This window comes from Catharus ustulatus, chromosome 8, assembly GCF_009819885.2.
Source record: "Catharus ustulatus isolate bCatUst1 chromosome 8, bCatUst1.pri.v2, whole genome shotgun sequence".
Lineage (NCBI taxonomy): Eukaryota > Metazoa > Chordata > Aves > Passeriformes > Turdidae > Catharus > Catharus ustulatus.
The window spans coordinates 17,263,138-17,332,944 of NC_046228.1; the positions used below are offsets into that span (position 1 = coordinate 17,263,138).

General features: G+C 44.1%; 4 protein-coding genes across 5 annotated transcripts; 1 reads left to right on the plus strand and 3 right to left on the minus strand.

Moving 5' to 3' along the window:
* The first annotated feature begins 861 nt into the window (after window positions 1–861).
* Window positions 862–13,638, plus strand: ANKRD22 (ankyrin repeat domain 22). The gene is made up of 6 exons (XM_033066643.1): window positions 862–882; window positions 10,474–10,665; window positions 11,432–11,539; window positions 11,834–11,911; window positions 12,724–12,822; window positions 13,561–13,638. Exons 1-6 carry the CDS (start codon window positions 862–864, stop codon window positions 13,636–13,638), a joined length of 576 nt encoding a protein of 191 aa, XP_032922534.1.
* Window positions 13,639–15,666: 2,028 nt separating this feature from the next.
* Window positions 15,667–28,556, minus strand: LOC116999488 (lysosomal acid lipase/cholesteryl ester hydrolase-like). Its single transcript, XM_033066245.1, has 10 exons — window positions 28,493–28,556; window positions 24,983–25,121; window positions 23,623–23,737; window positions 22,396–22,594; window positions 21,676–21,785; window positions 20,028–20,164; window positions 19,306–19,446; window positions 18,136–18,207; window positions 17,153–17,221; window positions 15,667–16,183 (listed from the first exon to the last, which is right to left on the minus strand). The coding sequence occupies exons 2-10, from the start codon at window positions 25,112–25,114 to the stop codon at window positions 15,950–15,952; spliced, it is 1,209 nt and encodes a 402-aa protein (XP_032922136.1). The 5' UTR covers window positions 25,115–25,121; window positions 28,493–28,556; the 3' UTR covers window positions 15,667–15,949.
* Window positions 28,557–31,261: 2,705 nt separating this feature from the next.
* On the minus strand, window positions 31,262–41,515 carry LOC116999826 (lipase member M-like). 2 transcript variants are annotated; one of them, XM_033066825.2, is made up of 10 exons: window positions 41,292–41,515; window positions 39,754–39,865; window positions 38,520–38,637; window positions 37,635–37,833; window positions 37,022–37,119; window positions 36,153–36,289; window positions 35,501–35,647; window positions 34,432–34,503; window positions 32,848–32,919; window positions 31,262–31,699 (listed from the first exon to the last, which is right to left on the minus strand). In XM_033066825.2, the coding sequence occupies exons 1-10, from the start codon at window positions 41,393–41,395 to the stop codon at window positions 31,466–31,468; spliced, it is 1,293 nt and encodes a 430-aa protein (XP_032922716.1). In that variant the 5' UTR covers window positions 41,396–41,515; the 3' UTR covers window positions 31,262–31,465. The 2 variants fall into 2 exon arrangements, with proteins under 2 accessions (XP_032922716.1, XP_032922715.1); XM_033066824.2 differs by having other exon boundaries at window positions 37,010–37,119; window positions 41,292–41,513.
* Window positions 41,516–57,101: 15,586 nt separating this feature from the next.
* TMEM72 (transmembrane protein 72) lies at window positions 57,102–64,445 on the minus strand. Its single transcript, XM_033066420.1, has 5 exons — window positions 64,004–64,445; window positions 60,077–60,143; window positions 59,613–59,684; window positions 58,801–58,940; window positions 57,102–58,618 (listed from the first exon to the last, which is right to left on the minus strand). The coding sequence occupies exons 1-5, from the start codon at window positions 64,071–64,073 to the stop codon at window positions 58,158–58,160; spliced, it is 810 nt and encodes a 269-aa protein (XP_032922311.1). The 5' UTR covers window positions 64,074–64,445; the 3' UTR covers window positions 57,102–58,157.
* Window positions 64,446–69,807: the final 5,362 nt, after the last annotated feature.

Below are 69,807 nucleotides of genomic sequence, written 5' to 3' on the forward strand. Positions count from 1 at the left end.
TTTAAAAAACTTTGCTTGAAATACAGGAAATATGCTTTAAACTATAAATAGAAAAGACATTTTTGAGGTGAATGCAGACATTTGAAATACACAAGCCTTTTTGAAATACACAAGCCTTGCTGAGAAAGACTGAGTGTAGTACAGAAATGCTATCAGCATCCTGTCCTCAGGGCCATCAGCAATAATTCTCTTCCCAATTAGCATATAAAATTATCAGGTTCGACATGAATCATATTCATTGGTTGGGCTGGGCTGTAAAGAGAAGACTGAACAAAAGTGATGAAAGCGGCCGGCCTGTGTAATTAAAGAGTGAGAGACTAATTATACTGAGAGCTTTCATTAAAGGTGTAGGATTTAATTGCTTCCCTTTTCCTGATGGGCATTTGAGGTGCTCTTGCAGAAGATTTGGGACCTGTTTTACTCAACAGTAGCTTGGGTGACAAACTAGGTACAATTCTTCGTTACTGTGAATTTTAGATTTCATGCTCTTTATTCTTTTCACTCCTCCATTTCTTTACTAGTGAAACTTTCTTCCCTTCTCTCTCCCTCCTCTCCTCAACCTGTTTTTCTACTTTCCTTTTTAGGCAACTGGAGGATGTTGCAAAAATGACAAAGGAAAATGCTTCTGTGTTGTAACTTGTTCCGTCAGTTGCTGTTCTCAGGTTTACCTCCCTGGGTTGGGCTTCTGAAGACAATTGTTTTGTGCTACTAAGTAGAAAGCACTAAGAGGAAAGGTAGCTTAAGAAAAAGTGATACTTTCAAGTTAACTATTGACCAGATTCAAACAAGCTCAAGGGCATTGAAGTGAGCGTAACTTGCTGGGCTGTTGAACCAGAAGGAGCTCCAGAGTGAGGAACAGGCATGGGGATACTTTATTCGGAGGTATGTGACCATTTTCTGCAGATACTGACGCTGTTGAAGGTATGGATATTCACTGGGCTTGGTCTGCTCCCTTTGCAGCGCCCATACACAGGCGTATAGGAATCTGGAAGTTTTTTCCCTTTGGAAATGTTTTCATTTGTCTATTACAAGCCGTCAGTAGTATTGTTTGTAGAGGCAAAGAAAATGCAATAACCAGCATAATTATTGCGGTTTCACAATGCATGTGTTTAATATTTTCTGTTGTTCTGTGTTGAGATCAGAGTGATTATGTACATAGTGCGAGCAAAAAAAACCTCTGAAAAGCAGACAACTCCTTTGCTTACACTGAATATAGATAATAAAGCTAATGCCTAAGAGAACCTTCCACTTCCTCTATATCGTTTTAGGAAGGTAAATTTTTTAAATTTTATCTTCACGTGTTTGTCCCCAAACTATGGTTTATTTAACATTTGCCTGTACTTTTGCATAAATTCTACCTAAACATATTCTGTGGTAAATTTCCTGTTTGTATGTGTGGGAACAAATGAGGATTTTGGTCCTTGGTGACTGTGAAAAGTGTGTTGCACTGTTATTTCTTCTTCTGAAGGTAGCATTACATAGCTGTTGCTTTTAAAGGTTACATTTCTATGCTGAAAGCCACTCTTATTTTTAAAAAGCTATTCATGGAATTCACAGAATGACTGGGTTGGAAGAGACCTTCAAGATCATCAAGTCCAACCCATGCCCTAACATCTCCACTAGACCATGGCACCAAGTGCCACACCCAGTCTTTTCTTAAACACATCCAGGGATGGTGACTCCACCACCGCCCTGGGCAGACCACTCCAGTACTTTATCACTCTTTCCGTGAAAAACTTCTGGCTCATGTTCAGTTGGCTGTACCAGCACCCCCAGGTCCCCTTCTACCTGGGCACTGTCCAGCCACACCGTCCCCAGCCTGTAACATTTACAGGGGGGTTTTTGTGGCCAAAATGCAGAACTCAGCACTTGGACTCATTAAACCTCATCCCAGTGGACTCTGCCCATCCATCCAACCATTCCAGGTCTCTCTGCAGAGCCCTCCTACCTTCCAACAGATCAACACATGCTCACAACTTAGTGTCATCTGCAAATTTACTAATGAAAATCTTAATATCCTCATCCATGTCATCAATGAAAAGACTGACCAGAACTGGCCCAGCACAGACCCCTCAGGGACACCACTGGTGACTGGTCACCAGCTGGATGCACTCTCTGGGCCTGACCATCCAGCCACTTCTTAACCCAGCACAGAGTGCTCCTGTCTGAGCCATGGGCTGACAGCTTTTCCAGGGAATGCTCTGGGAGGCAGTGTAAAAGGCCTTGCTGAAGTCCAAGTAAACAACAACCACAGCCTTTCCTGCATCCACCAGGCAGGTCACTTGGTCATAAAAGGAGATCAGGTTGGTAAAACACAACCTTCCCCTCCTAAACCTGTGCTGGCTGGGTCTGATACTCTGGCCATCCTCTTAGCGCTGTGTGATGCCACTTAGTATGAACTATTCCATGACCTTTCCAGGTACTGAGGTCAGGTTAACTGGTCTATAGTTACCAGGATCCTCTTTCCCACCCTTTTCATGAATGGGTGTCACATTGGCCAGCTTCCAGTCATCTGGAACCTCGCCAGTGTCCCAGGACTGCTGGTAAATGATGGAGAGTGGCTTCACAAGCTCATCTGCCAGCTCCTGGGAGGGATCCCATCTGGGCCCATAGATTTACGAACATCTAAGCTGCTCAGCAGTTCTCTGACTGCCTCCTCCTGGATAACAGGGGGACCATTCTGCTCCCTGACACCATCTACTAGCCCAGGAGGACACCTGTCCTGAGGACAAGCCATCTTCCTACTGAAGACTGAGGCAAAGAAGGTGTTAAGCACTTCTGCCTTCTCCTCACCTGTAGTTACTAATTTTCCTCCCTCATCAGTAAGGAACAACGGCTGGTCCTATCCTTCATTTTACCATTAACATATTTGTAAAAACATTTCTTATTATCTTTTACAGAAGTCACCATTTTTAGTTCAAACAGAGCTTTGACCTCCCTAACTTTTTTCCTATGTGTTCTAGAAACTCCCTTAAATACTTCTTGAGAGACCTGACTTTCCTTCCAAAGATGATACATCCTCTTTTTATTCCTAAGTTTCTCCAAAACCTCCTTGCCCAGCCAGGCATCAACTCTCCTTTTGGCTCACAGGGACAGTTTGTTCCTGTGCCCTCAAGATCTCTGTTTTGAAGCATGCCCACCTTTCCTGAACTCCTTTGATTTAAGGGCTGCTTCCCAAAGAACTCTGTGAGTAAGTCTCCTGAATAGGCCAAAGTCTGCCCTCCAGAAGTGCAGTGTAAAAGTCCTGTTGATATTTTTCATGATTTCACCAAATATTGAGAGCTCTATAATTTCATGATCACTCTGCCCCAAGCGACCTCCAACCACCACATCTCCCACCAGCCCATCTCTATTTGCAAACAACAGGTCTAACACAGTCCTTCCCCTGATGGGCTCACCCACCAGCTACATCAAAAAATTGTCATCCATACACTCTAAAAACTTCCTGGACTGACTTTTTTGGCTGTATTAAGTTCCCAGTAGATGTCTGGCAAGTTGAAATCTCCTACAAGAACAAGGGCTGATGATCCTGAAACATTCTCCAGCTGCTTATAGAAGTTGTCCACCTCTTCTGCCCGGTTGGGTGGACGATAACAGACTCCCAGTAGGATGTCAGCCTTGTTGGCCTTGCCCTTAATTTTTACCCACAGGCATTCAACTTCATCACCATTAGTTTCAACATCCATGGCATCAAAAGCCTCCCTAATATAAAGGGCCACCCCCCCACCTCTGCTCCCTTTCCTGTCTCTTCTGAAGAGCTTGTAGCCATCCAGTGCAGTGCTCCAGTTGTGTGAGTCGTCCCACCACGTTTCTGTGACAGCAACGACATCACAGCTCTGCTATTGCACCATGGATTCCAGCTCTTCTTGTTCATTACCCACGCTGTGTGCATTGGTTTACATGCACCTCAGCTGGGCTACTGATTTCACCCCTAACTCAGGCTTACCACCCTTGGGCCTGCTTCCAGACAGCCCAACTACACCCCCTTCCCCCTTCAAACCTAGTTTAAAGCCCTCTCAACAAGGTTCTGCCAGTTCATGAGCTAAAAACCTTTTGGCCTTCACTGAGAGATGAATCCCATCTGGTTCCAGCAGGGCAGATGCCGTGAAAGTAGCCCCAAGATTAAAAAAATCCAAAATTTTGCCAATGACACCAACCCTTGAGCCACTTGTTAAAGATGTGAGTTCTCCTATTCCTTTCACCGTTTATCTCAGCCACCAAGGGAACTGAGGAAAACACTGCCTGTGCCCCTGTCCTATCAACCACTTGACTGAGTGCCCTGAAGTCCCTTTTAATTGCCCTGACACTTCTCTTTTCAATCTCATCACTGCCAGCCTGCAGTATAAGCAGTGGGTAATAATCAGAGGGCTGGATCAGCCCATGGAGTCTCTCAGTGATGTCCCTTACCTTGGCCCCAGGGAGGCAGCAGAGCTCCCTGTGGGACGGGTCCTGTCCACATGTGGGGCCCCCTGTACCCCTCAGAAGGGAGTCACCCACTATGCTACCCTCCCTTTCTTTTTGATGTGAGAGGTGGTGATCTCTCTGACAGATGAACCATAATGGGGAGGCTCACTGGGCAGATAATTGTCTTCTAAATCCTCTAGCTGACTCTCCAGATCCAAGGCCTCACACCTGTTCTGAAGTGGCACTTGGCTAGAGGGTGAGGGTCAGGAGGAATTTTTATTGTTACCTCTCCTAGCAGGGACCCATTTCCACTCCCTTCTATTCACCAGGTGTGCTTCTGTTGCCCGACAGTCGGAGGCATAGGAGTCCTCTGACTCTTGTTGGGCCTCCCTCAAAGATGGAGGGGCTGAACTCCACCAGTCTATTTCCCTTTTACTTTCCCTGATACCTCTTAGTCTTTCATCTTCCTCCCTAAGCTTGGCCACCAGTGAAAGGAAATGGTTCACCTGCTCACACCACAGGCAGGCTTCCTCCACAACACCCCCTGAAACCACTGATCAGATCAAACACTCTGGGCAGGAATGGGTCTGCACAGACAAATCATTTTTGGAGGGTTCCACTTGGCTACACGCACTTGTACTAACCGCAGTTTTTGATCATGTAAAAACCATTACCAACAGAAACTCTAACAGCAACCAGCCAACAGAAACACTGTAGACAACTCACAGCAAGTTTTACTAGCAAGGAAAAACCTACAGCCCTGCACGTTTGAACTGCCGCGCAAACTGCCACGCCACACCTCCAGAGACGCGCCATGCTCCTGTTCGCGGTGCTCCACAGAGGCCTCTTCGAAGCAGCCAGTCAGTGAGGCAGGAAAGCCCACCCCATTCTGACCCAACTCACAAATTCAAAAACTCACCTGCCCAGTGTTCTTATAAGCAGCCAGTTAATGAGGCAGGAAGGCCCACCTCGTTCGTGCCTGACTCACAAGTGCACAAACTCACCTGCTGAATGTTCTTATAAGCAGCCAGTTAGCAAGGCAGGGAGACCCGCCCCGTTCTGGCCTGAAACACAAATCAAACACCTTCTCCTCTATCACTATTACAAGGAGCTGGAATCTGTGCATTCATAAAGTGATTGGCTGAATAGACTGGAGCTTATCCTGAAAGGATTTCTTGCCTCTCTCCAGATCTATTACTCTGAGATACTGCTGCAGTGTAGACCAGTGTAGGCTAGCTTAATTATACAGGTGTTTAAAGAATTTCCACATTTTTCACGCTTATTAGTTAATATTTTCATATACATACATTTTCTCTCTTTAAACATTTTGAGATACACTTTTCTGGATAAATTATGGTTCATTTATCCAGGATAGAAAGCTAGGGAACTGAAAATAAAGAATTGTAAGTTGCCTTTTCTGAGAAGCATGTATTGGATGTTAGTGTATTCCTCAGCATTTTAAACATAATTTAGACTTTCCTTTAAATTCATAGCATGCTTTTGCTATAATTTTAATGCAAAGGAAGAGGCTACGAATTGGTTCAGAATATTTTGACATTACAAAGCATATTCTTTTTTTCTAAACAATTGCAAAAGTTGGTGTAATTTAGGCAATCCCCCAGAGTTCTAAAGGAGGAAGCAGTTATTAACTGAAATTGTTCTCCAAATTGCAAGACAGGCTTTACCTGCACCTCTTCTCTATTGGGTGGTTCATCTGGGCCTGAGTAAACTATTAGGACCTGACATAATCCACAATTGATTAAAACAATTAAACAATCAGTTCTATAATTGTCCTTCCTGATAATGAAAGTGTTACTGCTTTTCTTGCACCACTTATTTGGCGACCTGGTACTGAGTGCTCTCAGCCATGAAAATCCTGTGAGTACTTCTCACCTTTCCTGAAGACTTATATACTGAACAATTAGATTCTGGTCTGAAAGGTTTGCAGAAGAAGAAGTATAGTACAAACAGAGATTTTAAACACTCAATCATTGGCATATCTAATTTTCAAACTCTACTTTCAATTCTTCATTGTCTGCTCAGTGTTTTTTTTTCAGCTGGGTAGACTGTGCTCTAGTTCATGATTAGCCCTGACTCTATGGCTGGGAAAAGGCACCTCTGGTGAGGGTTAAAGGATTTTGGTTTTTTTCCCTCCCTTCCCCTGTACGTTTTGTGCAAAGTCACACTGTCAGGTTCATCCTGTGCACCTTGTCTGAATGCTGCCTGGTGCTGCTGAGGTGTGAATGAGAGCAGAGGTGAAGGGCTTTGCTGGCAGATACTTCAGAGAGGCCCCCTCTTCCTCTTCACCTCAGCTGGAATTGTGGGTTCTGCTCCCCCTCCCTTCAGACCTGAGCCCATGTCTGTATTGGGTGCAGTGTTTGTTGTGCCAGTGCTGGGTGTGCTCTGCTGCTTTATGGGGGTGGGCCAGGTCTGTTGTGAGTTCCCTGGGGTGGTCAGGACACTGGAATTTATAAATGATGTGGTGTGGGCAAGAATAGCCACTCTGTGTCTTGGACTGCAAACCACTCCTCCACAAGCTGAGAACTTGGTTCCCACTGCTGCTTTCTTCAGAATTTGTTGTTGTGGCAGTACTTTTCTTTTCACACATCCCTAAAGGAGACTCCATAGACATGTCTGTGCTGCAGCTGCCAGTGCATCTCTGGGGACAAGGGAAGCTGCAGGGGCTCTCCTGGCTGTGATCCACTGCCATCAGACTTCTGCTCTTGTAGTCCTGCTCCTCACCACAGCTGAGCATGAACCCAAAACATGAACTTTGGATTCTTTGGGTATGGATTGCACCTTGCATGTGAAGCTCAGGTATTCTGATTACTATCCCATAGGTTTATTTCTCTCTTGTGTATGATGGGTGGATAAAATAACATAGCAACAGTGTGAAATATGCAAATATGGCACTGCTAGAGGCAATCTTCTAACACTGTAGGAAAGGGAGTGAGATTTTCCAGTTTCTTATTCTTCAGGCTTTTCTACAGACTTAAAGGAAACATATTTTCTTGGATTTGGGATGGAACCTACTGTTTGTACCTAACACTGTTCTAACTCCATACTTGTCCTCCTGCTGATATGCCAGACAGACGCTGTCTATCTGTTTGTAAGAAATTCTATTATACTCTTATGAGCAAACTTCAGAGAATAGTCTAAAACAGTCTTAAGCACAGTTAGTCCTCCTTTAGACAGGGTTGCCAGAGTGACAACCCAAAAAGAGTGAGAGATGGAAAAGAGATTTGTGGCTGAGGCTTTACAACCACAGAAATCCTGGCACATGCTCAAGCCCCAGCCTGGGGCCAGGTATGTTTGTGTCCAAACTGTTGCTACTGGAAGCCTGTTCTGTTACTTTACTCTGTTTATGAATACAGATCTCTTTCTGATCTGCAAGCTAAATTTCTTGGTCAGATGTATCACCTCTTTTTACTGTGTTCCTTGAAATTAATTGCTCTTCCTTAACACTGACCCCTTAATTTATTTTGGAACACTGACAGTGCTGTCTCTCCCAGCTAAGCAAATCATCCTTTCTTCAGCCCCTTCATATCCCTCAGTTGTGGAGATGTTTCATGTTCCTGCCATGGTCTGCTCTCATTTTAGGACCCACATGGCAAGAATTCTATACACTATCCCAGTAAAGTGTCTTTCTGTGAGAGACACTGTATAATATAGCATTTACCTTTCTTGGACAAATAGCTGATTGACAGCTATTCATAATTTTGCTTATCTTTATACTTTCCTAATTGAATCCTTATTGCTATTGATATCATGAACTTATAGTTGTTTGTACTGCTTTCTTCCTTTACTTAAATATTCTGCTACTATATTTTCTTTTCCAGCCATGGAGTCATGTTTACCAGTTTGGAAGGTATATTACAAGTTTGGGCTGTGAGACTTTTAACCTTTCTTTGACTAAAAGGTATTTTCATGAATACAAACCAGCAGAGATGGCCTCAAAAAAGATCCCATACAAATGGGGAAAAAGTTTGTGTTGCTTTGTTGCTTTTTCTTCAAACACGAATAGAACATGCTAATGCAGAGAGAATAATTTCTACAAACAACCCTCACTCCAGGGGAATAATAATGATTCAAAAGATACTTTCAATACTTCAGTTACCCAGGTATTAGTTATTGGAATGGATGAGAACTGCTTCCTTACATTCTCTGTGCCCTGGGTGTTCTCTGAGAAGACCTGGTTTCAGTAGGTAAAAGATGCTGTGTAACTTGTGTGTGCTGGTCTCTGTGCATGACTTCAGCCCAAAAAAATGTGGACTTTTAGGGAGTGGTCTGTGCCATCATTGTTCATGGCTCTAGAACTGTGTTCAGCAGTAGTGTAAAGTTCAGAAAAAGATCCCACGGATCAATGACAGTATCAGCGAGAAATGCCTTGGGTTTAACTTTTACCTAGCAGGTGAAAGTCTTGGAGGCAGCACAGAAAGAAAAGCAGAAAAGCAGATCCTTGAGCTGCTGAATGAGCAAAACCATCCTAGAAAGGAGTAAATTTATATGGTAAATGACTGAGATTTGAACAGACGTTCAAGCAAGTCCAAATCTCCTGCATCTTTAAATACCTAAAAACGAGAGTAGTAGGGAAATCAGAAGTGCAAACAGACTCCACAGGATCTTCTCTTTCCTGGACATGAAGATACAGCACTAGACACCAACACAACAGAGAGCAAGGCTCTAGATAAAACTGATCTTTTAGATGTCACTTCTGTGCAAATCACACCAAATGGAGTTTAAAAGAGATTTTTTTCCTCAAAATCATTAAAACAGTTCTGGTTCTGGTGAAACTCAAACTACTGAACGGTATATGTAGGCTTCTATACAAATACAGACAGATGTGCAAATTTAAAATATGGCATGAGTTCTTTGTAGATTTTCATCTGACATAATAGAAACATAACAAGAAGTGGTGCAAGGTCTGGTGAGCATGTAAATTCTTTCTTTAGAAACAAATCACTTCTCTTAGCAGCTGTCCAGAAAACTAAGCACTAATTATGCTGGAGATAAACCTGTGTTGTAGATCAAAGTTTGGCTGAAAAAGTGTAAACAAGATGAATATTTTTAAGGCAGGAAGGTGTGGGAGTAGAGGGGAGGACAGAGGGGAGGAATGAACTGAGGAGTGAGGAAAGAGCTCAGAATTCAGGACTAGACCTTTTTCATGTAGAGTATCTAGGATTTGAAAAATAAAAAGGAGAATGGAGAGGAAAACTACAGGTAATATTTTAAAAAAAATTTCTATTTTGGAAAATGTTGGGTAAAATCCTCAGTGTCAAAGAAAAGAAAGACTTATTCTGTTTTTGACTGGAGAACTCAAATGCTACCAGTCTGTCCCACCTCTAAATGTTAGTTTCTGCCTGTATTAGGTTGTAAGGAACTTGTAGCACTCCTGCCCTTCTCTGCTTCTCCTTAGTCTGACTTCTTGTTACTGGAGAGGGAAGGAATTGCAGTTCAGGTCAAGGATGTGTAGAAATACTGAGCGAAAAGCTGACCAGCAAGCTGTTCTCAAAAGCCAAGCAATGACCTGTGGGCACACGTGTGTGTTTTTTAGGTGCTTCAAGGTCTAGGAAAGAAACATTGGTGGGGGCTTGATATTTCAGCTTTCACCCGAAGTGTGGTTCTCTTGTGGAAATGATGAGTCAGAAGTGGCTCCTTCTGTTCAGCATTGCTCATCCAAAGGGAAAGCCTGATGTAAACTGGGGCACATGGGCTTGTCCCTGCTTGCTGCTTAATACAGTGACCAACTCCCGTGACAATGGAAGTTGGTTCTGTTTTTTTTTTTTTTTTTTTCCCCCTAATGGCTGCAAATCATCAGGATTTATTTCCTGGATTATAGAAACAGCACCCAAAACGAGCAGAAAATCCATTCCACTGTGCAAAGGCTGTGTCTTTGGGGCTGAGAGCTGTGTAGCAGCTGCAGGAGTGTCTCCTACCACCATCTTCTGGAAGGCACCAAGAACTACAGCCTCTGTCAAGTGTTAGAGGGTGTGTGAGTAGCAAGCCAGGATGGGAAGTACGGATGTCTTAGTGAAACATGTGCTGATCAGTATTATCTTGTCCCTTCAGCCCATCTGTCAGGCAGCTTATAGCAACGATTTCAATAAAGTTCATCTCCTTTTGGAACGCAACAGCAACTACCTGAATGTGCAGGACAGCTTCAGTGGAGACACTCCCTTAATTTGTGCATGTAGACAAGGAAACAACAGGATAGTTAACTATCTTCTTAGAAAACATGCTGATGTCAACCTCAGAAATAAGGTAAGTGGCACTGACTCTTCCTTTGTGGGACTGTTCTTTCAGATTCTTGCAGTGCCAGTGGGGACACTGGCAAGCACAGACAAATCTCAAGTTTGTTTCCTACTGAGGATACGTGGGGAAACAGGTAGAACAAAAAGGCTTCTCTGCTTATTTTGGGGCCCTGTATCCAGGTCCATTTTGACAACCTGTAGCAAGTTAACACTGCTGCACAAAACTTTACAGATCTGCCCTTTATTTGCTTTGGTATATTCAGTATCCAAAGATTTTTTTAAAACTCTGTTCTCAATAGGAGTCTGTGGTGGCAATTGCTACTTTCCTGTTTTTCTCTGATGTCTCTAAAGAGATGTCCTGAGGTCCCACATGTCCTTGTTTCAGTAGCCATCACGTCTGTAAGAAAGGGGGGCTCTGGTGATCCCTCCTGCTGATTTACAGTGCTGTATGGCAGCAAGAGCCACATGAGATACCCAGTCTCTCCTTTGAATTTCTGCAGCCAGGTCCATGTTTGCCAACATACTCATGGAATGATTTTGGATCCCATGTCCTACTTGCATGTGTAGCCTGATTTCCATGACCCTCTATGCGTCAAATGTGCTTCTGATTGAAGGAAACAAGATGCACGTGTCTACTTCTGCTTGAAAGTCACAGGAGATTTTCTCTGAGATAGTCTAAAAGAAAGCTTGTGGAATTTGGAATGGTCTACTCTTGTTAATCTCAAGCAAAGTGAGATCACTGAATCTGGCACTAATCAGAGTTACTTTGTGTTTAGAAGGACCGCACTTGCCTCCACTATGCTGTGAGAAAACGCTTTACCTTCCTTGACTATGTGCTCATCATAATCCTCATGCCAGTTATGCTTATTGGATACCTGCTCATGGTGAGTCTGCATGGAAGCAAGAAGAACCTGTATCCTTCCCTTGAGCACATTTTTCATGGCAGTGTTTCAGACCAGGACCCTCTACAGCTTTGTTAAAGCAAGGCTGAATGTGTACAACGGAAGGAGCATGGATTTTGCTGTGGCTGTAGCTGGTGAAGAACAGATTTGTATTACTGCATCAGTCTGACATTTCCATGCCTCTTTTAGGAAAAATAACGGTATTTAGCACAAATATACTTGAGCCATATGCTGATGGACTGTTTTACTGTTTTACTCTTTCCTTGCACCACACAGGTCTCAAAGACAAAGCAGAATGAACACCTGGTCAAGATGTTGCTTAGAGCTGGAGTTGATGTGAATGCAGCAGACTCTGTAAGTGGGTTTATGCAAATGCAAATGTGGCTCAATGAAGGAAATAATGCTAAAAACAGACTGCAGAACCTTCTAGCAACATAGTTGGAGTAGGAGCATCAGGGACTGAGTTGACTGATGTACCAGGAGGATTCAGTGTTTCCACTTGACATTTAGCCAATATATTTATCGTGTATACAGAAATAATTCCCCACTGATCAACTAATCCTCCCTTTCTGAACAATGCCCTCATAAGCGAATCCACACAAGCTGGGCTGAGGTACTTATGTATTAAATATCCAATTCTGGAAAGATTCTAGTGATATAAACATCTGAGTTTATCAGCATTTATAAGATTTTGAACTGGAACAGATCTGTGGGCTACAAGGCAAGACTCTGTGTCTCCTCTTGCTCTTCAGAGTGTGCTGATCTGCCATATACAGAGTTATGTATTCACTAGCCTACTTGGGTGAGACAGAAAAGGAGAAACACCAGTTTTATCAGCAATGAAATTCAAAAACACTGAAGTGCAAGAAAATACTATTGCTTAATATGTAGTTTCTGAGATCAAGCTCATGTGCTCCTCAGAAATTATTGGCTTCCTGCTAATGTATCAAACCTATTTTAGCAGTTGCATCCCAGGGAATGAATTAATTTTTTTTTCCTCACGGTAATGTATTTGTTTTACTGTGTAGTATAAAGTGACAAGAAATGGCATGTGAGTTTTGCATCCAGCTGTTAGGGGAAACAGATAAGGCTATAGGTAGTCCTAGTTATTTAAGGTCTACTAAAGAAATCATAGAAATAAAATTACTGCTTCTGTTTCCCTTCAGTCTGGCAGCACAGCCCTTCACTATGCTTGTGAAATGAAAAACCAGGCAGTCATTCCTCTACTGCTGGAAGCTCATGCAGACATTTCTGTAAAGAATCAGGTAAGAAGGTGAAGTTGATAAATGGATTTGCTTGTCATGGTGGTCAACCAGTAAGTACATTGCAGGCCTTAGCTGGTGCACAGCAGTTTAAAGAAAAGGGTGCACAGCTTCCTGGCAGCCAATTTGTTTCCTCTTTGGTGTGAAACATTCGCTCCATTGCCTTTGTTGACAAGAGCAACTTTAGGGTATGAATCCTTCACTGCTGGATTTGTACCAGTAAACTCTGCCTGCATGTCCCCTGGCTTAGCACATCTCTTAGTTATCTTTACGTTCCCTCTTCTTAGCTCACAGCTACTCTGTAGTTGCTCCTAAGACATAGGCTACAGGGCAGGGATAAAAATCTTCCTAGGTGGATTTTGTGCTGTTGAGCACCCTTCTTCTGAGAGGACAAGTCAGGCTGCTTCAGTCACCAGAACAGCTCAAGTGTTGCCCAAATCAGTATTGACCTGGGAGTATCCACACTACTGAGCTGAGGTGAGCAGTACATTGCCTATGTTGCCCTTGAAATCAAATCTTAGCTGAGCTCCCTACATTTGGATATTACTGCCAGGAAACAGTGGAAAGGCTTTTCCTTCTCTGTTCCTTTCTTCAGCCAGAGCAGTATTAGGCTCAGCACATCCTGGAATCTTTATTTTAGAGAAGTGACAGGGGACCTTACACAAGTGGCAAAGTTAGGAAATCTCTTTGTACTTGACTCATATCTATCATATTGCGATATATTTCATGTGTTTCTTTCAGGATGGGGAGACTCCCTTAGATATAGCAAGAAGATTACAGTTCCACAACATTGAAAGCATGATGAGAAAAGATTCTTAGCCATCAAGGACTCTCAAACATGCAGAAAATTACCTCATCTGACACCTTTCACAACAGCAGAAATCCTGCAGAGGATGAGGGCTGATACTCAGAAAAGACTCAGTCCACACCCACCCATTCCTTGCTGCAGACTTGGACAATTTTGTGTGAGATTTGTCACTACCCCAAGGCCATGAGTGGGCTGAAAGAAGTTCATTTTATTTTACTAAGCCATGAATTACTACAATAGTGTTCAAAATATTGCCCTTTCCATCTGCTTCATCAGTTTTATTACTTGACTTCTGCAGACTGTGGATTTTGAAGGCTAGCTATAAAATATCTGGAAGCCTAAACATTGCATCTGATGGTTGGCAGCCAATTCAAAAATAAAATATCCTTTACAGTGTGTGTTCCTTGTTCCATAGGGGAACTAAACAATATGCTACAGCAGTTATAAAAGGTCTGGTACCCTTCTTTTTACTATTTCTCTTCCTACAATAGGAAGGGCTAGCAAAACAAATGTCTCAGTTGTGCCCTTCCTCCTTCCATCCTTCCTACAATTTTCACACACCTTAATTCTTACCACGTTGCTACAAGGCTAGGACTATCTTCTTTTTTTTCATCTAAGAAAAAGCAAAAAAGAGATTCAATGCCTTGCTGGAGACCATAAAGAAAGTCAATTCCCAGATCACTTTTATACATTAAGAAACAGTAAAGAAAATATGTTTGGCTCAGTAGAGAAGCAGGTCTCTTGACTACCTTTCCAATGTAAATAGTGTACTAAAGAAAAAAAGAGTCAATAAATGAAATGCTGTTGATGGAAACCAGATGTATCATTCCCATGGGACTAGACAGGATAGCATGCTGTACAGACTGGTGCATGCAGCAGGGGATAATACCAATCATCATAATAATATATCCATGAGTCTTCTCTTGCATAGGTGAAGGCAGAAGAAAACCTCCAGTAAAAAGCAATGTATTAAAGTGCCCCAGTGTTTCATGATTTAATAACGCAGCAATAAAAGAGAAACTCCTTCCATATGCTGCTGTGTTCTGCCTCCTTGCTCTAATGTATCTTTATTTTTGTCGATAATTTTGGCCTTTTCCTGTAAGCTGCCAGAAGTGCAGTACAGCATTGCTAATGGGTGCTACAGTAGGTGCATGGACAAGCTTTTCCTCTGTTGCAAAGACAGACACATTTTTCATTCTAGCTATTGTATTGGATATCAACTCCAACTACAAAGGGTCTTGGCTGGACAGGATGAGCTTGAGGCTGCAGCCAGAAACAGCCCATGAAGCCAAGCTCCTTGTTGGAGCCTGTAATGATGAACATTTTGTGTGCAGTCTGGGACAGACACTCCAGATCAGCTTGGAGGTGAGCAGAGGCACTTGCACAGGTTATGAAGACACCATCTCTTAGGGCTAATGGCCAGAAAGGGAAAACATCCAACTGCTTTGCCATGTTTTAGGAGCTGCTTCAATCAAAATGTCCCAGACACAGAGCTGTGTAAAAGGGAATGCTGACAGCTCAGAGTGCTTGCAACTGCTTCACTGCCAGTGGGAAGAATAATTCATAGCGTGGAAGCTGTATTTCATGGGGTGCACCTGCTGGATGGGTCTTCATCTCCTTATTCTTCAGCTGCTATTCATGGTCTTTGAAACTGTGAGGGTGTGTTCAGGGTGTGTGAACTAACATTTGGGTGATTCATAGGCATGGAGGGAAGAGGAATACTTCTATCAATTTTTTTGAGGTTGGATTCTGTGATGTTTCGTAGTCATCTATTATCTGCTCAGTTGCTTGAAGATCTCTTACCTGTGCTGCCATTAAAAGGCAATTTGAGGAGGGAAAAAAAAAAGACTGGTTCTCTGTCAAGGGGATCAATAATTTAATTTAAACAAAATTGTTCATTTCAACAGAGCAAAGATCAAATCACACTTTTGACTCTTCACAGGAAGACAAAATTAGGACATGAGAATGCCTCAATTGAGTAAATAAGATCTATCTGTGAGCAATAGAATTTAGGTATAGGAAAATTAGCCTTGTAGAAATAAAAACGGTTGAAATTTGGTGATCCCTGCAGTATGAAATCAAATATATTCATATTTTCAGCTTTCATTCTTATATACCTCAGACTTCTCAGGAAGACAGCAGTCACAGTAACACCATGGAACCACTCAAATTATGAGAAAAGCACGAAATAAATAAAAACAAATAAATACCTATAGAAGTATCCATTATGTGTGCCTGTGTGTTTACCTCTTCCCCAGGTGCCATCCTTATTGCCAGATAGAAATGCTGGAGGTTTTTATAATCAACACTCTGCTCATGGCTTCAAAAATATTTCCTCATTAATTCAATGATTTTCAGATACATTTTCTCAGTTGCATCAAGGCCCCAGATGAAATCAAGATGTCCCCATGCAGGAAAATTCTCGTGGTAAATGAGATTAGTAATCCGAGGAAGTAGCTTTGCCATGTCTGTTGGGTCTGCAAATGTGTCCTGTCCACCACTCCAAACAGCAATTGGTGTCTTTATCTCCTCTATCTTGTACACAGGAGGAGCAGTCTGTAAGACAGGGAGGAGACCTGAGTGAGTGCTGCTGTATCAAAGTTGTGTTTAGAGAAAGGTTTCCTTGCAAGCAACACTCTATGCCTTTGCTTCTGCACAGCCTACAGTAAAACCATAAGGATGAAGGCCACCCTCTTACTATTTATCGTCCTTTCCCTGTCTGTGGAATGACCCATCCTATTCCTGTTCTTTCCATAAAGCAGGGCAAAGTCTTGCATTTTGGCCCTGGCTTGTGCTCTTCAGAGGTGTGGGCATGGAAAGAACAGTCAGCATTAATCAGTCAAGGACTGTGGAGATTTTTCCTGTGTGTATTCAGGGTGAGGAGCTCTACAAACTTTCTGGGGTGCATGGATTGCAACTTTCGGTCCAAGTTTTCATGCTTGAAAATGAAGTGGAAAGGAAATAATTTGGTCATTTATGATTTCAGCCTAGAAAATTTCTGAGTGTGTGAGATAGAAATGACTGCTTGTATCTCTGAAGCATTTCTGTTTGTGAAAAACAGCATTTTGGTACAGCACAGGACACTGCAAGTCAAATGTGCTGGTTAAAAGTGAAATGATTGCCAGTCCACTGGAGAGATCACTGTAGCTGCGAGATCCATTTTCTCTCCTAAATAAAAGGCAGGCTTTGAAGATTTTTGGGCAAGTGAAGAGCTCTGTACTCACACAGTGCTACGACTTGGGTGTGGTTCTTGTTCATTTCTAGAATGACATGTAAGCTGGTGTCATTGAGCACGTCCTGGTATCAGTAGGGGAGGCAAAATGAACTTCTGTTAATTGTCTGTAAGAGTCTATCTCTGCTTTGTTTGTGAATAGACTTTTACACCTGTGTGTGATTCAGCAGAAACATTATCTGGCACTGCTCTCCCCCTGGTTAGTACTCACAGGTACTAAAATTTGAATTTTTCCGGTACTAGTTTAACCAAGACCCAAGGATAAGTTCTGAAGGAAGCTATTTTTGCCTTACCTGGTTGTATTTCTTCATGTTTTCCTTAGAGCCATAGTCATAAGCTTGAAACTGGTCTGTATATGCTAGCTGTTAAAAGAACAGACAAAATAAAAGAGATGAGAGCTGAAGGAGGAGAGTGCAGGAGGCATATTCCTGCCTGTGAGTTAAGTCAAGGCTCAGGTAGTGGACTGTAGTTGCTCCCACACCTTCCTCTGGTTGCAGGCTTCCAGAGTGCTGAGGATAGATCCCAGGGCAAGTGGCATACTTGCCTTTTCTCTTGCTGACTTTCTGTTCTGATGCTTATCTTCCACCCTCAGTGTGTTTTGTTACTTGAAATTTTGCTTTACTACCTTATGTAACTAAAGTTGGGGTCCCTGTTTGCAGTACAGAGTTGGGTTCAGCTGTCACATGGAAAGAGAACCTGAATGTCTATAATATATCAGGGCTATTCCAAGTCCTGTGTAATATGCCTTGCAGGACTGGTGAGTGAATACCTGGAGTTATTTGTTTGTTTTGGTATTTTTTGTACAAACATGACAAGTAGTTCCACTTGTGAGCAGTGTGTAACAAAGGGTGAAAGAAACCCAGTGTCTGCCACTTCAGAAAACCTTTGCTTCCAGCATTTAAGTACACACTAAAAGTCCGCCTGGTGCAGTGCCTTTGCTGTTCTGACTTCCTGTATCTGTGTTTGCTTTGCATGCACTTGATTTTGTTAGAGGCTGGCAAAATAGACCATGGAGTCACTGGCTGTTCATGGTTTGTGTCCGTTTCCTGGCTAGCTGTGTCCTGTGGGACTGACTCTTGTTTCCTGCTGGGAATCTTTGTCCTCAGGAGCACATCTGTATTCTGGACCATATCAAATGTGCAGGTGCTCATGGCAGTAGGTGAGAAGGTATGATGGTCAGATTCCCAAATCCAAAGCCTCTGGATTTCCCTGTGGGCTGTCAGCTGCATGAAAAGCAGCAGTAAGGGATTGTTTGCGTGGCAGTGCACAGTTATACCTGTCGCCAATGAAATATGTCCTGGACTGATGTTCCAGCTGGGGAATGTCCTACGTACATATCCACTCGACTCTGGAGAGAAAGCAGAAGTTTTATAAAGACAGAGATCCAGTGCTGTGACAGAATAAAACTGTGAAGAACATGAGTTTCTAATATTAAAGAAGTCAGCTTACAAAACATTTTTTATAGTTCTGTTAAGGAGATGTCCCAGTTCTATCTCCCTGGATTCTTCCTCAGCTACGTTATCTTGCTCTGAGAACCACATTAGTGACTTAAGCAAGGCAGGAAATATCCTTAATGGTTTAGCTCTGCAAGTCAAAAGCTGAAATTGATTTTGCATTGAACCTTTGAGTCTAACTGCTTTCCCATATGAGCTTTTAAAAAAAGATTATAGAGGAAAAGAATGGGCCCAGTTGTTACAGACACTGCAGTAGTAAACATTATACAGGCCAGCTTCTGCAGACTTTGGCCACTGTAAAGGAACTGGCACCACAGCACCCATATATTGGCAAGCAGAGGGAAAACTGTCTCTCCTGTCTCCTCTGAGTGATGCACAAGGGTTTGTGAATCCCACTGTGGGTTCTGCACTCCTCAGCACAGTGGAAGGGCTTTCTGCAGCTCTACACTTTGTGGTCTCAGCTGTTGGGCCCAGTTCTAAGGCCAACAAAACATGAAAATGCCCCTTACAGTAGTTCTTTGGGACCAAGGTTTGGTGCAAATAGTCTGAAAAATTGGGAAGAAGAGATTTTTCTCCTGTCTTTTAGGACCCCAGTGTCTATATGCTAAGGAAGGAAACTGGCAAATGCATTGCCAAGAAGTCTGACCCCAACACTCCTTGTCTGTTTTTAAAGAACATCTGTGTGTGACAAAAATCTGGTTGGCTTAGCCCCACAATGGTTACATCTCACACATGCGCTATGGCTCCAGTTTGAGCTCAGTTCTTTCTGTCTGGCACTGGAATGTGCCCGGCTGTTGGTCCCACCCATCACCAGCCCCAGCCACTGTTGACAACACGCAATGTCCTGGCATTCCCTCAGAATGCTGAGAACTACTCTGTGGTTTATGCACCTCTACGTGTGTGATGGTAACTAGACAAGGATATAGTGCACCAGGGCAACTGCCAAAATCCCTTTAGTTTGGCTCTGAGTAGGTGTTCTTGCATGCACTCACCGTGTTGATATTTTTTACACTGCCTCCAGCTATGTAACAGAGAACATGGGCACAAAACTTATCCAGGCTTGTACAGAGCTGTGTCACAGGTCCTTTCAGAAATTCGATCTGGTGTGCAGCTCCTTTGCAGCCAAGTACTAGCTGAGGGAAAGGAAAAGTGCAACACCTTTAGTTCTTGTTACAGAAGAATTTTATGCAGGAAATCTTTACTAATAGCCTAGTCTCCATAACTTAGTATTCAAGGAGTGCTGGAAGAGCTTACCCTCACAGTACCCCTTAGAACACCCTCTTCCCCACAACACATCATTTGTTTTTCCTCCTTCATGTTACTATCAGCAATCCTCAAGAAAGCTATCCTTCCATTTCTAGTGTGCTGACCTTAATGCCTGCTCATTTTAAAGTCCTAGAGATTGTCATGTCTGTTATTGCAGTTCTGCTTTAGCTCCACCTGCATGAGGCCAGCAAAATTTTACTTAAACAGCAGGATTCCTGAAACAGGACAGAGTTTCACAAGTCTCCTGCTTCATTGGGAGCTGCTGCTACAAGCTCTATATCCTAACTTTTTCCACCACAGGGTTTGGGAACAGTTTTTTCAAGAGCACTCAATTCATCCCAAGCTCAGTGTCAGCATGTCACTTATTTGGGAACACTTGGCCTGAGGCTGAGGGAATCCTGTGAAGATTAGTAAGGCATTGGACCTTTTAGAAGGAAAAAATACATACCCTGAGCAGTGGTTCAGGAAACCTTATTAACTTAACCAGAGGGCTTGTAGCGTGTTGGCATGTAGTTACTGGGCCCAGAGCAAAGAACACTTTCACCCGTTTAGCCAGCTCAGGGTATGTATAAAATGCTATGAAGCCTGCAAACACAGAAAAACCAGCCAGAGTTGGTGAAGATATCCTCCACAGACAAATTAAAAGCATAAACAGCAGGTAGCAAACTAGACATCATAGCAGATTTGCAACCCATTGTCCGTTGTTTGTGTTTGTGTTGCAGATTTCACTTAAGGAAAGTGTTGAAGTAAAGTACTGAAACTAATTTTATTTAGGGGGCAAAGTTCATTTTAAGGTTCAAAGCATGTCTGGACATTGCCATTATAAGAACTATTTTTGTAGGCAACATGTCAGTGAAGTTTTGAAGATAGCATCAATTCCCTCTAAAGTCCACGAAACTCTCATAAAAAATAAGTTTTCCTAATTAGAGTCTCTAAAAATCTCTTCACATTTATGCTTCCATGGAACTATAGAATAATTAGCAGAATACTGGGAGCTTTGAGTATTTTCAACTGATTGCTTGCATCACAGGCAGATGAAAAAAGCGCAAATGCTTGTTTTGTTTTGCCATGAGGATCCTTAAATGCTCTTATGAGAGGCAAAGAAAGAAAAGGTCAGAATTTGTGACAATATATTATTTTTTCACACTTCCTTCTCTTTTTTTCCTGGGTTGTTTACACTAATACTGGCAGTGGCTCCTTTCTAATCAATGTCCATTCATAGACCTTACACATAAACCTTAACCAAGAACGTTCAACTGATGCTAAAAGAAAATTAGCTTCGTTTAGAGGCCATTAAATGAATAATGACAAAGGCTGGACCTAAGAAAAAATAAACTATTAATGTTTTTGCTTTCCTGACTTTTGGTCTCTGGCACTATGTTTTTAAACAGAAATGTGGCCAGTTGCAGCCACTCATGAAGTAAAATTTAAATTGTAAGATCGACACTAAGTCACAACTTAGTAATGTTTGGATTATTTTCCCTTGCCTCCAAGCAATCTAATTTAAATAAATGTATTCACTTAAATTATGTATTATATGGGCTGTTTTATCTTTTTAGTGTTCCCATCCTGTTCACAAGAAGTGGGGCCCCAGGGCAGTGGTCACAGCACCAATTCTGCCAGAGTTCAAGCAGTGTTTGAGCAATGCTCTCAGGCACATGGTGTGAACATTGGGGCTGGCCTGGGCAGGGCCAGGAGTTGGACTTCAGTGACCCTATGTCCCTTCCAGCCCAGGATATTCTATGATTCTATGATTCTAATTGTCTGTCTTTATACAAAAGAACTTCATGTAAATTCCTGTTGCTGACAACAATACCCTATAGCAGTACCAGAAATACCCAGTAAACGACTGTCACTATGTCTGTAATTATTTAACAAGTTGAACTGCCACTGCATCTTCTATTAAGGTGATTTGCTTCTTAAGGGTAACCAAAGCTGATTTTAGAAGTGTTTTGCATATTTTCCAAATCTCAGCACAGAAAAATCTCTGTTTTTCTAGCTCTCTACAAACAAGAAAAACAACAGATCCAGTGGGGAAAGTAACCTATGGATCAAACAGGAGCACAAATGGTTGTTAATAATTCTCCTGACATTACCTGCAGCTGACCCTTCAGAGTGACCAATATAGTAAATATGCTTCTGTCCAGTTTTATTCATGATGAAGTTCAGCTCTGCTGGAATGTCATATTTACCCATTTCATCGAAGCTGTGGGGAGAAGCACAAAAAGCTGGCAGACAATTTGACTATCACAGAGTGAGTTCCTGACTGTCAGTTCTGTTCATTGCACCAGGCAGGACCCATTGAAGGAGGAGGTTGCACTCTGTGTCTCCATCCTGTGTTTGGGCTGGAGAGGGGGCAGAGGGTGCAGCTGTGCAGCCTGGCTGCCTGGTGCCTTGGGCTCTGTGTGGATCCAGTGCCAGCTTCACGTGACAGCTGCAGCCCTTGGGGAACTGAATTTAATCCCTGCTTTCACCTGCATGGGTTACAAAACACACTTCTCTCTTGGCTGAATTACTGTGAGAGACCAGATAGTAGAAAAGGCTGTTCAGCATGTTCCTGCTGAGGTTCTTTCTCTCCCTCTCACAGTACATTCCCCTTTTCCTCAGCATCCCATTTCATTTCCCAGTCTCTGAAATCTCTTCCCCAGCCAATGCTCCCAACTCAGTATAGTGAGTATCCATGTTTGCCTGCTTCTTTACTCTCCTGGGTTGGTGTAGATCCTGATCTGATGCTGGTTTCGGTAAAAGCCATCAGGCTGAAGCTATCTAGTCGCCTTGAAGTTTCTATATTGAGTCTTTCTCTTTCCACAGAGTACCTGAACTGCCAGAACTCCTTTTGGCAGGGCTTAAGGGTCTTGTGTTTTAAGGACCAGGTGTTCCCTCGGCTGTTTCCCAACCAGACATCATAGCCGGCATCTGCGAGCACGAAGCCCAAGCTGTTGTTGGGCAGGTTGGAAATCCAGTGAGTAGCATCTCCTAGAAAAGCATGTTGTAGGAACACTGCAGGCTTTTGCCCTGAAAAAAAGATTAAAATATTCTTTTATTGGAGCAGCAATTAATGTGTATTTAATATCAAAGTGCAGAGTTCAGTTTGTGAGAGGTTTCCTTCTTCTAGAAGCTCCCAGGAGAACTATAAATAGATATTGGTTTGAGAAACCTTAAGGATTTTTTTCTATGCAAGTAGGAACCATTTAATGACATTTCATGGCCATTTTATGACAGGTCTGGCAAATAATGAATTTACTGATGATGGCTGTCCTCCTTCTGCTTGCACTGGAAAGATGGAAAGACAGCCCCTATGCTGACACCATCTACCCAAAGCTGAAAACTGCTGAAGGCATAACTGTATGGAAGAGAAATTAAAATTAATCCAAAGAAGGAAATCCACTTTGGTGACCACTGAGCAGGGCTGAGAGGTCCCTGGTCTAACTGGGCTGGCCTTACTTTAAGAGTCAGGCTGTCTAAATGACCTCCAAAGGAGATCCAGTTAGGGGAAAGTATCCAAATAAATAATTCTGTAATATTAGCAAGGACTAATAATCAAAGGAGCAGTACCCAGGGTACCTCAAATTCCAGCTGGAAACTTCAATTCCAAAAATGTGATGAAACTGATTAAATGCATTTGCTTTTCACAGACAAGCTGATTTCTCCTTCTTTAAGAATATCTCTGTCCTTCAGAAGCTTGGGAATTACTCATATGCCTAACCCCAGAGGCTTTGTTGTCAGGCTACCATTTCATATGTATATTATTTAGGTTGTTAAGATAAAACCTCCCCAGATCCTGTTTACCAACCTATCTGCTAGACCATTTGAGATTAAACTCCTGGATGTAACAAAATTATTAGGAAAGTTAGAAATAAGGATGGAGACACTGAATGTGTGGGCTTCAGATGGATTTAGTATCCGAGCCACACTCCCACTAGGTGCTCTTGTGGAGATGGAAAGGTGTGGAACATGCCATTGCAGGTGAGAAGGGGAAAGAAGGGGAATTGGTGTAAGAGTTGGCTCTCAGAGCTCCCTTGTGTCCTGTAACTGTGGCATACCTGTATTTCGGTCATTCCTCCCAGCAGGAATTCTGTAAACGGCAAGAATGTATCCATCCTTTGTTGTAACTTCATATTCCTCACTGGGGAATCCATGATATCTGATAATTTCACTCTGTGGAAAGCCAAAGAAGAGTTTGTCAATGTGCAGCTCTCCTAGCCAAGACGAGCAGTGCAGATGTGGGACGTGCTGTGATGGTGGTGCAAGCCCCAGCCTTGCACAGAGACCATGGCTGAGAATAAACATTACAGGTCCTGTAAAACGATGAAGCAAAGTCCTCCTCAGACCTGTTTAGATGGTGGCTGTCTGGTATTTAGCCCCCTATGATGGGACAAAGCAGAACTGAGCTGAGTAACCAACACCCTCCTGAGAGATAGTTTGTCATGTTATGAAAGGCTTATAGAGATTGTACCTTTCTACAGATTAAATATGCAGCCATATCTGTATAAGACAATGCCAATAGCTGTGAGGATGCTCCATAATGAATCTTTTCTTACTAAAGTATGGTTAGGCAAGCCACGAAGGCAAAGCAAACAAGGGTGGAGATCTTGTCAAAGAAACTAATGGTACCACTTATACCAAAATTTGCATGTGCTCTGAGGAAATCTTTGGTGACTCAGGGTAAGGCATCTTTGATTAGTTTGCATTGTGAGAATCTGAAGAAGGGGTTCAACCTCCTTACCACTGTTCTAAGCAAACTGTTATGGAAGGGCAGGTCTTTGCTTCATCTGAGATTGGAAACCAGCCTTTGCCTGCACTGCAAAGGAATTCTTCTCTGTGGCAGCCCAGACTGGACAGGAGAATCAAGGTTTCTTGCAGGCTAGTGCTATAAGGTTCTCTGTTCTCTTGCCAGGTTTGCACTCCTCCACTTATGCAGTAGCCTGAAATACCAATATGTGTTGAGAAAGCTGACTGCAAACAGGTACCATGAGCCATGACACAGCTCCAAATTTATCATGTATCTGTTGGGCTTCACCCTAAATGCAGGCAGCAAAGTCTGCTGTTCAGTTTGGTATGGACTGGAGCACATAGTCTGTGCTCTGTCCACAGCCCAGGGCTGAGTTTGGCCACTGGGGCACAATGATGTAGTCTGGATCTCCAGTGCCCCTCAGGAGGCTCTGGGGAGTTGCCTAGCCTACGTGTCTGTCCTCATGCAGTGTGCAAGGAGTACATCTATGCCTGGCACGTTCAGAGCCAACCCTCATCGTGGGAGTGACCCTAAGGCAGTGGTTTTGGAAACAGGTTGGGAAAACTGGAGATGCAAGAAAGGACTCTTCTTAGCTTTCCTGACAAGAACTGCTAGTTATGCAACTGGAAGAGAAGCTTCAGAAAAGAGGGAAAGAAGGTGACCCAACTTACAACATTCATGAAGCATTCGGGGTTACGACTCTTCTTGCAGCGACTCGTGTCCACACCTGGAGTGGAGGCTGCTCTGAATCCTGCTGACAAGGCAATTCCCTGGGAGCAGAGCAGCACGAGGAGGCACCACATCTTGGGGCTGCGTGGAAGAGCACATGCAGGGGTGTTTGTGTTAGTGAGAGAGTGGTGTGGAATTCCACAGGAAGACCCAAGAGGAGAGTCTCCTGAAGGTTGCCCAAGAGCTGCTCCCCAAGGGCTGCCAGAAAAAAGAACCTGTGTGAAGACAGGCTGCCTACAGCTCACCCTGTTTAACAGGTAAGGCTGCAGAACAGGAGAGAAAAGCACCTGTGGATGCCACACAAGAATATGCCTGAGCACTCTGCAGATTACAAGGGAACTGGGGCTGGTAGACAGGGCCAGCTCTTGGCACGAGCGCAGCAGAAGTTGACAAAGAAGCGTGAGCACCTGAGATGACCATCACCCAGCTTGTCTGCCTCCATCTGTCTCCACCCTTCTGCCAGCAGCAGAGGTGAAGAAAGAAGAAAGCACTCTCTGTTCCCTGTCTCCTCAGGAAGGAGGGGAAAGAGGTTCAGGATGGGCCCTTTGAACCTGCCCTCTCCTCCCCTGGGACTGAACGCAGTTCTTGTGTCTGTCAGCCATGTGCTGGGGTGAGGGACCAGATCATGAGGCTCATGAGCGTGACAGGAGTAATTCAGGCATTCTGTGAGGAGATTTAATGGATGTCAGGCAACATGCTTGCACTTTCAGTGCCAGTTTGTGCTTTCCTCACAGGTGATGTGCCCCAGAACATGATCAAGCTCTGTTTGAAATGAGTTCCTCTGAGAATATGGAGCAAACAAAGCCACCATGCATGGCTCCCCAAAATCCCCATGAGTCAGTTCCTAGTCAGCCTTACCTTTTGGCAACCAGGGAAGCAGCCATGAGGACTGAGCAATAGATCCTGAGACTGCCTTTGTGCTGCCAAGGGCCTGTCCCCATTACCTCTTAGAAATGGTTGTCCACAGTGCAAATCTTGTATTGATCATGGGCAAGTGAGACTTTGCCCTTTCCTGAGATGACAGATGGTTCCAGATTAGCATTTCTGGATAGAAATTGCAGAGTGCAGTTGATCTAGTGCCAGTTTATGCCAACTCCATGTGAAAGAATATGCTTCCAGGTTTTAGTCTTTATTTTCTAGAACCCAGGTCAATGAGTGCAGGAACACTGCTCCCTCTGAGTTTCCCAGACTTTTTTTCCAATGAGATAATTTTGCCACAAACATCCCTTAGAAAAGAGAACAGATTCTGTGGCCCAGATAGTTTCTTAGTGTGGGATTACAGGTTAAATCCATGTGGAGAGCAAGAGCTCACAAATTCAGCACTCCTTGCTTCTGCTCTTTTAAGAACTGCACAAAAAGATTGATCCATGAAGCTCTATACTGCGCTTACATATTCAGGAAAAGCCACATCATACATCAAACATCAAATTTTTGTTGTATGCTATGCTTTAATGTGTGAGGAGAGCATAATGCCTGTGAAGAATAGAGTAGTAATCATTCTGCAGGTGTATAAAGACCATAAGGATCAGGCAGCAGACCTAAATGTTCAACAGTAGAATCCATGGCACTTCATGCAGTGTAAGGCTTCAGCTCATCACAGCGTAAGAATGCCTCACCAGTAACGGCGGGGCCACCACTGCTCTTGCATTTCTGTGCCCGTCGTGTGTTTGTGTTAGTTCACCCTCCTGTCCATCCTGTAATTGAATTTTGTTAATTGTTAAATATCTGCCAAGTCCAGCACTGAGATCCAAGCCTGTGCAGTGATGGGGGTTGCAGCAGTTCCTGAGGAGTGTTTGTCAGGGAAGGAATTCTCCAGAGGGTTCAGCCTTTCTGGAGGGAAGGCAGGCAAAGGCTGCTGGTGTTACGTTCAAGAGTGACAATGGCAGAATTTCAGAGTCCATGCAGCTTCACAGCAGCCACAGCATGCAGGGTTTGTGAGTGAATTTCACAGGAGACCTGCCTGTCTTAAAGTTTTTGTTAGGAAGTTAAGCAGGCTCAAGAGACAATTCCTTTGGGAACCAGGCATTAGACATGGAGAATGCAATTTTCAATGATGAACAGAGGTTGTTGTGTAGCCACATGTTTCTTGAGTCTGCTTCTAGCATAAGACATCTACTATGATGAGATGAGGTACTCTGTGAAGTTTATTTGTACTCAGGAATATTCAGCACGAAGATCAAGAGAAAATAAGGAAGTATTCCCCATCAAATAATGGGGAAGAAGAACAGAATTTGTGGGATGAGAGAGAGGTAAACAAGGAAAATATGTTTTGACTTTCAATGATCTTCAATTTAACCTTTAAATTTGAGTCAACAGATTTGAAGAAGTCAAACCTCATGAGTCATCAAACAGTTGAAATGAGGCAGCATTTGGAAACACCCAAAACTTTAAATTTGGCATCAAAACATGTCATTAGATTCCCTTTGTATATCAAATATTTCTTATTTTTTTGTCAAAACAAGAAGCCTCACAGCTATATACTCAGTGCAACACTCTGTTCTGCTTTCTGCTGTTTCACTCTCTTCTAGTGGGAGTAAAACATGCCTGCCTCTCCCTGCACTGGGAATCTCTCAATTTGGCAAGAAAAACTTCAGTTTGTTTTCAAATCAGTACCAAGATTAGTTGAGGCAATGCAGAGGCTTAATTATTCCTCTTGTTAAGGTAAGCTTTCCTCAGTGCACTCTGTGATCACCTGGCTTAGCTGGCATGGCTTAGGACTTCCAGGTACTGTCCTGTTACTCAGATGCAGGTGGCCAAGCAGTATCAATCTTGGCAGGCCACTGCTCCCTTAAACTCTAGGAATAAAGACAGGAGACACTAACAGCTGTTTTCATCTAGTGAGATGAAGTAATAAGTAACTACTGAGCATAGTAATCTATCATAAAAGAATATGCTTAGATGGAAAAAAATATCAGAGAGAGATATGCCCTTGGAAGTTTCTTATGTACTTTTAAGATTTAGTGAAGCTAAGATGCATGCCATTCTGAAATTTGTCCTTCAAGCCTTGTGCCTTAAGCAGTCTAAAATTTATTTCACAGAAGCTGTAAAGCATACACACACCAACCAGAAGAGCAACTGTGACTAAATATGCATGAGAATTTGCTGCCTTACTCACTGAGAAAGCATACGTGTGCATTACACAGAAGGAACAGCAGGTCCAGATTACACATTGTTGCAATACTTGCTCATTCATTCTCTTGTTCTCAGAGGCAAGAAAACAAGTAGGAAAAAATTAAATAGTTGCTCCTTTTATCCCTTTTGTACAGGTCAAACTTCTTTGTCTTCTAGCTTAAGCAGAGGAGCACTTCTGTGCATAGCAATACATAGCTTACAGATGAGAGAGGAAAAACACTGCCTAGTTTTACAACCAACTGCACAAAAGCAGGGCAGCACACCTTTATGGAGACAGGAAACAGAGAAAGAGAATGAGCATGTATGTACAAGTAACTTACCTCTGCTTTGACTGCCTTGCTTCTGCCTTCTGCCACGGAGGCTGGTCCGTCTCCTCCAGCAGACTGATTCACTGGCAGAAACCTGCGCCGATAAAAGGAAGTCAAAACAAAATGAGCACTACAGGGAAGCAGCTGTGAGTGTCATGAGCTGGCACCACGAATTGCAGAGCGTGTTTGAGTGCTGATTTCAGAAGTGGGGAAATCTCTGTGATGAAAAAGATGATCTGGCTTAATTCCTCACCCCAAAATGCACCGTGGAGCAGCAGGGTGTAGAGGCTACCTATAAATCAGTGGTTAGTATGTTTAGCTGGGACCTGGGTGTTGCAGTTCACTGGGGCTGTGGCAGACCTTGATCTGCACTGTTGCCCAACTGAGGGGCTGCTTCAAATGTAATCTTTTAAGATGAAAAGGAGGAATTGTACAGCTTTTCTCAACATAGTGTCTCAAGAACACCATCTCTGCTGTTGTTTTTAATTTGGTTTATGTTGACTTTAACATTGCAGACTGACCTAAATATTTTTCACAGTGAGCAGCACAACTCGTGAAACCCACCTTATTCTGCATTAAGCACACTCCAGTGACAAAGAAGGCCTGAACACTACATGTAACGTTTTTCCCAGTGAGGGAACAAGCAAGGGTTCTTGTTTATCCTAAGCCATTTCCTTCACCTCTGAAAACACAGTATCCGGAGATCTTTGCTTAACGACTGAATTAGCTGAAGTCAGCCTGAGGGCTCCATCCTCAATGAGATTGGCTTGATGGACGTGGGCAGAAGGACTTGTTCTGTGTCCTTGGGCAGCTGGGTTATAAACTAAGCAGAATCATGAGGATCAGCCTGTTCAGCCAATTAACTAACAAGTGTCTTCAGAAGAACTTGAGTTTCATCATGGACTGATGAGCATTTAGAGCACCAGATAAGAGGGATGTGTTCTTGGGAACATCACTGCAAACTGTATGATGCCTTCAACTACTGGGGGAAGGAAATGAATGAACCAACAGGATGTTGGTGACACAGCAACAGTTCTGCTTTACATACAAAGAACATTGTTTGGCATAGTGAGAAAAGTAGTTTGGTAATTTCTCAGTTGAAAGCATCATTAACTTGACTTCTCTGATATCTGTAAGTGACAATAACTATCATCAAACTTTTGCAACATGATGTCTCATCCCTTCTCATGTCCCAAGGTGGGATCAACAGTGCCCATGATGTATCCAATGCTGTGTGCTCAACCTGCTTTTCCTGATTTTCCAGAAAATTCAATTCCCTGCCTCCTCTATGGTGTCCCAAGTTGCAAGATAGCTGCACAATTGCAATCTCTTTTCTAGGTGACTTTATGGAACATACCTACAGGTATGATGCTGTTGCATTTAGCATGGGAACCATTGAAAACTTATAAAGTAGGTCTCATGTCCTCATACATTTTCCGTACAGTAAGTCAGTTGAAAGATTGACTCTCTGAAGGATATTTGTCTCCAGGAATTTGTATCTGATGGAAGGAATGTCCTTGTCTGGAGGGGAACTGTTTTGTTTGGCTCAAACTTTAGTTACATTTGGGAAACAGAAAGAAAAAGGACAGCCTTCAGCAGTGGGCTCAGGAGATGAAAATGGCCTGCTGTTTCTCTTGGAAGGGAAAGGTGCAGAAGTGGTAACAGCCATGGTTAATTTGTTTGGCTAATGGACCATTACTGGGAGTGAGACACTTGTCCTTTGGTCATACAGTGTCACCAGTGAACTGTCCCAGTGCAGCAGCTGCACTGTGCTGGCTAGCATCCCACACTTGGCCCACATTAACATTTCATGGAAAAGGAGAATCAAGGTGTCAGGCTGAAAGGAAACCCTAAGTGCACGGTGTTTCTTTTCACAGTGAAGCTAATGGCATTTTGTTTTGGAGGAATGGTGACCTATAATGGCTGTAACCAAAAACCGCAGAGGTTACCCTTCAACTGAATGGTTTGGTGCAGTAACTACCTATTTGAAACAAGATTAGTAGAGTCATAATTCCCTCAGGAAATTAATAGGATGAATAATTCTTTAGCATTGTCTTGAAAGCAGGTCTTTCCAGCAGGGGACAAAGTGCTCTAAATTTACATGGGATGAAGATAATGGGTTCTTTCTAGCAAGGCTTGGGTTCTTTTTATTTTAATGTTTAAACTCCAAAGAGGGTGCTCAAAACCTTGACAAAGGTTAGATCATCTCAGCTCTGTGATAGCCAGTAGCTTTCATGGAAAACAACAGGAGGTGTGAGGTTTCTGCTGGGTTCAGGGTATGACTTTGAAGCAAATGGTCCCATGGAAGTGTTGCCATTGCCAAAAGAATTAATATTGAATCAGCAAGGATTTCTCCTTCTCAGGGTGGGTCTTGAAGTCAAGTTTCCCAGCTTCCAGGTGCATGCTTGAACCATGGTACTGACTACTATTTTCTGTTGGGTCTGCTTTGTGACCCTTGATCTTCCTCATGAAAACAGGGAGCATTCCTGTTTCAAACGAAGACAAACCATCTCCTTTTCAGGAGACAGGTGTTTTTTTTGTATGAACTCACATTCTTGTTTAATAATCTGTTTAATAATAAAATTATACAATATCACAACTGTTAGAATAAGATTTTGATTACACTATGCCTTTAAATAACTACCAACCCAATAAACTGAGCAATAATATGAAGAATGGAAAACATTTAGAGATCACAGAATGTATCCAGAGAGAGGAAGTGCTTTCATTACTGTTATAGTCTAGAGAAGAGAGTAGGCTGGAAGCAAACTCTGTCTTCTGTTAGCACAGATAGTTACTGCAGAATTGAACATGCATCAATTGGAAAAGTATTACAGATCCACAAGGTTGCCAGAAAACATGAAGTGCCCTATCATGTAGTGTGCAGGAGGAACCCTCTCCCTGACTCTGGATGCAGCAGGAGGTTTTTGTACCCAGTGAATCTAAGTGGTGCTGAATGAGTCAGGTAAAGCTTCTGGTGGTGAGCTAAGGATACTTCTGCATCAGGTCAATGATTTCACTGTACACATGCAAAGGTGCATCCAATCCCCAGATGAAATCCAGGTGTGCCCATTCAGGAATCTTCTTGTGATAGATAAGCTTCTTAATTTTGGACAATAAAATGGCTGCATCCTTGGGATCTGCGAGCTGGTCTTGTCCCCCAGTCCATACTGCGGTCGGCACAGTCATCTCTTCTATGTTGTAGAGAGGAGGAGTAGTCTGGAAAACAGTACAGGAGTGAATGCCCAGGAGAGCACAGCAACTGTAAACATTCATTTGGGGCTTTCTTCTGTCACTGCTCAAAATAGAGGTGTCTAAATCAAAGAGGAAAGCAGTTCCCTTGTTTGCCTTTTCTGTCTGTGCTCACAGCGATTACTCAACTGAGAACAGCCAAAAGTAAAACACCTCCTGAGCTAACAAAGAGTTCTTGTTGGGTCTCTGCCCTCTCAAGTGGGAATCTTAGGGTGGGAGCCTGAAACTAGACAGAGATGTCAGGATGCCTCTGGATAAACCCCCATCATGGTCTTTTTGAAGTACTGGTCGGTCCCAGAAGACATGGGCTGGAGGGAAAACACAATGTGCAACAAGGATGAAAAGGATCATGGAATGGATTCTGTAGGAGGAGAGGGAAAGCAGCTTAGGACTCCTGTGTTTGGAAAAGAGACATCAGAGCAAGGACAGGAGACAGGTTTATACAACCACAAATGGTATGAAGAAAGAACACTTTAAGTAATTATCCCAAACACAAAACCCAGAAGGCATCCCTCAACTTTCCAGAAGCAAGCAAATTCAAGGCAAACCAAAGGAAGCTGTGTTTCATGCAAGTCATCATTAAAACATGTAACTTGTAATGACAGGCTGTTGTGGAGACCTAAAGGGGAGGAGGGTCAAGGATGGGATTAGAGTCTTGAATGGAAAAGATACTCCTCAGGGACTGCTTGAGGATTAAGTCCTTCTAGTCCTTTTGTCTCTGGCTTCCAGAATCTAGGGATGGCTGTTAGTTTTCCAGTTTTCCTATTCCTAATGTTGTCATCTGTTTCAGTTACTCTAGTAAACAAGATGTTTTTGTTATTTTCTATGTACTCTTTTTTTCAAAATTAATTTTCTATTTTTTCTGCCCTTACTTCCTCTTATTGCTATTGATCATTTAATGGAAAAGCTTTTCTCTTCCTCTCTCTCCCTCTTTCTTTTAAAATGTATTAAATTTATTATGGCCACTAGTGCTTGCATACTTTCTCTGTTGACTTCCAAACTGAAAAGCAATAATATTTCCATTTACTTATGTCCTACAAATGTGTCTACTCCTACATCCTTGCTCTCTTCCTGTGTGTTTCTGTGCTGTCCAAGGTTGCTTCACCAGAGCATACCTGTTGGTATTTTTCCATGTTCTTCTTTGAACTGCCCCAGTCATAAGCTTGGAACTTCCCCGAGCGGGCCTCCTAAGAGGATGACCAAGAGAAGGGTAGTTATAAAGCCATAATTTGGGAAGTTTGTGTGCTCTTCCCCTGATGAGACTCTGACTCCAATCTAAAGCCCCCACAGAAGCTCTTCAAAGAGCTATGAAAGAGCCAATAGCAAATTTTAAAAGTGTCAAAAAGCGAAAAGGAGTCAAATGTTTTTTTATAACAAAAGTCATTCATGTCTTCTGCAGACAGACCTAAGGATGTTCTTGCAGGCGATTAGTTCAAATTTGTAAAACCACTGTTAACAACTGCTGTCAGCAAGTTCATCTCAGTGTTACTGCCTTGTCCTATTCTTACAGTCGTGTTGCCAACACTCAGCTGTGCGAGTGGTTCCATCTTATGTTTTCTCTTCCCACTCTATTTTGAATACAGAAATTACTATTTTTAGTTCTTCCCCTTCTTGGCTTTACCTACAGTATGGGTTGCTTCTACTCTGAGAGACACCCTCATCAGAATCTTAGTATTGAAATTCTGTTAGCTCCCTCAGTTGTAGTAACAGTAAGGACAACAAAGACTTTGGAGTATTATTTCTGCATATTTGTGCTAGCAGTCTGTGGTTAGATGCTGAATTCCATCTGAGTCAATTTGCAGAATTCCTCCCACTCTGCTTTTGTAACCATTTTTCTTTACAGGTCTAGGTCATGGTTACAAAAACAATTTTTCAAACCTACTATCTAATGCAAGCTCACAACCAAAAGTATAATTTTATTTTGAGTAAGTGCCTGTGCAGATGTCACTCAAACATATCTGTGTGCTTGTTTTGCTGAAAAGGGCACGAACACTCCTGCAAACTCTGTGTGCTCGCAGCTGCTTCCTGCCCGTGGTGCTGCCAGGAACCTGCCTCACTCCAGAGGCTCCTCCGAGGGAACTCTTTGGATCCTCAGAGTGGGAGCCCAAAAACAGAAAGGCAGGTCCCACCAGCACTGCTGCTGAAGAGGTGCTATGGTAGTACCTGGTAGGTAAGAGAAATAAACATTCTACTAAATAAAGCATTTATTTTTTTATGGTTCTATTGCTGTCCAGACACTGACAGCCTTGAAAACGAGAGAAGAAACTACATTTTACTATTAAAACGTGACAATGTATGTGGCAGCCTAAATCCTGCTCATTCCTTGACACCACATTGGAAACATGACTAATTCCTCAAGGTACCTGCAGAACTGTGGACATAATTTATAAGGGGTGCTGGATACACAATAAGAAGAGTGATGAGTACACCTGCACACATGGCTTCCAGCCTACATATTTTTACTCAAATGCAGCACTTCATTGTTGGCTTCAAGTGTACCTGTATCACATAGGGCATCTCTATCCTGCTGGCAAAAGAAGGAGCAATGAAAATAGTGTTCTGAACTGAGGTTTCAGTTGCAATCCACAAGTTGCATGTGTTTCCAAGAAGTTGGCAATGCTTCACAGCTGGTTATCTCTGTACCTGTCTACTCAGCTCGAGGTGAGTACCTGTTTTGTCTTTGTGGGGTTTGCTCATACCTGACTCCAGTGGACTATGTTCTGCACAGAAGTTCCAGCAGAGGTTTGGGCAATATACACATTGATTCGGTTCTGAAAGAGAATATTCAGTGAGGATTCTTTTCTTCTATGCAGATGTACATCAAAACATATGCTACAGCAGTGCCATGTATCAATAAAACCAACAGAAATTGGAGTGGCATGATTGGAGACTCCCTCAGATCTACTTCACATGTGGCAGTGTGTCAGATTAGGAGTAGCACTGAAAGAGCAACCCCTAACCAGAACATCCTCCAAGATGACTGAGAAAATAAAACAATCTACAGGTGAGAAGGCATGAATAGAAAGCCCCCAATCTCTGTGGTGTTTTTCAGAATTCTGTATCAGATTCTGCGTAAGAGAGGATCGCTGTTGGACAGAAAAGCAAAGGGAAATGCAATTTTCTAATGAATGCACAAATATTTGGAATAAAAGACACTCTAACACTGCAGGGGTTTCTTAGCAAGCTGCTGTGTGATCTTTCCTCTGTGAACACTTTCTGAGGCACTTTTTGAAAAATGATGGAGCAAAATTTTGACTCCCAGGCGATCTGACCTACAGCTGGACATATCATCAGGTATGCCCAGGTATGTCCCAGTACTCTCCTACTCTGATGGTCCAAGGCTTGGAGAATGAGGGCAATGAGGAATATGTGTGTTCCTTTCTGTGTTGCAAAGAGAAAACATAAAGGAAGTAGGCTTTTTATTTCTTTTTTTTTTCAGATATGTGAAATATCTCTGATGAGACCTGTAGCCACAGTATGGACCGCAGTGTGGTGCCCTGAGTGAGGTGTGTCAGGAGGCAGACTGTAGAATCTGGGGGGGCTCTGAGCAGCTGTCAGCTATAGAACTGGTGCCAAACTCTTCTGAGGGGAGAGGCAGTGGTTCCCTGCTAGACACAGGGCAATCAGCAGATACTGCTGTCCAGTTGTGGGGACCGCTCCCTGCAATGTGGTACTCAAAGAAATCCAGGATTCACACTGCAGGATAGAAGGTGAATTTGGGGAACATAAGCTTAAACTCCCAGTAGAGCTGGAAAAAGTTATACATACCACATCAATGTTTTTCAGGTTACAGCCACCCAGATTGAAGAAGACACTTCTACAAAGCCTGGCAAAAGCTCGGTGGCTGCAGACAGGGGCTATTATCCTTGTCAGGCACTCAGTCTCGGGGAGGAACTCTCTGTTGCCAAGCATACCCTGTGAAATACAAAGGTGACAATAATTTAGCAATGTACACACTTCTCCAGCAATTTCAGTGGTTCTTACTCGCCTTTTCCCGTTTGTCAGATGATGTTCCCACAAATAAGTGAGAAATTACTTGGTTTTCCATTGCATCAACCTGCTTGGGCATTACTCAATCTGGGTTACATCACTCATAATGAAGAGATATGTTAAATGTTATCTCCAATTCGCAGTTTAAGCTTTTATATCAGTTGTGGCTTTGCCTGGAGGAATCTTGGAGACCTTTGAGGATCTCCATCTTTGTGCATCTCTGGGTGACCTGTCCCCAAGCTGAGCTGTTGTCTTGGACTGAAAGCTTTTCTTATTGCCCTGTGTGAACTTTCGAAGGTCTCACCACAAGGTAAACCTGCCCGCATGCAAATGAGTTGATTTCACAAAGCCCTGTACTTTCTATTTGTCCATTTTAAGAGCTGAACAAACGAGTATATGGCTAAACAGTGGAAACCAAGATACCACACACCCTAAGCATTTTTTCAGGAAGGTAGAGGAGTTTTGTTGCTGGGCTTTTAGCATACTTAATAGCAGTGACAGGTGCCAGTGCAAAGTAGAGCTTGATTTTTTGAGCCAGCTCTGGCATTGTTGAAAATGCAATGAAAGCTGAAAAAAAAAAAAAAAAAAGAGGAGTTAAAACCTCATCATTTTAACATTAGATTGTTTTTAGTATTAATATATGATACTCTGCACTTTCAATTTATAAGCAAGCTTGTTAGTTGTTCAGAGACTGTGGTCCAGCCTAAATTTATATGCAATCCCTCTTCTCCTTAAGTTACCAGTTTGTAGGTTTTTTTCCCTATTCAGAGAAATTTCTCTTTCTATATTTTCCAGACTTGATTAATCATAGATGTACATTTTTTATGTACATTCATATATTTCTTATTCTATTGGGAGGAAAAGTAGTTTTTCTTCTGGTCAATCCAATTTTGTATTTTCTTTTTTCATGTGAACATCTGGTCCAAACTGGCCAACTTCTCTTTCTGTACTCTCATCTTCCTGTTTTGTTTATTTTGGTGAACTGACCAGCAGCTGTTGGGCACACCCTTGCATCTTAAATAGAAACAATTTGAATGGGCCACACACAACAATTTTCAGTATAATTCTTAGTTGACAGATTTCCAGCAGCAATACATTAGATCCATTATGCTTCATTATCTTTATAATAAATTTTAAATGACTACATGTTGAAATTGCTTACACTAACACAGTATTTCACAACTACAAAGCGTGAATGAAAACTCCACATACATTTGTTAACTCAGTATCTTAAATCACATTTTACTCCTGTTTTCCCAAAGAATTCCTCTCTCATGTGTAACTTACCAATGGTAGTACCTTGTGAATAGCCAATATAGTACAACTTTTCCTGTCCTGTTTTCTCCAAAATGAAATTTATTGCCGCTGGAAGATCAAACTTTGCCATCTCATCAAAACTGCAGGCAGGATATTGAAAGAGAGGCATGCATAAATTAAAAAACACACTTTAAATTGAATTCACATTTTTACTAATAGCTTGTCAGCAAAGAAACAGTCTGACTGATTTAGTGAATCATTCAATTGTTCTTTGTTTTTCTGGCGCTGGATACGGAAGATACTACTCGAGATTTTTGGGTTATTGCATTACACAGGCTGGTGTAATACAATACTAGCTACTTTCCAAGTAGCTGCCAAAACTGGCTCCAGGGCTGAGGAACAGCTCGGATATGGCCAGTGCAGGTTGCTCTGACTTGTGCTGCAGCTATGCCTCTAGTCTGAAGAACCTGTTAAAGCAGTAATTAAAGTTGTCTCCATCACTATTGCAGTTCACAAGCTTTTATAGGGGCACCTCAGCAAAAGTCAATGTAAAGAATGCTTATTAAAAAGCAGCACATGTAAATCCCTGATTTAGCCTGCTGAAAGAGATATATAAGGATGGGCAGTGGATATCCCCTTCAGTGGTTCTGTCTACCTGAAAGCCCAGAATTCATCTTGATCAACAGAATACTTTTGATGTTTTCTTGACCAGCGATTCCCTCTGCTATTTCCCATCCAAACATCAAATCCAGCATCAGCTAGTAGGAAGCCCAAGCTGTTGTTGGGCTGGTTTGTGACCCAGTTACTAGCATCTCCCAATAATCCATGCTGGAGAAACACAGCAGGTCTTGAAGCTGAAAAAGAAAGTAAAATCAAAACAGTTTATAATTGCTTCTATCTTTTCATTTCCTGGTTGTTCAGAGACATTATTGTCTCATATTCAATATTGAGATTTTTTTCCTGAGTCAACAAAATTTAAGAACAAAACCCCTCTTTCTGTGAGAGACAACTTCTAAGCTTCTGAAAGAATTTATGGAAATATCTGCCTGACACCAGAGCAAACTAACTTGGCACCCTCTGGTCATTGTTTTTACAGCTCAGACACATCAGCTTGAGATCCTCAACACTGATACAGAGATGAAGGTGTGGGACTGTTTTCAGAGGTTTCCTTTACCCAAAATATGAATCAGACACTGATACTAACCAGGTGTAAGCACAAGCAAAGCAAAATTAGAAGCTGGAAAAGCTTTTGCAAAACAGACTGATTAAGCAACCTTTATCCTACTTTTATTTTTTTAAAGTTTTATTCATCAACTCTTACTAGGAAGCATATGCTTCATATTATGGTGGATTTTTATTATAAAGAGTTGTGCTTGACATTAATTCTGTAGATCTTGCAGGTTGTTCAGGCCAGCCAGAACTCTCTGCTACAGTTTCACTCATGTATACAAGCTTTGGTGGATGTTTTAAAAATACAAGTTATCTCTTTTGAGAATATGCCCTATCTAGACTGGTAGTGTGTTATATTAAATAACTGTACCTGGGCTTCCTTGATTCTGAGTACCATAAGGGATTCTGTTAATGGTAATGATATAACCATCTTCTGTCACCACCTCATACTCCTCACTGGGGTACCCTTTGTAAGTAACGAGCTCATTCTAGGAGAGAAGGTACAGATCCATTTACTTGCACAAGTCCATTTCACATATCATAAGACAGCCACAATGAAGAAATGTTAGAATGCAGCTACAGCTGGGGATTTACCCTACATGCTTTAAGCATCAGAATGTATGCAACCCTAAAGCAACAAATTACCTTTTGTCTTTATATTATGTCTAGGGGTTTATTACCCAGTTAAAATATGTCGTATAACACCTGTGTTGCACTCCTACCACACAATCATCACAAGCCCTTGCATTCTGGTGGTATAAGAATCCCTGTAAGCTCAAGCTTATGAGCTGAGATGAGGTGTGTGGCTGAGACAAGGAGCTGTCTGGTTGCAATGCTTCTGATTTACTTCCATACAGCCTGGAACCATCTTATTTAAACTGCCTTCAGAGAAATCCAGACAGCTTCACAGCTATGGTTTGGTGAGCAGCATAGATGCAGTGAGCACTGCTGAAAAGCTGACTGCATTATGAGGAGAAAAAGATCAGTCATTTGCATAGGGAAGGGATTTGTATAGCTGCAAGGGAATTCCCTAGCACAGCCCATCTTAAGCTCAGGAGTAAATATTAGTTTTGACCTGTAATGTTCCCTCTGTTTTGTTACAAAAGAGGATTGGTTTTTATAACTTGTACTCAGAGAATTACTCAATGTATTTTGCCATGCAGGACAGAACCCCCAAGATTTTAACAAACAACGAAAGACCTAAGCAAGCTTGCTTAGCAAGAGGTGTTTTTCTGAAAAGCTGGCCATTTCTGGTCACCACTAGTTGTTTGTAGACTTCACTGCTGATGAAATGTTGACATTCCAGATAGTCATTCTTTCAGACAGGCAGGTTGTGCCAGCAATTGCAATCTGGTAACCGATACCTAAAAGGAAATGAAGTCTGGAGATTTACTCTTTGCTTTAATTTCTGTCAGAGAGAAGATGGGCTGTTACACATGCAGGCAGAAGAGAACAGGAGATAAAGCAGTAGTATATACAATGGCTAGAGAGGACAGGTTAAATAAAGGCAGCTTGTCTACCCTGCTATTTCTAACACCTAGAAACCCCTCTGCTCTCCGTCATGTGTAATATTCATTCTCAGGTCACTCCATCAACCAACTTACAATACTCATAAAGGCTTCAGGATCCAAAGCTCTCTTCATTCTTCTCAGTTCTTCTGAATATGTAACTCCCTGAAACAAATATGTCACAGCAACAAACAGCCATATCTTCTTCCTGCAAAATCCAATATATTCATTGTCAGTAGTCTTCCCTGCACTTGCAATCCAGACAGGTTCTGTACTTTTCTGATCAGGAAAGTGCTGTCTAATAATAAATGCAGCCAGTCTGGTACTCCCTACTTGTTAATTAAATGGAACAAAGCTGACTTCAAACACCTACCTGAGGGGTTTGGACTGAATGCTAAGGTTTGGACTAGAATGGTGCCCTTGATCAAGGCAAAAGTATCAATGAATCCAAGAAAAGAAGCAAAGCTTCTGGAGAAATAAACTTCACTCATTTGCCTGAGAAGTAGGTCACTGGCATTACCATACCATGTATTTGATCTGTAGGTGAATTTGGAAACATTTCTGGCTAACTCTGTGAAACACTGAGTTACTGGGTAACCTATAAGTAAATCAATCAGCGTCACAAGAAGCTTTTCCACTTTTCAGGGGGGAGATAACCAAGTTGATGGATAATTAGTGGAAAAAAGTAAAACCAATTGCAAATAAAAAAATATTTATCATTTAATTAAAAACTTAGGAACCTAAATAAAGGAGTTCTTAACAGCTGCAAAATTTATAAAAACCTGCTTAACGACAAAATTTATCCACTCCATGGGATGAGGATGGATAAAGGAAAATAACCCTTTGCTAAATGTAATGCTAGGTAGAGGCGGAGTGCAGGGACATCCAGTTTTGTTAAGCAAAAAAGGACAAATAAACCTGGGAAGTAGCTGTCCTGCTTAGATACACACATAGCAGTTCCACTGTCTGTGAAAAGCTACATACTCTTGACTCAAAGAAAATGCAGTATTTGTATTAGCATCTTCTCTACACAATTTAATCCCTCAGGGGCCACACCTAAACTTCTGTTGTCCCGGCAATAGATCTTTCAGTCAGACTGATTCAGACAAAAAATCTATTGCATTTATTGTTTTCATAATCAAGAAGACTTAAACTATTTTTCTCCAAAAAAAAATATGAGCAGCATTTTTTTTTCTTCTCGCAGAACAACAATTTATACACTAACTCCCTAGCACTACATTCTAGTACAGTCTGTGTGTTGAAAATATTTAACTCCTTTTGTAGAAAAAGGGGCATTTAGAAACGTTTGTTTTACTGAGCTAGCACCATTTCTTTTGGTTGAAAGTCACCACTTTCTGATTCTCTCACTTGCCATCTCACTTCTCATACCTCTTCAGCTATCCCAGAGTTACCTAAATTCAGCCAGGTGAGCCAGGCCTGAATCTCCTTAGTCAAAAGGAATCTTGCAAGAAATAGCCATACTTTCACCTGCTTACAAGCAAAACAACACAACGAAATGCATTTGTTCCCAAATAGTAAAGCAACTCCTCAAGTTCGGGTTTCATCCCGTCTTTTGCAGCTCCCATGAAGCCTTCACCAGTTTTGGATCATAAATTAATCAAAGCATCACTGACCTTGTGCCCAGAGTCATGTGTTTGGCTGAGCAGATGTCTGCAGAAGAATGAAAACTCAATTCCTGGCTGTTTGGAAGCGGTGCTGGCAGTGAAAGGATGGTCATGCACTGTTTTTTTCCCCAATCATGCAGTAACTCGACAATAAGCCTCTGTTTCTTTCCCACTACTCATTCCTTCTACTATCACTTCAGCTTCTCCCTGATGCAGCACCAGAGAGGGGTGACTCCTTTTATTCCCAAACCTCATGCTTTTCAGCTCCTTAGCCACCACAGCTATAACAAGGCTCTTCTACTATCACAGATTGTTGGATTTTTAAGGAGAATACCAGCCTCTGTAGAGTGGCAGAACAGGAACAGGAATTTTGAAAACAAATACGTTCATAGATATACCTTATCATATCTAATGAAATTGTCAATAGGCTGCAACAATTTTCTCTTTTACTAACAATCTACCAATTCCAGCTTCCCATGTCATCTGGAAAGGAAAGAAGGAACTCTGATACCTCTACAGATGTTAATGCACATATTTTTATTTTATTTTTAATGCTTTTGTTGCTGTTCCATAATTATACGTTACTGCTGGAGTGGCTTCAGGAGATTTTCCTCCATTTATATTTCATCTCTTAAATGGCCATAGAATTGAATGGATAGTCCCTAAATGAATAGTTATGAAACCAGAAGGCTTTTCTGTAACCTGTATGGACTCAGAAAACATTGCTGAGATGAGCACACTTGTGTCAGTGGTCTCAAGCATACTCTGAGTGGGCCAGAATTGTTCAGCAGAGGAAATTAGGTAGAGTTGAATAGAGAGTCCAGACAGGTCCTTTCTAAGGCATTCAGGACAGTGACCTTTTCAAGTTTCTTCTTTGTGTGGAGGACAAGCCCCATGCAGCCGTGTTTCACCATGAGTGGTGTCCTCACTACAACAATACAAGCTCTGCAGAAGTGAGGACTTATTTTTATTTTTTTTTCACTTGTGTACTCTGGTATAAAGTTGGTGGGTTTTTCATTCGGCATATTCCAGGTATTTTTAAATCTTGAAACTAATTATTTTTTCTTGTTTAGTTCTCAATTTCTATTCTTCAAAATATTCTTTCTGTCTCGCAAATACTGTTCATCCACATAGAACAGATCAGACTTAACAGTGAGATGAACATTGACCAAGGTTTTGGGCAGTATTTGATATTTCTATTTATATTATAGCATTCATGCTTTCTTCTTGCAGTGCTGCCTGTGGTTAGGATCAGAAATATTCAATATATCCTCAGAAGTTATTTTCTTTAATATTAACGGATCAGAGAGAAAAACGAAAGAAAATCTCAGGAGAAGACCTTTTCCTACAAGACTTGTTATCAGGCCTTCAAAGCGAAATAGAAACATCTGAGTTCGGCTTCTGGCAGCAAATTAGGAGAGGAAATGATTTTCAAAGAGCTGGTTTAGAACATGGAGTGTTTTCAAATATTGATTCTACACATGGGATGGGACTTTTTAATGAATCTTCTCATTATTTCCTTTATACACTTGATGTTCTTTCATGTTTCCTGTAAGAAAAGCAGGTTTCCACCATTTCAAAATCTCAGTGTCTTTTGAAGCTCGACAAGAATTTCATCAGTGAACTGTTTAAATGTGTACTTGCCTTTGAGTACCTCATGCTATTCCAAGTCATTAAGATGTGCTATTAACTCACTGTGAACAAAGCCAGTTTCATTCTTTAGAGCAAAACAATGCTCCAATAACAAAAAGCTCACTAAAACATTGCATAAACATGGCATAATCCCATAAATAGCAAATGACTGGATAAAGTCATTGCAGGCAGTATGTGTTTGAAGTGAGTGTATGAGATGGGCAAAGAAGGTGAACTAGGGTGAGTGTTGGGCTGATTTTTTTAAAAAACACAGACATGCACACTCTTTTGTCAGGTTTATAAACTCATAAATTGTCAGGTTTCAGTGGAAGTTACTCACAGTGTAATCAGGTATGGAATTCAGTAGAAATGCTTAAAGGTTGAGATGTTGCTGTCAGAGTTGTGGCTGCATCTTCACAAGTGTGGTCATATGTAAATGAACTTTAAACTGGTCGGTCTAGGTGCCCTTATGTAAGTAAGTGCCTTTATATAAATTGTTCATTCTCAGTTTATGAAGCCTCAACTCTCTCCAGTGTTTTTTATGGATAAAGCCCCCATCAATTTACAGAATATAATCCCTAGCTTTTTTGTGTTTTCTGTAAACTCTTTGCTCTCTCCATTCCCTCCTGCTCAATTGGACCTGGCTCTGGAAATGACTTAGGAATGGAAGATATTTTTATAAAGCTGAATATAGCAGTTCATCATGGATCAAGTATGTCCTTTTGGCTTCTTCATGCAGCTAGTGAACGTGGTTATCAGAAATGTTTGGCTATTTTAAGTATGTTAAGGAGGGCCTCTAAGGGGAGGTATGCTTTAGTGAGAGACAGACTTGTTTTTGTGGAAGTTGCCATCCAGGAGTCTCCAAGGGAACGCATAGCAGCAAAAACAGAAGGATCCCCTCGTGCACTCATATGGCTTTAAAAACATTTCATGTCATAATGGTGCAAACAGCTCCTTCCTGAGAGAGAGAAAAACACTGAGAACCAAGCACAGGGTCTAACAGTGTGGTCTCCACTGAATCCCTGGGACAACACCTGCTTCCCAGCAGCATGCAACATCTGCCCTCAGCCACCCACCCCATGCTGCTGCCTTGGCTGGAGTGCTGCTGGCCTCCAGCACAGGCACGTTTTGGGGGTGAAGGCAGACCCTCAGAAGCACAAAGCACCAGTGAGAACAGGCACTGCTTGGGTCAGAGATTCTTCTCAGCTCTGTCAGGCCTGCAAAAATATTTCTGGTGGTCATCACCAAGGTCAGTGGACTTGCCTGGGGTCACCAGCAACCGGGCTGAGTGGCACAGTATTTGTAAGTTATGAGTGAGGTAGCTCTGCATTGGCACTTAGATAATTATGAATCTTCCGTGTGACGAAGGTGAAATAAGAAGTGTCCAAAGGAAGGGCTCATGAGGGACAGAGGGCTGCATGCCTGGCTGGGCTGCTCACCCTGCTGATGCCTTGTCTGGAAATGTCCCAGGCAGCACTGCCCTCCTGCTCAAGTGCCAGTCACCTACAGAAGGGGCAGCTGCACATGAAGAGCTCAGCACCAGCCTGTCTGTTAACTTATCCAAGGAAAATGCAACTTGTGAAAAGAGCAATTATTTCCATAATAGTTTCTGGCTGATGCTGAGGTATGTGAAATGTATGCAAGTCAGGATTTCTTCACCTCCGAGGGTGGATGAAGTCTGTGTTGCAATTTATGAGTTTTGTATTGTTCAAATTGTTTTGCCTCACAATGTGCAGACAATTATTTTTTTATCCTTCTGCTAATTTTGTAGTAATGTATAGAGCAGTACCTTTTCATCCCCACAGATATCAATTATATCAACTATAATTAGTGATGAAAGGAATTTACACATCTGCCTACACATATGCAAAGCTGAAAATTACATATGCTTTATTTGTCTTGCACTTGTTGCTAAATGAAAGTCTTGGGAGTGTGAGTTGAAATCCTCTGGCAGAAGAACTGGCACCAGCAGGAGCAGGGTGCAGGTGTTGCACTCAGTGTGCAGCAGTCTCCTGGTGAGCATGGGCCATTGAGCTCTGGTAAGCACAGACTGAAGAAATCTCTGGTCAGCTTTGTGCTGCCATCAGCAGCACCTTCCCAGCTGTTTTTAGGGGTCAAAGGGACTGTGGGCAGAGAGCCTTCGGTTTTTCTTAATCCTAAGGATTAAAGGGGTTTGCTCTGGGGAAGAAGGAAGGTGCTGGGAAGGTTAGAGACATTGTCTCCCATTCAGATTGGGATTTTTGCATACCTGTAATGGGGCTGAGTGGGGGCTGAGTTAGCAGTATCCCAGAGTGAGCTGGGACCTCTATTTCTCTTCTCATGGACACTTTTCTCCTTGCCTTCTTTCTGCTGGAAAATTCTCATCAAATATGAATTCCATTACTAATCACCTCCATCGTGGCTTGTTCATTCTTTTCATGCATTAAAACCAACTTCCCCCTAACTTCTGCTATGGCAGCAGGTTAGACAGTCACAGACCTGTCTTTCCAAATTGTAAAGCACTTATTTTTTCGCTTGTGTCTTTATACATTGCAGGAATTTCTTCTGAAACAGCAAAGCTTTTGCTGACTCATAGATCTGTTCATTTGCCTTTAAAAAGTGAAGATACAGTTACCAATACCAACTAATGCTTTGCTCCGAACATCAGCATTAATTTTCCCACATGAAATAATCTGCTGTAAACAATGAAAAATGAAATATACAGTAATTGTAAAATTAAGATGATTACTTTGTTCTTAGGATGTAGAATATCGTTTTGAACTTTTGTAAGGGAAAAGGAACATGATCAAAGTATTTTAACCTTAGCTATAGAAATGCACTTTAAATAGAAAAGCTGCTTATCAAATATAGTCTGTGTTTTCAATTGAAGCTTTCCCTTATAAAGACAAAATTTGCCTGCTGACCCCAAAGTGATACTTTCCAAACCAAACGAAGAACCTACATGTTCTATTTTACTTATGTCAACAAAATGTTTCATACTCTTGCTACGTGAAGGAACTTCTAAAACGTTCGTGCCAACGCATAGTTCCACAACATTGCACAGAGGACAAATGAAACTTATGGACCTCTTTCAAGCTCTGCTCCACTGAATGTTCCACGAGACACCAAAAGCTTTCATTAAACAAGGGAGCATTCTTTCACGAAGACAAACATTATCAGAAAAGGGCATAATTCTTACCATCCCCAAAGAAGTCCATGTCTTTTTGATGATCAGGATGACCTCTTTGCTTTGGAAGCATTTTCTGAAGGTCTTGAGGCAGGAAGATCCCTTTGCAGAGGGGTCTCGTGGCTGTTCCGCACCCCTGGAGCAGACAGTAGTGGCCATCTGAAAAGTAGCCAGTTCCCAAGGTCTGTGTAAGAGACTGTGACCCTCTCTGCAAGTGGGACTGTCAATCTGCAGGGCAGAGGCTCCAACACTGGAGGAGAACAGTGTTGGAAAACTGAAAAACTGGTTACTTGTATTTTCCTTTTGAAAATTAGTCAGGTCTTCATTGTCCAAAAAGCTGTGGTGTGGTGATACTCAGGCTGATTCTGTTCTGATCTGGTAGCATCCCTGCAGAGCAGCGCACAGGGGTACCAGCTAAGACCTGGTCCTGGCAGCATCACTTTTAGGGTCTGTACCCCTTGCACTGCGCCCTGTCCCTCAGCTGGCAAGGCTGGGCTGACATCTCCCTGCTGCAGCAGTGCCCAGCCACATCAAACAGCACTGGTTGTACCCACAGTCCTGCTCAGGTCATCCCGACATCTTGAAATAAGTGTCTGGTGTCCATGCCTGATGACTGGCACATTGGGCCACTCATCGCTGTTATTCGATCTTCTCCAGTAATTCTCATCACCAGGACTTTTGTTTCCTTCCTGGGCTTCAGCTGGCACCTCCAATTAGGAGGATTTTGTGCATGAACTGTCCTGCTACTTGTCTGAACAGCTTCTAAGCTGCAATCTTGTTAATCTGAATGAATATTCAAATAAGTATATGAAAATCGTGGCTGAAATCCTTCCCTTCGTGCCGTAAGGGATGTCAGATTTTTGTATATAAATCATAAACCATGTTGCAATCACAAATTGTACTGAAAGATATTTTAGAAAATGGATTACTGAAGATAAAATGTCACTCTTTTTAGGCCTTGAGAAAAAGAAACTATCTGAAAGAAACATTTAAACAAAATTTTAACAGGCAGGTAAACTCTTACAGTTAGCAACACAGTAAAAATTTTAATTTAGTCCTATCAGAATTATTTTTTGTTTAGTAAATTGTTCCCTGAGCACTTGATGAAGCCACCCTGGTTTCCTGTCAGTTTGTACGTTACAGCTGATTACAGGCTCCAGTCAAATGTTTAGGATATCTCTCTTGCTCTTCCTCTTCTAATTTCCTAATCATGTTGTAGTCTTTACTGGTCAGGACACTTGCAATCTTTCTCTTCTAGTTCATCAACTTTTTGTTATCAAACAACAAAGCCTTAATTATTTTGTGGAGGACTATGCTGAAAATCAGGGAACATGCTGACAAACACACAGGCAGCATAATCTCCTGAACATTGTTCCCTTAGGAAGGCAGCTGAACCATCCTCCCTTAAGCCTTTGAATAAAATACTCTATATAATACATTCTATACTATATATACAGTATATATAATATTGTATACTCCTCCTGGATTGTTCATCTTCATGTTTTGAAAATGGATTGTGCCATTGCAAAACAGAAGTATTTTTTTAGACTAGTATAATTTCCAAATAATGAAGACATGCACAAGTACTTTTAATAAATGAGTAATTCTGATTGGAATGGACCCTCTGCAATCAGACTCACCCTTAAACTTATGGGTAATGTACAGTGCCAAGTTTGTATGTGATGCATATACTGGATACCTTTGTTTTTAGTTTCATAAGAAAGCATTTGTTTCCATCGAAGGCACTGGATTAGGAGGCACCCTGAAGTTAGTGCCACTGTTTTTGCATGGCTGTGCATGGTTCACTTTTAACAAGTGAGAAACTGAAATTAGACCAGTCCAGAGAAAATGGGATCCACCCAAAAATGGATGGGAGTTTCCAGTCTCCAAGGATTTTGGCATGTGCGTGGAAAGAATCATTACCATTTTGTGTACTGTGAATTCTCACCTGGCACGCTCAGCACCCTGGAGCTTGTTCCAGATTGTGCAGAAGTGAAGCACATCTCCATACCAAGTTCTAGCAAGGGACACTGAGGAGGGCCACTGGGATGATCTGTGGAAGGAGACAGCCTTGCCTTCCCCACTGCAGGGTTGCTAAAATCAGCAGATGTTCCACCTGATGCCTTCCCCACATGTGATGCTGCCACTGGCGCCAGGGAGGGGGAGCAGCATGAGGGGCAGGTCAGCTCTCACACGGCTTCTGTGACCACTGGTCTATAATTTTCACTTGGGACTGCAGAGAATTACAGCCTTGGACTTTATTTATTAGAAAATTAAATCAAAGCCAGGGCTGGATAATTGCTTACAGCAAACTGACTTCTCTATGTGGTACACCAGCCGTCAGCTACCAGTAAAATCATAAATACAGGGTGTACATGCACACAGGGTGTGCTCATGCAATCCCCTGCTCACAGTGGCTACTTTTGCTCTCACAAGGCAACTCATCTCAGAGGGAATTTTGGGGAAAATATTACTTTCAGAATCCCAGAATTTCAGGCACTAATCTCTCTGCTTTTTACCTTTTTCTTTAATCCTTGGTCACTGTTACCTGTAGGACACTGGAAAAAGAGTGGAGAGTAGCAAAAGAAGGGATTACTCAACACAACAGTAATCAGATCCTGGATCCATCAGCAAGGAGTAAACAGTGGGCACTAGTGCCATTTCAGAGGGCCTTGAGAACCTTGTCTGCCTCTGAGATTTGACTCAGGCTCTGTGTGTAGTCATTTTGGCTGAACCAGTTTCTTGCTCGATCATGTCTGGACTGTGTTTTATCTTAATCTGCTAAAGATTGTTTTATTTACAAAACTATAAGTAAATAATGAGGACGGGATTTTCAGGTAACCTCCACTTGGCTTTCGAAAAGCAGCAGCCAGACTTTCAGGTGAAAACAAAAATTCCATTTGTGATGACTGATGGGCACAAGTTGTTTAAAATCCTGAACATCAGTGATCTGAAAATTTACACTGTATGGAGCTGAACATTATAGGGGGAAAAAAGGTTGAAAGAAGTGGTCATTTATGAGAGGAATTCTAAACATTTTCTCATTCCTGAGTGATGCAGATAGTCAGTTCTATGCATTCAAAGCCACAAACAAACTCTCCAGTATCAGAGGTGCTTCCAGTTTTCAAGATTTTTCTTTGTGACAGAGGCATCCCTCTGAATAGGAGCTCAGTGTCTGATATCCTCACATGACTCCAGGAGTAGCAATCTTTATGGAAATGCCAACCAACCTGTCAGTAAAATCTTAGCAAATTCATTAATTTTTAACCATTATAATTTAAATTGTGGTTTTTCATAGCTGTGACAAGCCTGGGAATTATTAGCATGAGTGTATCCAGATTGATATTATCCTTGGACTTCAGAATACCTGATAGATAACATCACAGTTTTTTACCCAGTTATTTGATGTAGTGCAGGCTAAAAGGTTTTGGGTTTTTTGTTTATTTGTTCGTTTGTTACTGATATATTTGGTTTTGGTATTTAGTCTGATGGAGAGGCTACTTTACACCATTATGGCTTTTCTAGCCATGGTATATCTTCTTACCTGCAACAGAGTGGTTTGCAGAGATCTGTCCAACAGAGAGTGTGTGTATAACCACGCTGCAGAGGTTAGCTCTGTTAGCATGTGAACCCCAGAGGCTTTGCTGCCTTTGAAACATCAAATGCACAATGCATCAGCTACCCAGTGTGCACACACAGTTCTGTCTGAGAAATCACAGTCACAAATGGTGTCACTGCACCTAATTGGAGACAATCACCCTGATATTTCCCATCAAAGCAATGAGCATTTACCAAGGTGAGACAAAATGAAATAACAGGCTCTTATTATGCAATGCACATTGTCTTGTTTATTAGTAATAGATAGGGGTGGCCATTTAAGGCGAACCTGGTTTGCTAAATACAATCATAGCATGGAAAGGTGTGGTATCTCCTTGATGAGCTGAGGGAAAGCTGGCTAGCTCCAGTCATGGGGCTACAAGGAGGAGCCATTCCCACACACACCCTGGCGTGCCATGGCTCTCTGCCCCATGCACTGCCCTCCCTCTGCACGGGCAGCTGATGCACACTGTCCTGCTGCTCCTGCCACCAAACCACACAGCAATGCTGCAACAGCAGAGGATTGCACAGTGTTCAAGACATCTCAGAATTTAAAAGCTGATGGAAAAGTTTTACAGGGCAACTAATCATCATGGATCCATGTTTGCTTATGCTTGCTATGTATTTGCATTTTTTGAATCTGCCTTCTGGGCTTTGAAGTGGAAAGAGACACTCCTAATGTATGTGGCAATTTCAGTTCCAAATTCAACTATGTGTTGCCATACTTCTGCTCAGGGAGAAGGGAAAAGAAATCTCCATTTTCCCTCTCCTGCTTTTCACACACATCCATTTATGAGTGATTCATCCAGGGCAGAGTAAGTTTATAGACTTGTGAACTCAGAGGTCTGTTAAAGTTTCTCATGACTATTTTGAATAAATCAGATTTAAAACATGATTAAATAGATCAAATGAAATATAAACCACAGTATAGTAAAACAGAAATTCTACTTGGCTTCAGTTCTTCTTAGCAGCTGTTCTGCAGGTATTGAGCCAGTACACACCTACTCAGCTTTACAAGAAAGCTTTCCATAGATGTCAAACTTTTCCTTAAAAGCACAGAACAAAGGCAAAATGCTATTAACAAAATTATCTTTCATCTTAGTAACTACAGCATTAAAATAATTGTAAAACAGATGAATGTTTTCAGAAACGTGATTTGACTTGTGATTTCTAATTACTGTTAAGTGAAAACTCTGTAAAATTTGATTAACAATTACCGTTACTGATTTTCTACTTGGAATTAGCTTTGACTGAATTCCATTCAACTTGTAATTTTGACTGTGCTTGCCTGAGATGTAAAATCTTTTTAATAAGAAAAAATACCCATCTGAATGGTTGATCTGAATGCCAGTAACTTGTGGGTTACAGTCCTATAAAAAAGGTTTAAGACATTGCTCAACTTGGTTTTTCTTACACTTCTGTTTTTAATTGTTTTACAGACTTAGTTATTTGTAGGGCAATTATTAGAATAATTACTTTTTCAATAAAAGTATTGAGTAAGAAAGCTGAGTTTGTGCATGGCAGTTCTGTGCAGTCCAGAGGGGCTGCATGAGCATTTCACAGGTGACACAAGAGTTTTCACAGCTATAAGCAAGTAACGAGAAAGAAGGAAGTCTGTCCAGAATGGCACACAGGGCATTGTTCTGGGGCACAACCAGCACAGTGACTACAATAGCATTTCCATGGCAATATAATTCTGTGTGGCATTTTTTACTTTGCCTTGTCTGGAAGTTTGTCTCACATGTTCTGTCATGGTACCCTGTCTAGATACACAATATTGATGGAGTAATTCATACCTGTGGCATGGTTTCAGGACAAGTAGCACTGATATTAAGGGGTTTTGGGCATTGTTAATTGTAGCTGTGGAACATAAAGCAAAAAACATGTTGCCATTTTGTGCCAGCTTTTCCATGGCAGAAAGTGCTATGTAAGTGGAAAACCAAAAGACATGGAATTTTGATTTAGAAGAAATCAGCTTGAATAAGGAAGTGTTTGCTTCTGTGATTACTAGCTGGAAGTGAAGAAAACATAAAACAATGAGCTTGATAAAATGATTATAGCAGAAATGCAGTATTTTAGTACTGGATAAGAGCCAGGAAAAGTAATGACAAAAGCAGAGCCTTCTCCATTTCCAAAACAGTCAGCAAGAATTTGTTTGCGATTTCCTTCTTAGGGCACTTCCATGAGAGATGTTGACAGTAAGATTGTCATATTTTTTACCCTGTCACAACATGCAGTCCCAATGTGAAACACATGACATGTCTAGGCTGGAGAAGACACTGAATTTCCATTTCTGCAGCTGAGGATTTCTTCTGAGTTTGAAGATGCTTGCATGAGAAACAAATGCTGAGATGGAATAAGAATTACTTAGAGATTAATAAGATGGACTTCACTTTCCTGCCTGAGTCTGGGTTTTTGAGGAAAAGGTGCTACTAAAGGGTGCAATTTCCCTCTCAAGTCCAATCCCCCAAGAACTTAGATCAAGCTTCCTCGCCACTGCTGCAAAGTTATATACACAGAAAGGGGCTGGGGACAGTTTCCTCAACAGGCACAAAAGCAGAAGCAATAAAGAACCCAGAGCAAGTCTTCCCACCTTGAAAGGGAGAAATGGAGTGCTACCACATCAAATTCAAAAGTCCTACCATTATACCAAATTCCCCCAAGAATTTTACTTCACTGTGGCTTAGAGAGTAGCCAGTGTAGAAGTGTCTTCCCCTCAGTTTTGTGCACAATAAAACCTTTTTGTGTTCTTCTGCTTTCTTTTGCTATTGAAGAAACTAATGCTTTCTAGTAAAAAAAAATTACTGAGAAAACCCAAATTGCTTTTTTTTAATGGCAGAAATGTTTTTATTTATTTTTTTTAACATACTGCATCAGTGGGCATCAGGAGATGGAAGGTGAGGTTTGCCAAAAAATCCTGGAAAAACATAACAAGTTAACTAGGACCGCTGTATAGTCTCTCTTTTCTAGGCACATTGCCTGTGTCTGCTCCCTTCTTTCCTTCCAAGCACAAATTGGAAGATGTGAGCCCCTCTGCAGTGTTGAAAGCCTCATCCAAAACTGCAGCTGCAAGCGTGTGTCTCCAGGGAGTGTGGGGGCAGTCGGGGAGCTGGGTGACAGCAGGGGGCTGGGGTTGGCAAGTAAGGTTGGGCATCTGGGTGACCACCAGAAACAGCCCTGCACCTGGCCATGTGACCCCTGACACCTGGCCACACCCCCAGACACGTGATCCCCATGGAGTCACATGGCCCCGCCTACCCAGCCATGTGACCCCCCCCCTTGTGTCACATGGCCTCACCTCCACGTGATCCCTGGTGTCACATGACCCCACCTCCCCATCCACATGACCCCCATGGCATCACGTGCCCCCACCCCCTGGTGTCACGTGACCCCCACATTGTCACGTGGCCTCGTCCCGCCAGCCACGTGGCCCTGCCCCCCCTGGTTCCCTGATGTCAGCTGGGAGGAGGCATTTGGCACCCCAATGGCTGCTGGGGTTCCAGGTCGTGGCCGATGCTATCTGGGAGAAATCCTGTGCCGTTCAGAATTTCAGCAGGCAGAAGCCCACTCCTGGCTAGAGGGCCCTGGACATGACAGGCATCCCATTTCCATGGGAAACAAAACTCATCCCCCAGTTTCCTGATGTCAGTTTGGAGGAAGCAGTACAAAGCTACTCTTACAGAGGAGTTTTGGAGAGGGAGGGGCAGGAAGGAACTGTGCAATCATGTCACAGTACATGTAATTTTGTTTAGTGTGACTTGATCAAGACCATATTTACTTTTAAATAGTGCTCCGGAGGGGAAAAGTTGGGGGTGAAGAAGTGGCTGGGTAGAAGGAAGAGAGGAGAGTGGGATAGGGATTAGTGTTAAGATGCTGTTCACAACTTCCTCCTAAGCTGTAGGAGCTCCAGGATGTGATGAGGAGGAGCTGCCAATAAACATTACTCTTCCCTTTTTTTCCTTTTTATTTACTTTTTTTTTTCTGTCTGACATCTGGATTCCCTCTTTAGTCTGTGATCCAAAGACCTGGGTTGGTTCCTGGTGTTTGCCTAGAGCCTCAAAACAAAATTCAGTAAAGCCACATGCTGAGTGAATAATTGCCTAGAATGAGAATCCAAAAGCTACCTCAAACATTCATTAGGCTATAACCTATGCAGTCATTTCACTAGTGGCACATCAGCTGATATATGGTGGCTGGAATTCATGTTCCTGCTTTTGCATCATGCCAAGCAGACAAGGGATCTAACAGCTCCAAGGAATTGCAGATTTGGGGTCTAGTTTTGGTTTCTGTAACTTCCCTCAGAGCACAAAACGCGGGAGGCCAGCCAAAACAGAAACTGCATTTCTGTCCCAGCACATGGGAGAATCTCCTGACTGGGACACGAGAAGCTGCAGGGCTGAAGAATGGTAGGGTTGCAGGTGTGTGCAGCATTTGGAATCAAGTGGAGACAGGTCCTCTCCCGCATGTGGATATGACTCAATACTGAATTAGAAGCCACCAATGCCACTGATGCTGATACTGGTGTTTGCTGATGCAAGTGTTGCAGTTACAGGCTCAAGCAGGGCATTTCTGATTTTACTGACTGACATGAAATGGAACACTTTTTTCTCCAAGTGTGCCTTATTTTCCTAACACTGGTGTTGTTTGGGTAAAACATTAATTTCCATGTTTCAAATATGGAGCAGTGCTCAGAGAAATGGGGGACAGAGTCCCTGGGGGGATTTAGGGAGTTAGGAGGGCGACATCCTAGTCCCTGGTGGGAGGTGGGAGCACTGTGGTGGAGCAGGCAGTGTGCCTGTCTCCAGGGCTCTGCAACAACTACTTGTGCATTGGAGGAAGAGAGTAATTGTAGTGAAGATTGCAGTGAAATCTGGTTTTCCTGCATATAAAATTTAAACTGGAGTAACTGCTTGCAACATACCGGTTCCCTAGGTTTGATGGGGGCTGACAAGTAGCACTGTAGAGTGTTTCCACTTCACATGAAAAGCAGGCAACTTTTTCCTGATGCAGGGGAATCTTTGGTGGAAATTCTGAAGGAAACAATTTCTGCCAGGATTACCTCACAGAGTTTTACCTTACACATGTATTTCTTTTGCATGATTCATCTCATTTCCTTTCAGTATGTGAATCCACAGGAGTTTATAGCTTTATGCACTCTAACTCAGTGGATTAATCTCAATGGGCCAGCCGAGTAATGAATTTTTGCAATGCAGGCAAAAATTACATAGCAGAGTTCATGTAGTGGTGTGTGGACTTACAGCTCAGGCAGCTCACGTTCAGATACAGTGCACTGCAAAGTTAATATCATCAAGTTCTCCCTCTTTTTCTTTCCCTGCATTTACCATGCATATATGAGAGCTTTTCTCATACAGACCCCCCACAGCCCTCTACAGCATCTCTGGTGCTTTCAGTAGTCCCTGGGATGGCTCTCATAGCTAGATGTAGGGAATGGGGCCAACAGAGAAGTGCACACTTGAGTGAATAATCTCTGAGGCCTCTGCAAAGTCATCTGACACCCCCTGAGGCTGAACATTTCCTCTGCACTGGGTTTTAAAGAATGCCTGAGGCTTTGTTTCTTTAAGCAGTTGAGCTGCTCTAACAGCCTGCTGACTCTGAAAGAGGTTCTTTTATCCCCCATCCCCTTCATTTGTGGCTGGCCCTCCCTGAACTTATTTGGCTCATTACCCAAGAAGATAGCCACCTGCTTTCTTTTCCCTAATTAATGTTCCTCTGGACTAACAGGTCTGTGGCTAATGGAGCTGGAAGGTGGCGCCAGGGGTGGGGTGGGTGGTGAGGAGCAGAAAGAGGGATGTACAAATGGACTTCTTGGCAGGGAGACCCTGGGAAGCAGCTCAGGTGCTGTTTGAGGTGCAGCTTGTCTGCCTCTGAAGGAGCAGCCACTTCTCCAGCGTGGATGCAGGCTCTTGGCAGACTCCAGGGTGAGTCAGCCATGGACCTTGACTGAACAGGCAATTTAATACCACAGAGTCAAGAAGCTTTTTTCCCCCAACCTTAATCTCCTGAGCCAGCTAGCTCTGGGGTTGGAGAAGAACCAGGCCAACACAAGGGAGCATGCAAGAAAAGCAACCAGGTCAATGCTGGCTCCATGAAGCCTGAAAAAACACCTCACCTGTAGCTTCCTCCAGTCTTGGTTCTGAAGGGAAACCTACAACGGACTTTTAAAAGATGAGGCTAAAAATGGAAACCTAATTGTGGGGACTCTAATAACTGCAAATGCATTTTAAGCACTTCCCAGAACAATGACATTTGCTCCCTACACACTTCGAAGTGCCAAAGGTGGTGTCACCACATTGCTTTGCCCCTTGCCTGTCCCGCAGGTACAAATCATGGGGCTGACTGATCGAGTAAAGGCTGAAGGATGAAATTTGTGGCAGAGCATCTGTTCCCACCAAGGCTGCCCAGGAACTTTGTTGAGGGCTAGACAACAGTCTACAGCAATATAGTCTTTCTCTTGCCAGCAGATTGCTCGATATATTGGGAGCGGTGCCTTTTCAATGAAGTTTATCTCCCTGTGTGCAATTCATTATGCAATGTTCAAAGAAGAGCCTTGGATGATGCAGAAAGCTGACTTTGCTAATGAAAGTGGCTCTAATTGCAGACTAGATGTGTGGTCAAGCTGGGGAACCAGCTCTGCCTTTTTGGGCAGGGTAGGCCAGGGTGGGTATCCTGTTAGCATGGCTGGGTTGGGACCTTGGTTGGTGCAGCTTGTCACCAACTTTAGAGGAAAATAGCTTTATTTTTTTATCTCCTAATGTGACGAATACACCAGGTCGAGGTTGAAGCTGTGGTTGGATCCTGGGCTTGCTGCTATCAGTTGTGCAATGTTAACTAGGTGCAATTTTCTGAAGATATTTTTACAGGTGCAAATCCACCCTAAAGGCACATGTGTACGTGACTCTTTGCCAGCACACCATGACAGGGTGGAAGGTTAATTTCTGCAGCCAGAAACAGGAGGTCTCTAATCTATGTATCATGTTTAGAGCAGATTGATACCAGCTACTGTTTTAAATGTTGGTGATGCAACAAAAAGTTTTTTGTCTGTGTCTCATTGTAGGACTGACAAGTGTGTGTAACCCTTCATAAACTGCTCTTGTCAAGTTTCATTATTAAACATATGCAGTCAAATGTTGTGAGTCAGTATCTTTCATCTTCTTCCTCCTCCCTATCACAAATTAGAAGTCACTTAAAAAGAGTTTATTAAAAAGTAGCACTGGTTTCTTATTTCAGTTGTCTTCTGATTACACTTTGATCTACACTGCTTTTCTAAATGAACATGGTGTTTGCCTCTTGGAGACCTGAGATCTTAAATACAAGAAATAATGTATTTACAAGAAAAACAGCCAGCTAACTGGCTTCTACTGATAAATAGCCTAGCAGGTCCCAGGAACCTTCTCTAGTTACCGTCACTTCCCCACAGTGCTGTGTGTCTGGGCTCAGAGCAGTTACACATTTTCATCCCAGCAGCAGTGACAGTACAGCTTCTTGTCCCAAGTCCAAGGGAACCCAACCACCTGAGCTCTTCCCACATGTCCTCAGGTGGGAGCTGAATAGGAGGAAATCCTTGATTACAACTGAGTGGTCCTCAAGGCAGAAGTTATGCCAGGATTAAGACAGAGTTAAGGGGTTCAGGGAGGAGCTGGCATGGAAGAAACTGGTGAGACAGTATGGTAATTTTATTATTGCCTTTGCCCTCTGGGGGCCATAATTACACACACACTGGAGTTACACACAGTCTGCTGTGCCAGCGTGGTGCTGAACCTTGGGACCTGGGATGCCATATAATCCCAAAATTCTTCTAATTCAAGGGGTCTGTCCAAGCAGGGGACACCCAGAAGGCCTCTGGTCCTGCTTAGGTGTCCCCAAGGCCAGGGATGATTTCCCTGCTGGGCTCAGAGAGTGCCTGGGGGCGTACAAAGCAGGTGCTAATGCCAGGGGTGTACTTGTGTTCTTGTTTTCAGCCCACCTCTGACATATGTTCTGCATGTCTCGAGGTGCTGGTGTAGGTGCAGGTGCTGTGAGGGAACCTGCAGGCTGCAGTGCCCTGTGCTGGATGCAGCCCAGCCCTGAGCTCTGCAATGTGCAGAGGGACACGAGTGCCCCAGCAGAGGCTGCTCTGGGGCATGGAGGTGTCCCCTCCTCCTGCCTGCTGCTGCCAGAAGGGAGGCACACAGCGTGGCTGGGTGCCAGGCAGGAGCCCTGCAGTGTGTGCAGAGCTGAGCGGGGGTGACACGGCTGTGGGACAGAAACCTCTCTGTGCTGGCTGAACCTGGCTGAACCACCGCCTGTCCCCTGGGCCTGCCACAATGCGTGGCACCAGGGAGCGCAGGCAGCTCCCTGAAGAGGGGGTGGCACAGCTGTCACCCCGACAGTATGGAAGGCAAAAAGGGCCATCTCCTGGGGCCCTTTGGCTGCTGGAGCCAGGGTAGCAGGTCTGTCCTGTCCTCATTCCTGCTGAGGGCTCAAAAGAGGCCGGCAGAGCTGAGAGGGGCGATGATGATGGGGGCATCAGGTGGGGTGAGGATGGGTGTTGTGTCTGATGTGGTCTCCTCAGTCTCACTCTCCACATCCTCCAAGCTCTCGCTGACAGAGGGGATGATCTGCACCACCTTGTCCTGAAAGTGCACTTGCTTGCGAGGGACTGGCACGGCTGCTGGTTGGACAGGAGTTTCTGGGGCTGAGCTCCTGTCCTTGCTGCCCTTCAGGATGCTCTTCATATGGCCCAGCAGCGAGCGGTGCTGCTCCCTCTGGGCCCCGTGGAAGGTGTAGGTCTGCTCAGTGTCACCAATGATGGTTGGGGCTGCCTCAGTGGCTGAAGGGTCCACGTACTGACCTGCCTGGGGATGTGTCTCTTTGTGCCCTGGGCTCTTGCTCCTCTTGCTCAGCAGGAAGTAGGCCAGGGCAGTGAGCACCAGCATGGACCCTGGGGACAAGACTGTGTTGGCTGAGGGCTCTGGCAAATGGGAAGACCTTGCCAAGCAGCGCTTGTTCTGGCTAGCCCAGTGCCACTGGCCACCAGCCCACTTCCCTGCACATCCCCACCCCCATCACTTGACAGACCATGCTCCACTCCCATCTGTGCTACACCCCACCCAAGCTTCTCACCAGGGATGGTGACATGCCAGACGAGGACGGGATGCAGGAAGCAAGCCACTGAGAGCAGCGTGTACCCCAGGAATTTCTGGAAGCTCCCTGGGCGTCTAGCTCGTTTCCACCAGGCCTGTGCCAGGAATTCAGGCTTATGACTGGGGAGAGAAAGAGAGGGCCTTGTGGGATGAGGCACCAACCATATACCAAGAAGATTTGGTCCTGGATCATCTAGATGTGCAGTCCTCACTCTGGTTTGTCAGGACATGGGTGTGGTTTCAGGGAAGGTAAGCAAAGCCTGAACATCTGTTGGGAGAAGAGCATTTGCCAGAGGCCAGCATCTCATCATCTCACTAATCAAGTGCATATTATTTGGAGTAAGGTGTTGCCTCTAAGCTGTGAGGACTTTTGAGTTTATGCTAGTAGACAGCAGCAGTGCTCAGCCTCTGAAAAGGGTATAAAGATTGTCTATGTTTTAACAAACTTCTGCGCTGTCTCTGGAGGGAGCTGAAGCTCGCCCTGGGGATCTGGTTCTTCCTTCAACTCTGGTACCTTGTGCCTACACACTGTGTTAAGCAGATGCTGAAGATCAGGGTTTGTTGTGCTGATGCTCAGGAAATTAGGGCACAAACCTGGGTTAAAACACAGCTTTAAATGGCTGTGCACATGGACCCATTTATCTCCCCCCTGAGTGCACTTGCCTTGGCATTAGGGGCAGGACCTTTGGTCTGGCACTTGCAGCTCCCCCAGATCTGGTGTTGCCTGTAAGGGGTAAGGTCCCTTTGGGATGTCCTACCATGGCTGGAGAGTAGTGGGCAGGGTCTACTCACGTGAAGCACATCTCCAGGAACAAACTGATAAAGAAGAAGCCTTCACAGACAGCAACTGCAGCCCCTGAAAAACTGAAAGGTGGAGCTGTCAGGGGAGCAGGGCTGTGTTTGAGTATGTTCTCCAGGTGGGCAGAAAGGGCACAGGGGGCCAGAATTTATTATCCAGGTCTCCACACAGTCTGTGTGCTGGGATCTGAACACCCTCTGCTTATCTGGTTTGTGAAGGAAAATTCATAGCCCTTCTGCTCCTGGGGAGTCAACTTGCAACCAGCGTCACCCCTGGCCTGCCTGAGTCTGCAGTAACATCTCTTTTTCTAACAGAAATAGCTTATTTTTGTGAAGCCTCAATATGGGGATCTGGAATACCCAAAGCCTTGGACACTGTTTAGTCTGGTGCTACATATGATGGAGGGGTTGACCTTGTCACTCCTGCCAGCTCTGATTTCAAGGGCAAAAATACTCACAGCAGATAGAAAGCCAGGCTTTTGAACTGTCCTTGCTGCAGAGTTTCTACGCCCACACCGATCAGCACTAGAAAGAGAAGGCAGGAAAGGTGCTGACTGCAGAGTTCATTCCCAGTTCTCTTGGGTTAGTTCCCAGCTCCCAGGATAGATGTCCCCATTTCCCCAGGGGTTAGCACGGCAGCTTCTCCCATGCAGGGCAGCATGTTAGGACTGCCAGCACCAGTGACTCATGCTGACACACCAGCCCAGAAGAGTCAGAGCAGAGTGCTGCCCTTGACATACAGCCCTGAAACCCATCCCAGCTGCAACCCTGTTATGGCAGCCTTGCCACTGCGTGGGCTGGGGAAAGGTGCTCTGGGAATGCCAGCTGGGGGAGGTGAGCAGAAGTGTCCTGTGACTGTTCCACCCTCTGCCATACTGCCACCTCTCAGCTGCCACAGGGCCCACTGCCCACTGTCCCTTCCTTCTCTGCCCAGGTCCCCCCAGTACCTGCCAGCCCATTCTCTTGCCCTCCCTGCTGGCCCAGGGCTGCTGCACCCAACACATGGCTGCAGAGCAGAGGAACTGTGCCAGCTGCCTTCGTAAAGGGATGTAGCCATAGCATCAGGATCCTTTGCTAGCCAAACAGAAAAACATAATGGGAGCAGGGAGATTAAAAACAGGGAATGAACATTCTCTCAGTGCCTCTGCCAGTACAGAACACCAGGGAGTCAGTTTTAGGGGGATTAAGAGTATTAGCAAGGCTAAAATCTTTGATGGATTGGTCAATAGCTTAGGGGACAGAAAATTTCCTTCAACATCCTTCAATTCCCCTCAAGATTATTTCTAAAATGGAGTAGAAATGTAATGCCTCACACCAGCTGCAGCATGTTGGTCAGTACAGTGTGGAGCTGAATGAAGTCCAGGTTTCACAGCCAGAGCATTGCCTTGGGCAATCTCCTACCTGCACCTGATCTCTCCACCTCTCACTGAGCATCCCCACCCATCCACTGGCACTCAGGATGTTCACCACTGGTCCTGTTCCATGCACACTGGCCAAGGTTTGAGGTGCAGGTTGGATCCATTTATCTGAGCTGTGCTTTGCCCCATCTGGAGAAGGTACCAGGCTCCCAAACAAGGACACAGGTCGGTGTCCATCAAGACTGAAATGTAGGTCAATGCCAAGGATCAGCTTTCCCATCTGGACTGAAAGAAATCCCTCTGTGTTTTCCCTGTGTCTCCTGCAGCTGCTAGCCCCTGTCAGCCAAGGAAACACATGGGCCCCATGTGCTACCCTTCTACACTGCCTTTCAGCCCTGCACAGCAAAGCACAGGGAAATCAGTCTCCTCAGAGGGCTGTGAAGCTGCAGGAGCTGTGTAATCCTACATGCAAAGTACTGTCTTTTACTATCTTGTGACTGAGGACCATTCTTTATAATCTTCCCTACAAATGTGGAGTTCATTCATTCTCATTCATTCATTTATTCATTCATTCATTCATTCGTTCTCTGTTGATGAATTCAGAATTCTACAGCTTGGCTGTCAGCTCAAGCCTCTGCTCTGGATGGGGAGATTTCCTCCTTTTACACAGCTCCTGCTTTATCCACAAAGCTGTTTGGATGAAGAATCTGCAAGAAGGAAAGAGCTGTTTCGAGGTGTTTGTTTGGACTAGTCACTGCCTTGATTTGGATCTTGTCCAAACCATGTGGCTAAAGGCACATGATTAGGAATTAAATGGTTGAAAACATGAGAATTAGAGAAATAAGTAGGAACTCTTTCCTAGATGCAGAAATCACAAGGCCTAGAATCACTGAACTAGAGATGCTGCAAACCCTGCAGCAAATCACAGGGCTGTTTGACGACTCTGCTAACTTGCCATAAGACAAATTAGCCATTTTCTGATACAAAGGAAACCCTGTAGCCACACCGTTGCAGAGAACCACTACACTCCAAGATCCTGGGGGAAGGGGAGGTTTATATTATGTGGGTAACTTGTATTTACTAGCAGCACAAGGAGCTGGCCAGGCCTTCTCAGAATCAATTAGTGAGGCTGATGCACTCTCCATTTCATAGGTTTTTCTCAAACAAAACCCATGGGAATTTCTTCTGCATGGTTTCCATTTCATTCAAAAGCCTCACACACCTCATCAGGCACTAAACACTGCATCAAGCTGATGTCTTACTCCATTGAAACACACAGAGGAATAAAACACAGGCACATCCCATTCTTCATGGCCCTTTTGGGAAAGTCAGATGATCCTGGGAATGCATCAGAGCTACGGAAAGCACAGTGAGTTGCAGTGCAGCTCTCTATGCTCTGTGATGCTAAGCAGACAGATAATTTCAGTGCTCATTTAAAGAAAAATTAAAGAAAGATGTGCACATGCTGCAGAATGATGAAAAGAAAACATGCTGCGGGAGAGAGCGATGATTTTCCACTAACACATTTCTGCATTGTAAACTACTTTCAATTTTGTTGTTTTAGCTTTAGTTTTCTCATGGCAACAAACTCCCATTTTCTCCCAGGAAGGTCTCTACGAGTTTCCTTGGAGTTTTAAGTGAGAATATGACCAGTGTGAGGCTCATCGAGGCCCAAAGGGATGGGAATGAAGAAATGAAGAGATCTGCATTTTCTGATAAAAGCTGTGTCCCATCTCACACTGTTGCAGTATCATCATGACATGGACTTATCTATTGGAAGTTTGTGCAAACTCAGGGACTCAGATCTCTGCCTGTTATCAGTATCAGTACTTTAAAGCACATTCCAGAGCCTCCATCACCCCAGCTGTGTCCTTGGGAACCTGTGCACACTTCAGCTGACCTGTGTGCTTTCTACTTTGTCCCTGGTTTGAGCAAAGTGTCTCTTCATGAGTGTCTGCAGCTGATAAAGGAAATACAAAGGTAGGAGGGCCTGCTGTGACTTACTCTTCAGTGTCTGACTGAAATTCCTGGGGCTCTGAAACAGGAACCACAGGTACCACCTCAGGTCACCTCTCACCAGGAACCTCTGGGTCACCCCTCCAGCCTTTAGACAAATTAGACCCTTTGATTTCTGCTTTACTCATGGGGAAGCTGAGGCGGAGAGTGTTGCCTGTCCTGTCCCATAACAACTAGTCAGCAGCAGTGCCAGAGTCAACTCCTGAGCCCTCTTCTTTAGCTGATTCCCCAAGTCCCGTCTGGGGATGTTCCATGTGAGATGGTGTTCCATCTTCGTGAGTGAGACACTGTATCTGACACCTGGCTCAAAACAGCTGCCTTTCATCTGAGACCAAGCACTCAGGTGTGTCACCAAACCCAGACCACCGTGGCCCAAAGCAGTCCCTGGCAGTGGGTGAGAGGATCGACTCACCAGGTGGGTGAATTTATGGAGTTTGTACTGCAGCTATAACCTGGACTGCTCTGAGCTGCTCCCTGACAGGCTGCTAGAGAGGCAGAGCAGTACTTTTATAGCAACTATGCCATGATGGCTGGGACAGAACCTCTCCACCCTGCCTGCCACAGGACATCTCACTGTGCACACTACAAGGAGTTCCTCCTTCATCTTCACATCCCACAGCACAGCCCAGCAGTTTTTCATAGCCATGAGTATTTTGCTTTTCAGTCTCATTCACATCTTTGCTTATGCCTATGTCTGCTTTAGAATAATACAGTTTTTTTGGTTGTTTTTTTTTTTTTTTTATGTGTGTGTGTGCACTTTACCTTGCCCTCTGAATGTTGTCTCTTCCTTTCTGATGTCTCACTGTGCCTCCCATAGCGTTTGGAAGGAGCCTGGCCAGGCACCCAGCACTCTCCCACCCTGGGTCCCAAAGCAAAAGTGAGCAAGTTTCCTTGTCCCCCTCTTAGGATGCGGCTGTGGCTGCAGCTGGCCAAAGGCAGGGAGGCAGCCTGGAGGTCTCAGCACCCACTCTGTGCCCTTTAGTCCCAAAGACAAAGAGGATTTGCTCTTACCTGCTGCGGTGGAGATGCCCAGCAATCGGCAGGTGTACTCCAGGACACTCCAAAATGCCTTGTGCTGCATGGCGAACAGATGAAGGCTGCGCTACAGCCAGGCACAAACTCCTCTTCAGAGCCCCCAGCTCAGGCGTAGCCCAGCAGCTCCAGAAGCAGGCAGAGCCTCTGGTGTCCTGGACTGAGTGACCTTCCTGGAGGAAAGGGCAGTGCGTGCAGGACCGGCCACCTCCACAGGGCCTCCCAGGGGAGGGTGGCCGGGCAGTGAAGCTGCCACCCCAGGGAACCGGTCAGCGCTGCTCCCGCTGCTCTGAGGGGGCTGTGGACACCCAGCCTTCTCCTGCTGGCTGCTGCCTCCTTCTCAGCCCGGGGTGATTAATGATTGCTAAGGCAGGGGTGCGGCTTTGGGAGCGTTTGTACCCCAAGTGCATGGGTGCACGGCCTTCCCTGCTCCTGAGGTGCAGGCTCTGGAAGCCCAAGCTGATTAAACGAATGTGAAGTCATTAGTGCTGTGCAGCTCCCGGCAGGTTAACCATTTGTGAGGATGACGATGTTCGCTCTGGGCAAGAGAGCAGCAGGGCTCTGGCAAGTCACAGGGGGCACCCCAGGCCCACTGCCTGCTGCAGCTGAGCCCCCCGCCATGGTGCTGCTCGCCAGCCACCTCCAACCAGTGTGGCTTGGGAAGTGTCTGTGCCGGTGTGCAGCCACAGGAGCAAGATCAGACGTGTTCAGAGAGGTCCCACAGACCTGGGACAGCCATAGCAAGGGAGGTCTGATTTTCTTTTTTTGAGAACCCCAGTGAAATGCGGTTTTGTTTTGCAGCTACCAGAGTCATTTGAACAGCACCAGGTTCTCACAACCATCACAACATATGGAATGAGCTGCACAGGTACTGTGACCATGTTGCCTTGGATTTGGTAGACAGCCTTGGCTTGTCCCTGCAGGACACACTGCCTCAAGGGAAGAGCAGCCCTACATATGTCTGAAGGACACAACAAGAAAGCACTGGCTGTTCTGGACCCCAGCCCCACATTCCTATGTTGAGCTCCATACCCTGTGCTTGCTGGAGGTCACCGTCGATCCCCACCTGCTGCCACTCAGGGAAGAGGTAATGTGGGCAGCAGCATGGCAGTCCTGGCATGGCAGTCCTGGCATGGCAGTCCCAGCAGAAGGATCCTGTGAGCACAGTCCCAGTGGGCAGCACAGATGTGTGGTGCCTGCAGGGCTGTAGGGTCACAGATCAGTGAGCTCACCGTGTGCTGCAGCGGCATCTGGAGAGTCACTGCAGCCCCTGCCCTTCCTGTGCTGGATGGGAAGCTGCTGTGGGCAAGGGACTGGCTGAATCATGCTCAACTCACACACAGACAGCCCTGCAGGGAGGGAGCAACCAGCTGAACCTGTCCCCCTGTGATCCCTTCTCACCTGTCTGACATCCCAAAGCTGAGCCTGGCCAGTATGTGTTGTACTGACTTGTCCTGGGAGTAGAGATGACTTGTGCCAAGGACACAGTGACAGCTGCCCTTCTGTGGGTTCTTGGTCTGTATTTCAAACTGGTATTTTCCCAGGGCAGCCAAATGCCTGAGCTTATGAAATGGGTCCATGATTGCTTTAAATAACTGCTGATACTGATTTTTTGAACATTCACAAGGTTGTAAATGGCGGAGGTTTTGCAGCAGGACATCCTGACAAGGTTTGGGCACAGTGCACATTTTCCATGTGAAAAATGGAAAGGCCTGCAGGAGAAGGGTTTCCAGAGCATCATGAGGGGCAATGCTGAATGTGCAAACCCAACTCGTGTCTCTGCTTTGTGGCACTGTCACACTTTGGGTGTTCCCATTTCCTCTTGTCCTCCTGCACCACCTCAGGTGTTTGATGGAACTACCTGTTTTTCCACAACTGGTGTCACCTGGTGAGCCTTCCTTTTCAAGAGAGTGGAAATCAGAGGTAGCCAACAGGGAAGGTCACATGAAGGCTGAGGGAAAGCCCAGCTGGGGTACCTGCTGCCCTGCCTACGGCTGGGCATTGGCTGGGTGATCCCCATGACCTCTAATGGTGCTTTGCTGCAGGCTCCAGGAGCACCCTCTGCCTCCAGTAATCACCAAAATGGCTTAAAGGCCCTGGAGTTTACAGAATACAGATTCACAGAATATTCTGAGTTGGAAGGCATCCACAAGGGTCATTGAGTGCAACTCTTAAGTAAATGGCCCATATGTGGATTGAGCCACAATCTTGGTGTTACTAGCACCATGCTCATCTCAGGGATTCCCAGGCTATACAGGTTGTACAAGTTCTTTCAGGCTGTGCAGTCTGGATGTTTTTTTCTTTGCTGTCATGTTTGGTTTTTAACATTGAATTGAAGGTGTCTCTTTACAAATATGAAAAGTGGAAAAGTAGTTTAAAAGCAAATAGAGGAAAGGAAGACATAAGAGTCTTTCAGAATCACTCTGAGCCATGAGCTTAGGCTTGAAGACATGCAGAAAACAGTGCAGCCCTGAGCTTATGACCACCCATCCTTCAGCAGCACCCAACACTGCTCAAGGCAGCAAGCTGCTGCCTCTTCCCAAGATGGGGGTCCCCTTAGCCAACATGGGCAGTGCAGCACGCTGGGCTCTTAGTCTGGCACTCTTATTAAACTTCACTGAGGTCTCACCCAGAAAGTAAATAACTTTGTCTAAGTGCCCTTGACAGCAATGTTTCCTTTCTGGAAAGCAACATGCCTCAGGGTTTTAAATAAATGTAAATGTATGGGTGCCAGTGGTGGTGGTCATGGAGGAACAGAATTTATTTGGAAAAGGCAGATTAATACATTAACAATTTAAACCTTCCATCTCCTCCCCGTGTTCCTTTGGCTGCCCAGCCTCCATCCTCTGAGTGGGCTTATATTAACCTTCCTGAGGGTCCTTGTCCCCCATGTGGGGAGACCCTTAGCCAGGGGCAGCACAAGGCCTTCAGTCGCTCTTCCTGGGTGCGCTGGGTGTGTCTCTCACTCCCGTGTCCAGCAGGGTAGCATGGAGTGAACTGGTATCCTCAGACTTCTTTTGTATCAGCACACATTTAGCAGCTTCTTCCTTCCATTTAGGATTTTTTTGGCTAGTGCTCCTACAAAGCAACCTCACATGAGCTTGATTTTTCTTGGTAGAAGGGTCCCTTCTCCTTCTGCCTCTATTCATGTGGGGAGATGATACCCTTAATGAAGGCATGTTTTAGTGAGGTTTTAGGAATGAGTTTATGCAGTCAGAAGAGAACTGACAACTTCTGAGCTTAGAGGGGTTTAATAGCCTGTAACCAATATTGCAAAACCTATGTACCAGCACAGGCTGTTCTGTGACACGTAACAGCAGTGGTCCCCACAGCACATTAAACCACTGCTCTTGCACAGAGGGTTGCCATTTGCATTTTGGCTACCAGCCAGGATTCACATTTCCAGTCTGCTTTCCATGATGCATGGGTTGATTTGAGAGGATATTATCTCAGGGTTATGGTTTCATGGTTGTGTTAATCTCTGTCTTCATCTCTCCCTACTCACACTTTGCTCATCAGTTTTGCTGTGGCACGACCACCGTGGCCATTCTTCTGTGATCAAGGCCACAGGGCAGCATCTGGATTGGCTGCCCCAGTAAGGATGTAGGGGAGCAGCACACTCACCTCATGTTTGTCTCTGCAAAATGGTGATGCTGCAAGAGTGCTGCAGATAGTGGATATCCTATCCCAGGGCATGCTCTACAAACCATGCTCTGGAAGAAACCTGTGGGAACATGCTTAACCTAGCTTGCCCAAAGTATAAAAACAGTTCCTAAACTGCCTTGGACAATGTTCTGGGAATCTGTTTCTGATATTTCACCTCCTCTTCTCAGCCCTTAGCTGTAACCACCATGTCAGGTAGCCTTGCTCAGCAGCCTTGGTCCCCTGTGAGCAGCAGCAGCTGAGTTGCTCCCAGCAGAGTGCCCAGCTAAGACAGACTGACACCAGTGCTCTCCCTTGTCCACCAGAGGAGAGGGAGCCAGCAAGCAGCTGCCCAGAGCCTTTGCAGTGGTGCAGGTGCTGCCTCCCTGTGCCGTCCTTCCACCAGGTCACCGGCCATGGAGAGGAAAGGGACTGTCACAGCACCAGGCTGGTGGCAGATGGACCCAGTCGGTCGGAAGCACCAATGAACTGCAGCTGTGGGTTCACTGGGTACGAATATCTCCTTGCAGTCAGCAAGAGTTTCACTCTGCCTTGTATCCCCAGAGGTCCACTGCTTTCCAAACCAGCCTGAATGTACTGACAGCATCCTGAGGTGAGCTTGGCAAACCTCCCTCCGCTCCTGAGCCAGGGAAAAAACACTGCAGAGGGCTGCCTAAAGTCACATAACCAGCAGAACTAAAGAGAAAATTTGGTGTGCCGCATCTTCCTTTGCTCTAACAGGAAACTGTGCCCTCTGCAGTCTCCAAAGCCGGGGCAGCACTGCAATCCGTGCTGGGGATGCCCGGCAGGGGACAGCAGGAGCCCACCACTGCACAGGCTGCTCCCTGTGCACGGCAGGCTGCAGCCAGCCCCTGCAAGGGGGGCATGGAAGGGCATCGTTAACTTCTACTGTTTGAACAAGAAAAGCATGATAGCCACAACGTGGATCTGGAGGGGACTGGGGAGAGCCCAGAGCTGCAGTGAACACAAATCAACAGCTGGCCTGTTTTGCTTTATGCTCTGCGATCAGAGGGACCAACATGCTGCTAACACTCGTCTGCTCCTCTGGGAATTTCACACCCCAGCAGAAATGCCAAGGCTCAGCAGCGCAGTGGCCTGATTATCCCACATCAGAGCAGCCAGCCCCAGAAGGTTTTGGTGCACAGCTCCTGTGCTGCAGGCTGAACCAGCAGAGAGGGTGAGCTGGAGGGGCTGCTGAAGAGCCATTGTATTCACAGCCCCTCCTGGGGACCCTCTCACTGCCAGCACAATTGGAGAGATACTGCATTTATCCTGGGGCCAGGATATCCTGGCGTTTGCCCAGGCTGTGCCTTGTGCAATGGCTGGGGGCTGAGCTCTCATCCAGGCATCCAGTGTTAATAAAACTCAGGACACACGGTGGTGTGGGATGATGTGGGGATGGTACCAAGGAAGGGGGCTGAGGGTGATACCTCCGTGGCAAAGGCATTCTTAACCAGAAAATGGATAAGTAGAAACACATCTGATGCACTTGTGGGGATCTCACAGACCTTTACAGCACCTCTGTCACTCTGACTTGCTGGTGATTTCTGCTTTCCCTGTGAAACCTGAAGCCCTCACTCCAGCGTCTCGCTCAGGAAAGCGACCTCCCAGCATGTCAGCATGAACTTCCCTTCTCTAATTTGTCACCTGTTTGACACCAACCTTAGGGGCTTTCCAAAATGTGGACTAATACCAGTTCCCTGTGGCAGCACGTGTGAGGGGCTCCTGGCTGGCCATCCCCCAGGAGTGGGGCACACCTCTGTACAGCTGGGATCAATCCCCATCCCAGTGCTGCTCTGCTGTCCAAGGGGCTGGGCTGAGCAATGTGCACTGAGCTTGTGACATTTTACACAGTATTTGGCAGAGAGATGTGTGATCAGGATGTATGCATACATAGGCAAGTGTATGTATATATGTGTTGAAAACCCATGTGTTTTTCTTAAACTAAGCTGTAATAACAAGAACTATCAAAATTACACTTATTTATTATGCATTTGATCTCCAGTTCCACAGCGGGGCTCCCAGAGATTGGTCTCCAGCTCGCAGAACCACGTGATTATGCAAGACTCTCCATGAAAACACATTTCTAACTCAGAAAACTGCAGAGAAAAACTGCAGAA

Excerpts from the sequence above, each read along its gene's own strand:
- ANKRD22 (XM_033066643.1), top strand. The coding sequence starts at position 862 with ATGGGGATACTTTATTCGGAG. Across the intron at positions 883-10,473 it reads TGGGGATACTTTATTCGGAG|CCCATCTGTCAGGCAGCTTA; the intron begins GTATGTGACCAT and ends TTGTCCCTTCAG. Across the intron at positions 12,823-13,560 it reads ACATTTCTGTAAAGAATCAG|GATGGGGAGACTCCCTTAGA; the intron begins GTAAGAAGGTGA and ends TGTTTCTTTCAG.
- LOC116999488 (XM_033066245.1), bottom strand. The coding sequence starts at position 25,114 with ATGTGGTGCCTCCTCGTGCTGCTCTGCTCCCAGGGAATTGCCTTGTCA. Across the intron at positions 21,786-22,395 it reads AAGGAGTTCTGGCAGTTCAG|CTTCGATGAAATGGGTAAAT; the intron begins GTACTCTGTGGA and ends TTCTCCCCACAG. Across the intron at positions 19,447-20,027 it reads TTCCTGAACCACTGCTCAGG|CTAGTACTTGGCTGCAAAGG; the intron begins GTATGTATTTTT and ends CCTTTCCCTCAG.
- LOC116999826 (XM_033066824.2), bottom strand. The coding sequence starts at position 41,395 with ATGACCATCCTTTCACTGCCAGCACCGCTTCCAAACAGCCAGGAATTG. Across the intron at positions 38,638-39,753 it reads CTGAAGCCTTTATGAGTATT|AATGAGCTCGTTACTTACAA; the intron begins GTAAGTTGGTTG and ends CTTCTCTCCTAG. Across the intron at positions 37,120-37,634 it reads GATGAATTCTGGGCTTTCAG|TTTTGATGAGATGGCAAAGT; the intron begins GTAGACAGAACC and ends TCCTGCCTGCAG.
- TMEM72 (XM_033066420.1), bottom strand. The coding sequence starts at position 64,073 with ATGCAGCACAAGGCATTTTGGAGTGTCCTGGAGTACACCTGCCGATTG. Across the intron at positions 60,144-64,003 it reads GGGCATCTCCACCGCAGCAG|TGCTGATCGGTGTGGGCGTA; the intron begins GTAAGAGCAAAT and ends TTCTCTTTCTAG. Across the intron at positions 58,619-58,800 it reads CTGGCATGTCACCATCCCTG|GGTCCATGCTGGTGCTCACT; the intron begins GTGAGAAGCTTG and ends TCTTGTCCCCAG.